The 72,089-nt window shown below is 38.9% G+C and overlaps 1 protein-coding gene across 2 annotated transcripts; it reads left to right on the top strand.

The window, feature by feature from the left end:
* Positions 1-19,020: 19,020 nt before the first annotated feature.
* NMUR2 (neuromedin U receptor 2) lies at positions 19,021-34,098 on the top strand. 2 transcript variants are annotated; one of them, XM_019464482.2, is made up of 4 exons: positions 19,021-19,844; positions 26,157-26,241; positions 28,655-28,780; positions 31,830-34,098. In XM_019464482.2, the coding sequence occupies exons 1-4, from the start codon at positions 19,128-19,130 to the stop codon at positions 32,099-32,101; spliced, it is 1,200 nt and encodes a 399-aa protein (XP_019320027.2). In that variant the 5' UTR covers positions 19,021-19,127; the 3' UTR covers positions 32,102-34,098. The 2 variants fall into 2 exon arrangements, with proteins under 2 accessions (XP_019320027.2, XP_019320028.2); XM_019464483.2 differs by lacking the exon at positions 28,655-28,780.
* Positions 34,099-72,089: the final 37,991 nt, after the last annotated feature.

Below are 72,089 nucleotides of genomic sequence, written 5' to 3'. Positions count from 1 at the left end.
AAAGACTTCGCTCTTATGACCATCATCTCTTTCTCCTCTTCATCAATTTCCCCCTAAATATTATATCATTCCCAACAGCCTACAAATACGCTACAATTTCATCTATTTTTTAAAAGATCCCTCCAGTGGCCTCATGTCTCTCGCCAGCTGTTTTGTTTATCTACTCAACTTCAGAAAAAAAATTCCTAGAAATAGGAATATATTCATTCCCTCATATTTTATTCTCTTTTAAACCACTTTGGGCAGGTTTTTTTTCCCCCCATGAGTATGCAGAAGCCAGTTATCAGTCTCTAACAAATCCCATCTTGCTAAATCTAAGGTTAGTTTTCTACTCCAGTCTGTACTCTGCAATTCTCCCCTCCTTTTCCGGTCCCTCTTGTGCTCTAGGCATCTTGCTGGGTCCTGTTCCAACTAACAACCAATTCTCAATTAACCTGGGAAGTATTAATTACTTCCAATTTAACATACTTCTTATCCACTTATCCTAGAGAGATCCAAACTTAATAACAGCCTCTTATTAAAAACAAAAACAAATAATTGTGGGGCGCCTGGGTGGTTCAGTCGGTTGAGTGTCCGACTTCAGCTCAGGTCATGATCTTGCAGTCCGTGAGTTCAAGCCCCTCATCTGGCCCTGTGCTGGCAGCTCAGAGCCTGGAGCCTGCTTCGGATTCTGTGTCTCCCTCTCTCTCTCCCCCTCCCCTGGTCATGCTCTGTCTCTCTCACTCTCAAAAATGAATAAATGTTAAAAAAATTTTTTTTAATTAAAAAAAAATCATAAAGAAGCGAGACTCTGAGGAATGCAATCATGTAACAGTATTTTAGGAATTATGACAGAAAGTCTCATAATTTATTACCTTTGGAGACATAAAGCAAGTCCTGTCATCTCTTGGGGACTCCATTTCTCATCAGTAAAATGAGAAGGTTAGAGTCAGAAAAATTCTAAGAGTTTAATTAGGTATGAGAGAGAAACTCTAGGTATCCTTAGAATGAGATGTATTATTGGTCATGACTGAAGCCAGAACCAGTAATGTGTGAAGATTATGGAACTGGTTATATCATTGTTGCAAGAGGAAGCACCATAATTCTCTGATCTGTCAAACATGAGAAAATAGCAACCACCAATCTGGCATTATATCAGGGCCCGGGAAAGCATGGTCCAATCACAGAACTTGCTTGAAATATGCCTCCTCCCTGCTTCTCAGAGCATGAAATTACTTAATAGGGGGAAACAAGGGAATTTCATTTTACAGTCAGCGATAAGACATATAATTCAGAGATTCTGGAAATTAGGGAAAGAAAAGCATAAGAAAAAGGCTAGGATGTCAGGAGAGACATTTCAGCAAAGATGAAGACTGGGAAGGTTTGGATTTCCCCAAAATGTCACCCACTGTACAGTTTTATCATGCACCCACTTTGTGGCTTCTATGTTGTAACTGAGAAACTCACAGTCATTTTTATATAATATGTGGTGATTGATGCTCAAGAATTCTTAGATAATTTAGAAAAACTAAAATGTCAAGTGTGTATCCTCCCATAATGTCAAATTTGCCTTATTCTATTTATTCACTTTAGTATTTCACAGCAGGAAGGGATCTTAAAAATCATAGTCCAGGGATGCCTGGGTGGCTCAGTCGGTTGAGCGGCCAATCTCATGGCTCAGTTCACAATATCACAGTTTGTGGGTTCGAGCCCTGCCTTGGACTCTGTGCTGACAGCTCTGAGTCTGGAGGCTGCTTCGGATTCTGTGTCTCCCTCTCTCTCTGCCCCTCCTCCTCTCTGTCTCTTTCTGTCTCTCAAAAATAAACATTTAAAAAAAGTTTTTGAAAGTCACAATCCAAATATCACCTTTTCAGATGATGACACAAAAGGTCAACATATTGGACAGGTAAAACAAATACACCTTTCAATCTAGGTTGGCATTCTCCAGTTTTCGTCAAGTAATAGCAGAAAGTAAAACAGCAAGTAATGTATATTAAGTGCTTTCCATGAGTCAGGGATGTGGTACGCATTTGCCATTATTATTTCACTTCACCCTGTCAACAACTTATGAATTTGTTACTATTATTATACTTCTCCTATAAACAAGGGATCTTCTCTGAGAATGATTAAGTCACCATTGGAAGTTATGTTGAATTCAAATCCAGGTTTCTTGTTCCATAGTTTAATCTCTAAATCACAAGACTATCTTCCTGTTTCACTGTTGGATGCAGGTTACAGAAGACTAAAAACTTCATAGATATGTCAAACATTCCCAGTATTTCCAAAACTGTCTCTAAATATGGACCTTCCTGCCAGGGCTGAGATGTGTGTAAGCTGGGATGAAATGGGAAATTTGGAGGACTCATGCTGGGAAAACTCTGGAAGACCTACAAAATATGGCAGATGAAGGACAACATGAGGACATCACACTGTTCTCTTCTATTTTGCCAGCACTCTTGGCTCCCAGCATACCGTGGCCAGCATGCATCAAGGGCATAGAATATTTTGTTTATTGGCAAGATGTTTTGAGACTTGGTTTCTCTTCAGGGATTAGAAATTTTAAAGTATGAATATAAGTTAATTAATGGACTTCTATTTTTAACCAATATACCCAACCATGAATCCAGATGACCACTGCTATTTTAAAAGCAGTTGCCTTATGAAGCTGCCCAGGTAAATTGATGAAAGAGAAACAAACAATGTAAGTTAGATAGTAGTCCAGGTGGAAAAGATCTCTTTGGCTTATCTGTTCCAACCCCCTCATTATATACAAAGGAGAAATTAAAGTCCAAATGTAGGCATGTAACCTGTCCAAGTTCATACTGTGAGCAGAATCACATCTAAATCTAGAACCCAGATCTCCTGACTTTCAGTCCAGTGTTCTCACCACTATCACTTTTGGTTTAGTAAATTCTGCATCTAATTCAAGCAAGCAGAGAAAAAATATATATAAAAGAAAAAACACAGGAGAAAAAGCAAGTCTAATGGAGACCACGAAATGATTACCACAGAAGGGAAGAATCACATATCCTTTCATGTCTGTAGTTTAGAGAATAAGTAAAATAGGTACTGTTACAGCATATTTTCATTTCTGATGAGCTGAAGACTCAGAGAGTGACACATCTATTCATATATTTGCTCATGTAGCAAATGCTACTGAGTGTTTGCTGGGTGCCAGCTATTGTGTCGAGTGCTGGAAACACTGCCGGAAGTGAAATAGATACGGTCCCTACTTGCATGAAGTTTACATTGCAGAAGAGCAGACAAACCACAAGATAAATCAAGTAAGCACAACAGGATAAAGTAGTGAACCATCAAACACATTACAAGTTGAGATTGCCAGGAAGGTAATAAACTAAGGACTCTAATAAAAAATAAGAGTATGCTTGCTTTAGGTGGGGTGTTCAGGAAAAGACTCTGAGCAAGTGACATTGAAGCTGAGAACTGAACCATGAGGAAGAGGCAGTTTTGCAGTACACCAGGAGAAGGAACATTTCAGGCTGAAGTAGCTGCACATGCAAAGACCCTGAGGCAGGAAAGGAAGGTATGTCAAGGAACTGAAAGAATTCTTCTGTTCCTGAAAGGCAGGGGGTAAGACTGAGAATGAAAAAGGATGAAGTAGAAGTAAGAGCCGACCAAATGCTGTGGGACCTTGCAGAACATAGTGAAGGTGTTGGAATTCATCCAAATAGAAGAGGAAGTTAATGGAGGATTTCAAGTTGGGAGGATTTCAAAATGATTATTCTTGCATTTTATGAAGATCACTTTGTCAAGATCACATGGGCTACATTAAAACCCAACAAGGACTAACACTCAGGAATCCCAACTCTGTGCATGGTAATCTTGAACAAGTCAATTTTCTCTCCCATTGTCACCTCACATCATCAGTGGGTATGCCAAGGGAGTTGATGGATATAAAATCTCTTTGACTAAGCAACCAGAGCCAAACTAACCCCAAGAGTAAAGAAGCACCTTCCTTCTTTCTTCAAAGCGCCCCAGCATGCACAGGGTGCTCAGTAAAGGCTGGAGAAGGTGACAGCTCTTACCCAGTTCTCTTGCATTTTCTCCTCTCTTCCTCACAACAATGCCAACAGGATATATAATTCCGAGCCTGATTTATATATGAGAGAAATGAGCTGAAGTTAAAATGACTCTTCCATCAACAGGAAGTCAGAATCTAAGACTCTTGGTGTCTGGCCCCAATCTTAATTAATTATACTTTTTATTAAGTCCCTTCCCCAACAAGAAGCTCTTAAGATCTTCAGCCTGTGACAGTGGGTAAAAAATCAATACAAAGTTCCAAACCACCCTTTCTTTTAATAAAATATATATACATTTCTGCTCAGATTCACCAATGTGTCCAGGGAATCTACATGGCTTAGTTTAAATTACAACTAACCCAGTGTCACAATAATCCTCTGATATCATCCTATGACGTGAAGTCACCAAGACCCACTGTAAATAGTACTTGAGCTCTAGGAAGGACAGAAAGAAAAATATCAAATGATGCCTCACACTAATGGGTTTGGAGACCAAGAAAGCAAAGATAAAAGAGTAAGAGGTCTTGCTGACAGCTAGACTGGACATGTGCTAACAAGTCAGCTCTGAGCCCTGATAGTGTTCACTTATCTCCTCAAGGCTTCAGGTCCATTCATAATACCCTCCAAAATGAGCCAGGCTTTATTAGGAGGTTCCTGTCAGGGGCCTTAAGTGACTAAATAAAGTTTAATATTTGGGGTGGGGAGTCTTCTGGATTTATTTTCATTTCCATCAATTCACGTGCTGAAGAAGATAAAGTTTGTTCTCTAAAAGCCTTTGGAAGCAGAATTTAGTAGAAGAACATATCAGACAAAGAGATGGGGAAAAAAGATGCTTCACCTTCCAGCTCAATCAACCTGCCTCTTGCTTACTGGGTACCTTAAAGAGGCTCTCCCACCTAGGCCTTTTTTTTGCTCATCTCTAAGCGGAAAAGTTAGCTTAGATTATTTCTCAGGGCTCCTTAGCTCTAATAATCCATCATTTTGTATACAAACGCCAAATTAACTACTCTCAACAGGTCATGAATCTGAGCTTTTCTAGAGACAACAAAGGGTTAATAGGAAGACATCCAAGTAGTTCTCAGTTTTATCTATTACTAGTGGTGCCTATGTGTACATGTGTATATACTGGACAGTTTATGACTATCCAAAGAAAAAACAAGACTGCCAGTTCTTCAAGGAACTGGGAGATGTCTTTGCTAACCTGGGAGCCTTCATGAATATGTTTATGAAAAACAATATAATTACAACAAAATAAAATACCTGTGTGAGGACCTGCATCCATCCCATTTACTGCCAAGGGCTCATCTCCATTAACTCCAACACCCCTTCAGTGACAAAGCACATACATGAGGAGGAAAGGAGATGGGCTTATGACTCCTCACTCCTCTACTGCCTCTAACTTGGGATACGTTCATGCTGCTCTGTGTTCAGGCCTATATTCCAGCATTACCATGGCAACATTTTCCCATCAGTGAAACATGACATGGTAATGAAGACAGCTGCTGTATAATGAGCTGGGCCTAAGCAAGGACAGAGCCTCGAAAGGGTAGAGGGGAAGGATTACAAGGGCTTGCATCCTGGTCCTTATCAGAAGGGTTTCCCTGGGAGAGGGAAATGGATTATACACAATTCTTATGTCAAGACTTGGAGTTCAATGTTTCAGACATTTTGACTGCTAATTTGTGACATTCTCATCAGGCCTTGCCTCTGTGACTACTATAAATTGCATCTTGATCATCCAAATGTGTACTTCCCACTCATGACAAATGTGTCAGTGTGTGGGAACTCATTTGATGGTTGCAGACCTCTGACCATGGAGATTTATTTTCCTGGAGGTTCCAAGGCTATCTTTTCTTCATTTGCAGTAACTAAGAAGGAATCCAAGAGCTGGAACTCTTCAGTGTTGTGGAGAGATGGTATCACTTGGGGAAAACCCATTGGTCTTACTTCATTTTTCTATCCCCAGCGTGAAGCACAAAGTCTTGCATTTGGTAGGAACTGGTGCCTGGATGGAAACTTACATTATCCATCACCACTGTCACTAATAAGTAGGCTCCTCTTATTCACTACTGCACCTTGGGTGCCAGAACAATGCCTGGCTTAATAAATGTGTGTTGACTGACTTATTGACCAGCTTCAAGTGGGCCTTTATCACGTCCAGGAACCTTATAATTTTTTATTAATTCAGTTTCCTACTTGCTGACGAGCCTATTTCAGTCATCTCTACTCTCCTCAAACTGCCAGCCCTACTCTGACCTTTCCTCCATCCCAACTCCCTCTCCCTGTCACGTCTTTGATGACTCTCAGCAGAAACCCTGGCCTTGTACTTTACAAAGAAATTGGAGGCCATCAGACAAAGGCCAGAGTCCCTCAACTTCCTGCTACAAAATCTAGAAACCATCTTCCCTTTTCTCACAATAAAGGAAACATCTCTTCCTCTTTCCCAAGGCAAGCTCTACCAGCTGTGATTTGCACGCTCCCTTTCCCACATTCTCAGGAATCTTACACTCGAAGTGTCCCTTGGCTGTGTCATATGCTCTCATTCATCCCCGTGTCCTTCCTCTCTTCCCCCTTTCTTTCCCTCCCGCAGCATCTTTCTTCCCTGTTTCTCTTTCAGAGGGGTGCTTTGTGCTCTTAAATGAATCTCTTTCATTAAAAAAAAAAACAACAACAATTTTTCACTCAACTCAAAATTACCTTCTTGCACAGCATGTCTCTTCTTCCCCTTCTCAGCCAAACTTCTCAAAATAATGTCTACAATTGCTGCCTATTAATAAATCCTCATTTCCTCTCGTCTTTCTAACTCCCCAATTAATGAAATCTGCATGCCCCATCACTGGTGAAATCTGCATGCCCCATCATTGTGTTTATATACCTGTCATAAAGTCATCCATGATTTTGTCTTGACTTGTTAAAAAATTCAACTTTTTGGGGCACCTGGGTGGCTCAGTCAGTTGAGTGTCCGACTTCAGCTCAGGTCATGATCTCATGGTTTGTGGGTTCGAGCCCCGTGTCAGGCTCTGTGCTGCAGCTCAGAGCCTGGAGTCTGTTTCGGCTTCTGTCTCCCTCTCTATCTGCTCCTCCCCTGCTCACCTTCTGTCTCTGTCTCTCTGCCTCAAAAATAAATAAACATTTTTTAAAAAATTTAAAAAAAAGAATTCAACTTCTTGACCTTGTATTGGTTTTACTCCTCTTTTCTTGGGCTCTTTGGGGGAGGTTCTATCTTGATACTAAATGTTGGAGTTTCTCAAGATTCCAATCTAAATCTCCTTCTCATCTGTATTCTTTCCCTAGTCAACCTCACCCATGCCATCAGCTATAATTGTCTTCTATAGGCAAAATCTCACATTTTCTATCACTAGTCAAGGTCTCCCTGTGAGTTCTAGACACCTATATACAACCTTCTCTGGGTTTTTACACATAGCCATCACAAAGGCATATCAAATTCAGCATATCTAAAATTAAAATCATGACTTTTCCCCCTCAGCTCAGACTTACACTGATGCTTAAATTAATGTGAATGGACCTAGGTTTTAACTGGCACAATGAATGTATCACCATCCATTCAATAAATGATTCCATGGATGGGTAATCCTTTCAATTATACCAGCTAAAACTTAGTAATCGTGGTTGTCATATTCCTCTCCTACACTCTCTATATCCAATCAAACACCAAGTTTGTTTTACTTCTTTAAGTAGATCTCCCATCTATCCAGTTCTCTTCATCTCTACTCCATAACCCCAGTGTAAACCACCCTCATTTGCCTTATAGACTCCTACAATTATTTCCTGATATACTTTACTTCTACTGTTAACCCCTCGAATCTGTTCATACAGCAGCTGGAATACTGTCGCAAAATGCAAACCCAGTCATATCATACTACCTTGCTTATGATTCAATAGCTTCATATCACTGTTAGCTGAGTGCCAGAATAGTCAAAATGACCCATAAGGTCCGTAAGGGTGGCTGTACTGCCCTCTCCAGGCTCTTTTCATACCTAATGCCCATTTGCTCTCTGCACTCCAGCCACATGACATCCTTCATTTGGTTTCCCAGATAAATCATGCTTTCGTTAAGCATGGACTCCTTTCATATTCATCTCATTGCTAAAACTCTATCCCTGAGCTCCATCACTTGGTTAACTCCTATGCATCCTCCAATATCACTACTAACTCAGACTTCTTGGCTCTTGCAGACAAGGACAGGTCTCCATATACACTTTCTAAGCACACTGTATTTCTCTTTCATTATAGTTACTCCAGTCATAATCATATATCAACTTAAGTGTTTATTTGATTAAATGACTATCCTGCTACTAGATTCTAAGTTCTATGAGGGCAGAATTATACCTAGCATAGTATCCGATAAACAGTTTAAATACTAATTAATGAATAAACAAATGAACAATGTATTCAATAAATGCTGGTAGTGTTATTAACAGTAAGGAGAGAGCCATAACTCTTTTTCTGTAGACAAATAAATCTAGGGAAAGAGAGTACCTTGAACCCAAGCCCAGCCATGTTCTTTTACATAGCTAATCACGTTTCCATTTTTTCTGAGTCCTAAATACACCTATGGCCTACTCTGGCAAAGCCAAGAGAACCAGTGAAATAAGGATATAAAAATGTTACCTTCACAGTTCAGCTTGTGGACCTCTGTTATTATCTGTCTGGTTTCCTCCTCCCTTCTTCTAGTTGGGAATGGACCTCCTCCGTAATTCACATTAGCCAAGAAATCTACACTAAGCCAATCTCGTTATTTCTTTGAGGAATCTGGCTCTTAAACAGAGATCCAAAATGAGGGACAATAGTGGGAATTAAGCATCAAATGACAGTGACCTGAAGGTGCTGCTCATGAGTATCCCCTACTTGGCCCTTCAAAAGCTAACACTGTTCCTTCCTGGTTTGAAGCCAGGTTGTTTACCTCATCCTTTAACTTCTTGAATTACCCAGTTTGCCACAACTAAGTTGTGTTTATTTATTTGTTTGCTTCTATCGTATTATTAATGCTCTTCATCAAAGAAAATTAACTGATGTAGTCCAGAAGATTAAATTAACAGATAAGATTCTATCCCATATCAAAAATATATCTTTGAGTTTTCATAAAACATTTATAAAACTTAATTCTAGGTCAGAATAAAGAAAAACATCTCAAAATTTTCAAAAGGCAGAAGTTATATAATTAACACTTTAAAATGAAAGATTAAAAAAGCCCTTACATTTAATCATGTAAAAAATTAATCCCAGATTTACAAATCACTTTCAACTAAAATGTGATTGAAGACATAACTCGATATTACATTTATGCACCCTACTTTAAATCATTTATTGAATGCCTACCATGTGCCAACATACTGGCCAGTGATCACATCTTTTTATTAGATCAAGCTCCTTGAATTCTTAGTACAAGAAAATAGCATTTATTGAATGCTTACTGTATTGAAAACACTGTGCTGTTTGCATCCATATTGCCACATGATCCTCACAGGCGTCCCAATGAGTTAGAATTTGCTAATCCCACTTGACTGAGAAAACTCTGCTTAGACAGGCCATGTCATTTGCCCAAATGCAGTTTCAAGTGGCCAAACTAAACTTCAGCCTACCTGTCACAGAGCCTTAGTGCTTCCCACTACACCATTAACCAGTTTAGTGCCATCACGAAACAGCAAAGCCTATGAGAGAAACATCAGATGAGGTGACCAGAAAGAGACTGTGGGAAACCTGATGACCACAAATAAGACAAATGTCACACAAGCAGCAAATGTGCTGGCCTTCCATTCCCCCCCCCCTTCTTTCCTTCATGTAAATACCCACCCATTTAGCAAAACATGATTGAGTACTCCTTCTGCTTTGTATGCAGCAGAACTGTGCTAGCTGTGGAAATGGAACAGTGAGTAAGTAAAACAGCACCCTGCCATCATTAATCTTAATATCCTCATTGGGAAGAGTGAGGATTTATTTTTTAAATTTTATTTATTTATTTTGAGAGAGAGAAAGAGAGTGAGAGAGAGGGAACACAAGCAGTGTAGGGGCAGAGACAGAGGGAGAGAGAGAATCCCAAGCAGGCTCTGCACTGTCAGCGCAGAATCTGACACGGGCTCAGACCCACAAACAGTGAGATCATGACCTAAGCCGAAATCCAGGATTGGATGCTCAACCAAATGAGCCACACACACGCCCTAAGAGTGATGATTTAAACAAGAAACCACAAACATCTCTTGGAAACTACAAAGTGTTATTGGAACTCAAAACAACCTGTAAGTGAATTGGGAATAATCCATGCTTTTATGCATAAGGCTACTGAAGTGTGTACATATAAAATAATTTGCCCAAGGACCCATGAGACCAAACATAGTCCTCTTAGATGCTAGAACTGGGGCTGACGTACCCGTTTTCTGATTGATGAGACAGGATATTCCATCCACTGTTACTCTATTAGTCCCCATTTTCTTCGCTGACCTACATCATGACACTAGCCTTTCCATTGAAACAACCAATGGCAAACCTCAGCTGGAGAGTCTGAGAAAGAACTAATGAAGAGCATATATCATTCTGAAGAGTGTTGGCATTCTTAGTTTATATTCCTTTCAACTTCAACTGCTGTTTATATTTCTCTTCACAGCCCGCTTTGCTATTCCTGGAAAAGACTCCTTCCATAATATTACATTTCCCCTCTCTCCTTGATTTTGGTGTTTGGCCCCAAGGGCAGCTACCAGACTAATTTTAAAAGCAGGTTGTTTAAATTAAGAAGTGCATGCCTGTGTGTATGCGTGTATGTGTGTGCATGTGTGTATCAGAGGTGGGAAGGGGAGGAGGAGAGAGACGGAAAGAGAGAACAAGCTAGGGAAAGAACAAACATGATTAGAAACTAAAGCACAAGGAGATTACCAATTTTTATTTTAATTTAGGACAAGTCACCGCAATCAGATAATCCCTGGGTTTCCTCTAGCTCAGAGAGTCAACAGCTCAAAATTCATTCTGTATAAAGCAATGCCTACTCCTTCCAGTATTACCCCAGGTATTGCTGTGAACTTGATGCAAGAATGGCTGGAAGAGTTGGAACAACCCTAAAAGCCTTGCCCACTCATCCAGCATCTCACCTAGTCCTCATACTATGCCCAGTTCCCTCCACTTGCAATCACTTCTAGACTCACAGGATCATACTGATTAAGACAGAACTGGACAGGACATCTGGTCCAGGGATTTTCATACTCTAATGTAGAAACAAATCTCCTGGAAGTCCTCTTAAAACGCACACACTGATTCAGGAGGTCTGGGCTGGGCCCCAAATCGTGCATTTCTAATAAGCTCCCACATGATACTGATGCTGTTGGTCTGTGGAGAACACTGAGTAGTGAGAAGCTTATTCATTTTTGTCGGATTTATAATCCTTTCTAGCAGAAAGGTCTCTAATCTCTCTAAATATCTTCCCTGCTAAGGGGTCCCTGCCTTTCACAGAGCTTCCTTTATTTTTATTCAGAGAATTCAGAGAATCATTCGAAATCTCATCCTTAATTTAAGTCAATACTCACTTGTTAGTAGCGTCTTTACTTGGCTCAAAGAAGCTACATGGAAAACACTGAATTCATCTTCCACATGACAATCTCTTACAGATTGACAAACCGCTCAATCATTGTACCCTACTGAAGTGCTCATTCCCTGAGGCCAAATCTTTCCCCAGGCTCTGTGCTATCACTTTTCTGATTTCTAATCTCATTACTATCTTGGCTGCCTTCATCTGACTCTTATCAAAATTCCAACAATTTACTGGGATGTCATCTTTTAGTGTCCTTTTCTGTGATGTTTGCCGAGGTCTAGCTTGCTGTTTATTTATTACTTAATGTTAGGGAAATTGTGTGAAAAGGCATTTCAAAGAAAAAAATAGAAAATGATCATTAAACATTTAGAAAAAAAAAACAGTCAAGTTTAACCCAATGAAAACAATACCGTACCCCAAAAAGTGGTGTTGGCAAGGCTTTGGGGGCATGTGAATGTAAATTCAAATTCACAGAGGAACTGTAAATTTAAATAGTCTTTTTAGAAAACCAGAGAGTGAAAGGTGAATATAACATTTTTTTAAAAATGTTTACTTATTTATTTTGGGAGAGAGGGGCAGAGAGAGAATCCCAAGCAGGCTCCCTACACAGGGCTCCATCCCACCAACTTGAGATCATGACCTGAGCTGAAATCAAGAGTCGGATGCTCAACTGATTGAGCCACGGAGGCGCCCCTGAACTTAACTTTTTTTTAAGTCTCTAACACGGGCTTACAAAAAAGTTACAAAAAAGTATATTTAGGGTTAGTCCTTCTTACTCCTATATTTTTTGGCACAGAAATTCTACTTATATGAATCCAGTTATTGGAAATATTTTCATCTCAGTCAATTCTCCCTTACCCTAAATTTGATAACACTACTATTGCTACTATGGAGACTTCTTCAACTAGGAATACTAATAATAACTATCACTTATTAAGAACTTAACCATATGCCAGGTACACAGATGAACTCATAGAGCCTTGAAATAAATACTGAAATTGTTTCAATTTTTACAGTGGTAGAAATAGTGACTCTGAGAGGTCCAGTATCTTCTCAAGCTCACATAGTCAGAATATGATAGATCTGGACACTCAGTAGTCCTATTATCTGTACTTCCTATCTCTAACTCCTCCCACCATCTCCACTGCCACGTCTAAGCCCAAATGATCATCACTTCTTACTTTGATTACTGAAATATCCTATATCCCCTCATCTTCCTCACCTCCATCCATTTCTTCACTGTAGCAAAAAAAGGATCTTTCTGAGGATTATGTCATTCTCCTGCTTAGAATGTAATTTTCAGGGGCGCCTGGATGGCTCAGTCGGTTGAGCGTCTGACTTCGGCTCAGGTCATGATCTCGCAGTCTGGTCCGTGAGTTTGAGCCGTGCATCGGGCTCTGTGCTGACAGCTCAGAACCTGGAGGAGTCTGTTTCAGATTCTGTGTCTCCCTCTCTCTCTGACCCTCCCCCGTTCATGCTCTGTCTCTGTCTCAAAAGTAAATAAACGTTATGAAAAAATTTTTTTTAAAAAAAGAAAGAATGTAATTTTCATTGGCTTTTTTAATAGCAAAAGGAAGAAACAAAGACCTTGGTGTGGCCTACAGGTCTCTCCATGGTCCCCATCTCGCAACATGCCCCCAACACCTATTCCTCATGGGTACTAGACCCCCCCACCACCACCACAGGACATTTGCACATGTTCTTTGCTTTGCCTGGAATATTCTTCTCCTGGCCTCCAACCCAAAACTTCATGTTAGTTTCTTCTCACCTCTCAGATCTCAGAACTAGATCACATCTTATAGTTTTATTAATAAAGTACCTCTTTTGTGTAACCCTGCTATAATTTTATATTATTTATATTATTAATTAGTCTGTCTCTCCAACTGGCCCACAAAAAAACGCTGACTAGTTTTAGTCAAAATCCCTTCTACAGCAGCTGGCACGCTGAATGGTGTCATCTACAAGGACCTTTTATATAAATAGCACTAATGTGGCAAATTGCCACTTACTTTATTCTGTTGGCTAATTTATACAAGAACAATATTGATGTGTTTCAGTGTAAAAGCATTTTGACAGGTTCTATTAACTTGGGTGCATAAAATTTTATTTTTTAACTTAAATAAGAAGTCCCTTAAAATAAGATTCCCAGAACTGAGTGCATGCATGTCAGCTCTGAACTGACCTTTGGATGAATATGTTGTATCCAGAGGAACACTGCTTAAAGGTAGCGATCCCTGATATGCAAGACTCAGTAATTCATATGAGAATAAAATAGAATTTGTTACATGGTAATCCTGAGTCATGATTCGTGGCAAAGGCCTCGCATTCAAATAGCAAAGGGTCAAGTCTGCTTGGATTCAGATCCTGTTTGGATTCTGTAACTGATAATAATTAACCATGTGAATTTGTGAGGCATCTAATCTTTACAAATCCTAGATTTTCTCATCTGTAAAATGTGAATCATAAAACTGTCTCCTCAATGGGTTTTTTTTCAAGGATTGTATTAAAGAATTCAAGTAAAATACTGTTGGAGGAGGTCATCAAGAGGATGTGACCACCAGTCGACCCATAAGCTGGACTCCTCATACCCTCTCCTGTCCTTGAAATGTATGTTCTGTCCACAGAACCTGCCTGAGAGCTATTCCAAGAACACAGCCTTGAGAGAGTAAGGTGTTGCTGAGACCATCCAGACGGTACATGTGATTGAACCCAGTTAAGGCCTCTCTTTTAAGATTCTAGCGGGCGGGTGTAGAAATCTGCTTGTTTAATGGCCACCCAGGACAAGCCTTGTACATACGTTCCCTTGCTTGTTAAACCTACACCTACCAATCTAGAGTGATCTGTCTTGTTCTTCAGTCTCTCCTTGCTCTCCATGTATGGGAACCAGTTTGCAACCGACAAGCACTTACATAGCTCCTGGCACACAGCACTCAATCATGGAGGTTGGCATTGCCATTGCTGCTGCTGCTGCTGCTGCTGCTGTTGATAATATTTTTCCCTTTGAGAGGTGTGAAGCTTAAAGGAATAAGATTTTCAACATTATTGGGGCAGGACTTTCAGCCAATGGGGATTTTTATCTCCTTTTAAAACATACCATATTGTCACGTGCTGACTTTCACAGAGTCACATTCTGATCTGCAGAGAAAACTCTATTCTGGAGGCCGCTCAGGTATCTACCTTCATACAGATGTAATCACTAAAGTCTCCATCTGTTGGCGGTTTAAGCACCCTTAGCCATTCTCTGTTTCCAATCAATATCAGTCATTGAGACTAGAGTGGAAACTGATTTTATTTCTATCAAAGAGCTTCCAAAGAAATCAGCAGCTGCCATGATCCGCTTCCCAGATATGTGACATCTCCTGTCACAGAAATTCCCACTGACTTTCTGGGAAATTGTGAATCCAGAGAGGTATCTGTGAAAATTTGTCTAAATCAAGGATCTCTTCTCCTTTCTCTTTTATAAATCCGCCAAAGTGCACACCAAACAAAACAAGGCCTTTTCCTCACCTGTAATGCAAAGATGAAAAGAGAGCCTGTCTCACAGGACTATTGTAAAGATTACGCATGTTAATACATGTAAGATGCTTAAAGTAGTGCCTGGGAAGAATAATTGTTTAACAAACATCAGCTAGTATTTTCTTTTAATTTTATAGATTTTAGTAGATGCTACCGGTACCTTCATGCCACATCCCCCTGGCCCACCTGATGCAAGCCACAGCTACAAAAAGTAGCCCTGTCCATGCTCAGACTTACCTCTGCTGATAGAGGTGTGCCATAAGTTCATGCTGTATTTCTATCCCATAACCTTCTCTGACAACACGGAAGCTTGTTCAACCCATGAGCATCCCCTCAGAGATGTAGGGACGTACTGCCCTCAAACAATGGGGGACAGAAATTGGTGGATAAAAACTTAAGCTCCTTTTCATTGAGGTGAACAATTTTGAGAGGTTTTCTATTTACTTATCAGGAAATTCCAGTGGAATTGACCCCCAGTTGTGGCTACCTTGGGTTTTCTATACATGAGCTTCCCCTCTTTCCTTAAGTGTCATCCGAATATGTTGTCAAATATTTGGAGGTGACCCCGATATCCCACTTCCGTCTTCTTCAGGCAAAACATTCCCAACCTGCGTCAAACATTGCCTTCAGGATACTGTGCCCCTCATCAATCTCACCATCTTCACATGGCTAGAAGGTGCAGATCCAGACTCAGGTGAGCTGGGGAATTGATGTGCATATACTTTCTTAGCGGCTACTTCGACTTGCTCTCCTGTACTGATAGTTCATTAAAACTGAGGAGTCCTTTTCACAGTAACACTCCCAACCACATCTCCCAGTCTTTAAGTCTTGCAACAGTCTTTTTGACCTCCCCCAAATAAATACATTTTTATTATTAAATTCTTATCACATGTCCTGTTATTACATACTTATTTAAAATACTGTACTATTTTAAATAATATGTATTGAGCATTTCATCAGGAACTAATTTCACTCTACCAGCAATCCTAAAAGGCAGTACTGCTATTTTACTCATTTTGCCGATGGGATAATTGAGACTCACAGAGGTTAAAGAAGTTCCTTATGGTCACACAGCTAGTAAGAGGAATGCCTAGGATTTGAACCCCAAGCCTACACTAGAGTCTATGCCTTTATCACTGCTATATCATCTCCCTGCATCAAGCCTGTTACCGCATCCCTTATTAGACATCATTCTGTTTGATTAAATCTACCTTTCACAACAGAGATATGCCTTTGAATCTTTAATTTGTTTTCCTGTGTAGTGTGTATCTTCCCCAGCCTAGAGTTCACATCTGCTACTGGTCACCTTATAATTTTTTTTAATTTTTTTGAAATATTTGTTTATTATATTATTGAGAGAGAGAGACAGAGACAGAGCTTGAGTGTGGGAGGGGCAGAGAAAGAGGGAGACACAGAATCTGAAGCAGGTTCCAGGCTCTGAGCTGTCAGCACAGAGCCCAATGCAGGGCTCAAACTCACAAACTGGGAGATCATGACCTGAGCCAAAGTCAGCCGCTCAACCGACTGAGCCACCCACACGCCCCTGTTCACCCTTATAATTTTAATGACCCTGCACCTCAATGAGATACTGCATCCCAATACTTAAACTCTATCAGAAATATATATTAAAGTTTCTTAATGGTGATCTTAACGACAAAGCTCATCATGAACGAGAGGGCTCAAGTTCTGGCTCTGCCATGACTTGCTATTTAAGTCACTGTTAAGGCTGTTCCACAAATTTTCCCAGTTCTCCATCTTCTGTGCACATGGTAGGAGAGCACTTCCTGCCCCTATTGTGTTTGAGTGGATGTACATGATTAATCTTGGCCAAAGAGCTGTGAGCTATGAGCAAAGGTGGCATGTATTACTTACTTCTGGACTAGAGCTTATGATTACCTGAGACCTTCCAGAGCTCATTTTCTATTGCAATGATCAGCAAAGTCCCAGACAGTGATCATCCCATCAGCCTGGGTCCCAGAGTGAGTACAGCATGGGACAGGTCCTCCTAGGGACCAATGACAAATTTGTAGTGAGAAACAAATTGTTACTGTTTTAAACCACTGAGATATCATTCCTTACAGCAGCATAAACTGCCCCATCGTGACCAACATATTATTCTTGGACAAGCCACTGACCTCTTTTGTCTGTTTTATCATTCAACTTAACAAATAAAAGGGAAAAAATAATTAACATTTGGTGAGCATCTCTTAAGGATAAGATTCTTTAAGGTAAGTACTCTCATTTAATCTTCTCAACAACCACATAAGGTACCATCCCTTGCAAAAATATTTCTGAATTCAGATATCTCTCAAATCTACTGCTGCCATAGTAAACCCAGCCATTACTATTTCTTACTTAGAATACTGCACCAGCCTCCTGCCTACATCCTATTAATACTTCACCCTTCTTAATTCTCCTGCTCAAAACTTTCCAAAGATTTCTCTCTGCAGTCTGAATCAGACCTAAACGCTATATCAAATCCTAGAAAAATTTACATGATCTGGTCCCCACTAGTCACTTCAAGCTAATCACTCATACTCTCCTGTCCACTCATTAAGTCCCACCTGCATTTGTCTTCTTGATGTTTCTGAAACACATCAAGCTCATTATTGCCTCGGGACTTTTGCGCTCGCTATTACTTTTGCTGGGAATGCACTTCCCTTTGCTGTTTAAAAAATTTTTTTAATGTTTATTTATTTTTGAGAGAGACAGAGACAGAATGCGAGTGGGTTAGGGACAGAGAGAGAGAGGGAGACACAGAATCCAAAGCAGACTCCAGGCTCTGAGCTGTCAGCACAGAGCCCGACATGGGGCTCAAACTCACCAGCTGTGAGATCATGACCTGAGCTGAAGTCGGACGCTCAACCGACTGAGCCAACCAGGCACCTCACCCTTTGCTCTTTTATGACTGACTTCTCATCATTCAGACCTCAGCCCAAATGACATTTCCCGATGTAATTTTTCTTTGACCATCCTTAATAAAAGAACACCCCCAGCCTTATGTGTGTATGGTCCTATATCCTTCTTTCCCCTCACAACACAAGTTATTATCTGAAATTGTATTATTATTTGTTTGCTTGCATATTTTCAGAATTCCCTACAGTAAGAAAAGTTCCACATGACAAAGATCTTTGTTTTGCTTGTCTGCTGATGTTTCCACAGAGCCTAGAACATTGCCTGGTAACACAGTGAACCCTCAAGAAGTATTGGTTGAATAAAATAGAGTGAATAAATCTTCAATTTACAGATAAGGAAATGAGGCTGGGAGAGTCTGAGCAACAATCCCAATGCCTTTACATGATTTCTATGGGTGTGCCTGATTTTAAACCCCACTGCCTTTTAGTACAGCAAGCCACTGCCAAAAGAGACCGAAGTGAGAGACAGCCGGCAGAGCTAGATGTCGCACAAGGGTTTTTCCAGGCTTTGGATTCTATTGTGGATGCAAACAAACCAGAAAGGCACATTGATCATGTTTTCCCCAGAGAGCCCTGGATTTCCAACGGAACAAGAGAACTTGAGAAATCTATTGATCTCCCATTTTTGTCACGCTGTGCAGGTGACAAGGATCAATGGAAATTTGTACTCTCCTATCCATGACCCTGCAACTTTATTTTGTATTTCCATCCAGACGCCCACAGCTCTGCAAAACGCACGCTCAAAGTACCCACGGCTTATTTAAGTGAGAGTGTCACCCTCTGTGTTAGCTGTTTTCCCAGCTCCTTCCAATCCAGAGAAACGTCTCCCGCTCCTCTCCAGCTCCTGCTTCAAAGCCAGCCCTCCAACCCAGGGGTCCTCTGGCTGAGCGTCTGACACACACTCATTGGCCCACAGCCCGTGCAGGGGCGGGGCCTCTATCTCTTCCAAAGGGATCCGGGTCTGAGCAGCCCAGCGTTTCTGAACTACTCACGCTTCCCCAGCCTCTTTCCCGCCACCACCGCCCCCCCCCCCCCCCCCCCGAGTGTGCTTTCCTGCCTGCTTTCTCTTTCTTTTCTGGCTCAGCCTGGGACAGAAGCCTCTGTCAGAGGAGGCTCAGGTCTTGCAGTTTAAAACCAGTAATGGAAAAACACAAGAACGTTTCCTGGATCCACCAGCAGGAACTGGCAGATCCATCCCAGAAATACCTGAACAGCACCGAGGACTACCTGGCCTTCCTCTACGGGCCTCCACGCAGCCACTTCTTCTTCCCAGTGACTGCAGTGTATGCGCTGATTTTCGTCGTGGGACTCGTCGGCAATTTCCTGGTGTGCCTGGTGATTCTTCGGCACCAGGCTATGAAGACGCCCACCAACTACTACCTGTTCAGCTTGGCCGTCTCCGACCTCCTGGTCCTGCTCCTTGGGATGCCCCTGGAAGTCTACGAGATGTGGCGCAACTACCCCTTCCTGTTTGGGCTGGTGGGCTGCTACTTCAAGACGGCCCTCTTTGAGACGGTGTGCTTTGCCTCCATCCTCAGCGTCACCACGGTCAGCGTGGAACGCTACGTGGCCGTCCTCTACCCGTTCCGGGCCAAACTGAGGAGCACCCGGCGGCGGGCTCTCAGGATCCTTGGCCTCGTCTGGGGCTTCTCTGCCCTCTCCTCTCTGCCCAACACCAGCGTTCACGGCATCAAGCTCCACTACTTCCCCAATGGGTCCTTGGTCCCGGGCTCCGCCACCTGTGCGGTCATCAAGCCCATATGGATCTACAATTTCGTCATCCAGGTTACCTCTTTCCTCTTCTACATCCTCCCCATGACTGTCATCAGTGTCCTCTACTACCTCATGGGGCTCAAAGTGAGTATCCGAGCTCGCTGGCTTAGGGTGGTATCTCTTCTTCTCTCATTGACTCAAAGTTCAGAGAAAAGAACTTAGACTTGGAGAAATCCAGAATTGGAAGGAAGCAGAGAGGAAAACAGAATGAGCTCAGAGGGCAAACAGAAGTTAAAGGACCGGCCCCAAATCAGGCAAATACTAACCACAACTATAAACCATTTCCTTCAACTCATCTATCATTATTCTTCCCTCTATGCCTGTGGCTTTCAAATCTAGGAGTTCCTAGAAATTTTACTATGGGTATCAAAGTGCAGGCCCTTCTCCCTGGGAAATCCTGATTCAGTAGGCCTGAGGGGGAGCCTCATTTTAAATAGCACAAAGTGGCTACCACAGGAGAAACTGTTCCACATCCTGTTGTCTCCTGTCCCCATCTACCGCCTGCATTGAAATTTTCCTCTGTACCAATTTGGTCTGTGTATAACATAAACTATCTCTATCTTCTACTCCAAGACAGATATATAGTTTTAAAGTGAGACTGTTCCTTATGGTTGCTTTGACCCTTTGGTTGAAATATCAGGTTAAAATGCAAAAAAAAAATATATATATATATACATTTATATATATATATATATATATATATATATATATATATATATATATATGGCTTGAGTGGGACCAACTTGGATTTCTCTTGATCAGATGGAAACTGAGGGACAAAGAAGTGAACAGAGCACATAAGATAGAGTAGAAGAAAGTGGAGATAAGTGACAGCCAGAATTAATAAAACACTATCACTTTGTTTCCAACATATCTTATAATTAGAGACGGTTCCTTTCCTATACTCATGGTGATATGATACTCATGAGTTGGGTTTTTTTTTTCTAATCTAAATTAGCTGAGAGAAACTACTTTTGGTGAGGGTAGTAGTGAGTCTATATAATTCCTCTCCTGGTACATTCTGCATCCAAATTCATAGAGATGAAATCTAACTGTGACGGTTTTATGCCCATTTAAGGAGGCAGTTTGTGTTTTGTAAACAGTCTTAGGACTACTTAGATTCCCAGATCTGAAGCTCACATAAAATATGCTTTTAGCCAAGCCACACAACTCTCTCCTGGAGTTAGTTTTCACATTTATAAAATGAAAAGGTCACCTTAGATCATATCTAAGGCTCCCAATAGCTCTGGCAGTCTGTAATAACCTAAAAAAAAATGAGAAAGAAAAATCCATGAGCAGGAACAACGAGAATTAATAATGAAGGGAAAACAAAACATCACATTCACATCATATGTTTCAAGATGGCTCTGCCACCATGTATTCTGTGACAGTCAAGGTACTCCCATCTCATTGCATCTTTGAGAAAGGTGAATATCAGAAATGACTGCCCCACAAGTGGTCCTTTTAAATACATGCTGTGCCTAAGATGAGTGGCAGAATCCAACTAAGAAGAACAAATTCTAAGTACCACAGATGTCCAGACACAGGAGTAAATTTAATCAGGCAGGGAGTTTTGTCATTCTCCTCTTAGAGGGATGGCTCCTCTATTCCCAGAGATACATGTCACCCCAGACTAGCTTTAGAATGTGTGTGTATCACTGGGGGAATGTGTGTGTATCACTGGGGGAAAAGGATTTCTGCATGATTCCACATATCATGAGCCCTGTGAGAAATCTCTACCCCAAACTTATCAATACCATCTCATCCAACACCAATCATTTATCTTGGGTTAATTTGGGAGAAGTATTTAACTTTGAGTAGGAAACACATATCCCTCACCCCAACCAATTACTTTGTGTTTCATTTTGTTTTGCTGTAATGAACTTAAGGCTACCTTGTATCAGGAGCTAAGTGACAGTTCAGATGACAGCTTAGAAACTATCTAGTTTGCTTTGTGTGTATAGTGAAACTTCGAGCATTCCTATTCTCAGGAAGGATGAGCTGTTACCTAGAGGACACCAGGGAAAGACTCTCGACTTAGAATATCACTTCTAGAGGAATTAAAGATCTGTAGATGGAGTTAGGAGAAATAGGCCCTAGACTACGGCGTTCGAGGCCTTTGCAGAGGCTGTACCCTTTGCTGCATCATTGCCCAAAATGTGGCTACTGTTGACAATCACAATCCCTTTTGCTTTGCTAATTCTAACTCATATTTTAAATCCTACTTCACCCACACTTCCTCGGGAAAGCTCTCCCTGACTCTAGCTGTACCTCGTCCCTGTGTACGTGGTCATGGTTCCTGGTGATTTCCCTTTGATGGAATCCCAGGACCAAGGAAGAAAGAGGGGAGCCATATGTGTGCTGCTGCATCATTCCAGGATACAAGTACCCACTGAGCTGCTCTCCAAGGCTCAAACCTGTTAGAGATGGAAAGTAGACAACCCCAAGGCAAGTTTCTTCCCATCTGGGAGGGAAGCTCTTTGGGTCTCTCACCTGGTACTTATACTCCTGCAGGCAACATTAACACTTGAATTGAAGAGGATATATTATGAATTGTAGCAGAATCCAGCCATGCCAAACAGAGTTGCACTATTTTTTTTTAATAAACAGATCTTGTTCAGATTGTGGAAATATTTACACAAAAGCTAGGAGTATATCTTGGTATTCCGGAGCTTAGTCTCCACAAACTATATAAATGTGGTGGAATGATTGTAATCATAGAAACAACTGGATCCGCATAATATATCAACGTGAATCCCCCACATGGCCCTCCCCTTCACCTTTTATCTCACACAGCTAAAGTGAGTGGAGAGGAAGGCCTCTGAACTTCCTGTAGAGTAACCACAATTTTTCACTCCTCTTTTTGTATCTTGACTTTTAGAAGTGCAGGGGTGGGGAGAATACTTAAGGGGTGAATAGCTACTTTGCTAAACATCTGAAGGGAAATAAAATAATTCAAACATACAGCAGTAGTTAATATTGGCCAGACAAATTGTGTGCATTCTATTCTACTATACCGCCTCCTTCAAATTCCACTGTAACAATGTATAAGATGCATAAATATTCAGTTTTCACTCTTCCTCCTAGTTGGTTAGTTGTATCTCTAAAACCTATGGAAGCTGAAAAGTAAGAAATTATTAATATAATTTTCTTTTCGTTGCAAACTACACTGTACAGGAAGCCTGTTCATAAAAGAACTGTATGAACTGTTTGCTTTATGTTTGATTTAAGGAAACTATTACTTTAAGTAGAGAAATTACCAATGAGAACTTTTAAACCCACCCAAAGAAGGGACTAATAGATCTCAATAGTTGTTCTTTGTTCTTAATTATGGACTGAAATCAAATTATGGAATGACTCTCTTGTAATAATGACAAAATTTAAAAAATGGTATGGGGGGTGCCTGGGTGACTCAGTCGGTTAGACGTCCGACTCTTGCTTTTGGTTCAGGTCATGATCTCATGGTTCGTGGGTTCAAGCCCCACATCAGGCTCCGTGCTGACAGTGCAGAGCCTACTTGGGACTCTATCTCTCTCCCTCTCTCTCTGCCCCTCCCCTGCCCTTGAGCTCTCACTCTTTCTCTCAAAAATAAATAAACTTTAAAAATAAGATTAAAATAGTAGGAAATAATTAGAACCTTTAGCAGATTTAAATGATGAGTTAGTAAGATGTGCAGTTTGATTTATTGCTCTTAAACAATAAGGTTTTTGTCTCAGTGCATCTGTTTGCTTCTTTGTCTCAACACAAGTACTGCTTATGGGTGACAGTTACCATGAGAGGGAGAATTTCTGGAAGGGACTCAGTAATCCACATGAGTGAGCCCACAGATATGAATAAATAACCCTGTTTCACCAAAATTCAGTTTTTATTATGTCTTTTGAGTAAACTGAGGACAATAACCAGAATGACAATATATAACTTATTGAATAGCATGTGCCAGGAACTGAGATGAGCACTACACCTGCATTATTTTGTTTTACTATTACATTAATAACATTATTGTCAGTTTCCTCCTGTCTATTCCTAATAACTGCACAATATTTTTCTTTCTTGTTTCCAAGTTCTAGATGACCTTGGAAGGGTTAAATCTCACAGACTCCTTAGTCCCTTACTTTGTAAAGACACGGGTGTACGTAGAGAGCACCAGTATATTCAGAGACCGATTGGTCAGGTTTGTTAATTATCCAAGTGATGCTTCAGGGCTGGTGTGGTCCTGAGAGCTACCTGACTTCTAGGAGCTAACATGTTTGTCAGAGAGACAGGATACTCCTTTGTTTAACTCTGTAGGCAACTTTTAATGGCCCTCTCTTCCAAGTCTTATTTAATTTAAAATTATTTTTTAATGTGTCTTTATTTTTTGAGAGAGAGAGAGCGCAAGTGGGGCAGGGGCAGAGAGAGGGAGACATAGAATCCAAAGCAGGCTCCAGGCTCTTAGCTATCATCACAGAGTGCAATTCAGGGTTTGAACTCACAGATGGCAAGATCATGACCTGAGCCAAAGTCGGACGCTTAACTGACTGAGCCACCCAGGTGCCCCCAACTCTTATTTAATTTTAAATACCTTCTCTAAAGCGTTCTATAAAAATGCCATCCAGCTCAGGAAGGTCACTGATTCTTAGAGCAGTCTGTTCTACTATTGCACATACCCACACCAAACTCTTTTTTATCTTGAACTGGAATACATTTTCTTATAATTCAACAATCTGATCCTAATCTACCCAAGACTATATAGAATAAGTTGAATGTTCCTTCCACCTGATGGCCCTGATAAGTGTGTCAGAACTTTCTACGTTGCTAATGAGGGAACCCCAACTCAATCTGGCAAAATATGAAGGGTAGTATAGACCTGAAAAATTAAGAGGTGGAGCTGGCTTCTGATGAAGCTTAATTCTGTAAAACACACAATATTCTCAAAGACCTAGCTTTATTTCTATTTCTTTGCTCTTCTGTCCATAATGTTGATTTCAACCTCAAAATACACACAACAGGTCATTCGTGGCTCCCAGCACTTTCCTTGTGGTGGAAAAAAAAAATAGCTGTTGTATTCCAGAATTCCATGCAGAGAACAAGAAGGGGTCCCAATAAGAGAGAAATAAAGCTTCAATTCCTAGAAGTACAAGCAAGAATCTGAAACCCCATTGATTCCAATCATCTAATCACTGTGACTGATGGAAAGGAGCTAAATTATTTAGGGTCTGAACCTGGAGCTGGAGATGGGATCATTGCCATCCAAATTAATGAATGCCTAGGAATGGAGAAAGCGTTAATTTCCTAAAGGAAAATCATGGTACCATTGGTAGGAAAAGAAGAGAATAAGTGCTAGAGAATCAAGCACAAACACATACTGTACTATCTTGTAGATACTTGATAGTAGTTTGTCATGAGTCCTTAAAGCTTTCTTTATGGTTTCTTTATAGTTGTATAACCCACAAGCTAAAAATATGTAAGTTGAAAAGAAGAAAATTCCACAACTAGGTAAACGATGCAGATCTTCAGTGCTAAGGGAGTTGAGAGGAAGGAGAGGATAATGGGCTGCAGGGCCACCAGAGTCTTGTAGAAGTAGATGGGACTTGAACAGGGTGGGAAAAATTGCATGTACAGTGGTGTTAATATTTGACATTTTTAGAGACTTCAAGGATCACCACCTCTTGCAACAGGATGAGTATATTCCACATCTAAATTCAGAAACATGTGCAGTCTTATCAGTAACATTATTAACATAGAATTTCTCAGATTGCGCTTCTTAAGATATAGTAAGTATTCCACTGAAAAGGGTTGGGTGGGGGGAAATTGTTTAGTCAAAGAAGCACTATCTCCTTTGAGGTTGGGGTTGGAGATGTGGGGTGTGGAAGGTGGGGATGAGGGAAGGGTGATACATGAACCCCCAGGAATATGTTCATAATGTCTATCAGCACCTTAAAGACACTGAGAAGACTCACAATAAAGACTATAAAATTTATGAAGCAGAAACAATATCTGTTTTTGTTTTCTACTGCCTACCTACCCTATAGCAGAGGGATTCCATTCTAAAAGATATCTGATTATTATTGAATGAATGAATGAATGAATGAATTGCCTACCTAACTTTTTTTTACTTTAGAATTTCACATTTTTTATAGAATACCCATTAACATACTATATAACCAGGGTTTTACAGAATAGCGTATGATAAATGGTTGTATTGCAATGTGGCCACAACCCTCGATCCTGTTGATTTAGGTGACTTGGGGATCCAACTCCACCTCCAACTTATTGTTAAACATTTGACAAATTCTTACATTTCTTTGTGTCCCAGTTTTTTGTCTGCAAAATGAGTGTTAGAGCTACATTTCTCAGATCTTAACAGGAGGAAAAAAATGTTTACCTCCCTTAGCAACTTTTCCACTTCCCTTGCAGCTAAAGAAGGACCAACTGCTTGGGGCAGATGAAATGACTGCAAATATTCAAAGACCTGCCAGAAAATCAGTCACCAAGATGCTATGTGAGTCCTTCATTTTGTTTGGGGCTTGTTTGTTTGTGAAAGCAAAGGAGTTGCATTTGGTACTGAGAAAGCGTTGCTGGGGTCAGAATCAAAATTCTGAAACAAGATGTTGAGGTCTGGTCTTCCTTGGTTTTCTCAGCCTCCTAGGACCTTTCTGTTTTGTTTCTATTTCACTTTTTAACCCTCAAACAATGCCCTGAATTGTGTCATTGTAATACTCTCTGAGGTATTTGGCAAATCTCACTCTCTGAGATTTTGAGCATTTCTTTTCCTCTCTAAACTTAGCAGGTTATTTTTAACCTATTTTGTGTTATGAGTTGCTTTTTTAATTTTTTTAAATACAATGAAAGCTGTGAACTCTCCCCTCAGAAAATGTACAAATACACATACACAAACATTGTATAATCCTTTCCAGGGGATCACGAACCTGTTGACACCCATCCTTGGACTCCCTAGGATCTTTTAATTCCAGATTAAGAACATGTGGTCAAGAGTAACTGTAAGCAGTCATACCACCTATAACATCATATGATTTTACATAAAACAATACACTCTTTTGTATAGATAAGGTGTTTTTAAAAATCTGGGCACTGCTCTACACTCTCCCAAAAGAGTGCTGTAAAAATATGTGGTCCTGGGGTGCCTGGGTGGCTCAGTTCAGTCAGTTAAGCATCGACTATTGGTTTCTGCTCAGGTCATGATCTCAGGGTTCGTGAGATCTGTCGTTGGGCTCAGGCTCTGTACTGACGGCTGGAGCCTGCTTGGGATTGTCTGTCTCCCTTATTCTCTGCCCCTCCCGCACTCTCAAAAATAAATAAATATTAAGATATATATATAGTCCTGCACTAGCGTATGAGAAATATTAATGAGAAAGGAGGAAAGGAGATTTATAATAAACTTCCCAAGACAAAACCAAACATTTGAAAGAAACAAATCCTTCAGGCTAATAGGTATATAAAACACTTACTCTATGTGGTGTTTATGAGCAAAAATCCTGTGAAGTCACTAAAGCCTGTCTTTTCAATTCTAGTAGTCATCATCTTAGAAATCGCTTAGCCCCTGTTGGCACCTGACTTTCCCTATTAAGAAATCTCGTGTCTTCATAATCTCTCTCTCCCCTTCCTCCTTGATCATAATCTGCTCTCGCAAAAAGATTTGAAGTGTATGCACATTAAAGTCACTGTGATAAAATATACAGTAAAGTATTTGCCTTTGGGGTTGGAGTGTTCCATGTTAACAGTAATTAAATTTTTAACTAAAGGGATTTGTAGACAGTAGTGAGCAGATTAGGGACTTTTTCTGGTAGAAGGGCGGGGGGGGGGGAGTTGGTAAACTCAAAAAAAACCATTCAGATATTCTTGAAACTACACCACACAGGCATACCACACCATTTACCATGGAAACTTCAAATGCACTCACAAATTCAGAGAATTGTAAAATGATCACCCATGTACCCATCACCCAGCTTTAAATATTACCAACTCACAACTAATCTTGTTTCATCTATATTCCTATCTCCCCGCTAGTCCCTACAAGACTTTCCTGAGGGAAATCTCAAGCATCATGTCTTGGGAAATAAAAGTATTATACAACTTCAGAAGAGAAAACAAAAAAACATACATATTTATATTGGTGAAGATTAAATGCCCCAAAGAGAAAATATGGTAGCACTAATCTCTGTCTTAGGAGCTGAAAATTAAAAAAACAAAAACAAAAACAAAAAACCCTGGGCAATAGTGTATTTCTGTGAATCTGTAATTTTATAAAAACAAAAAGTAAAAACAAAAAAAAAATTGTGAGGCAATCTGTACCATAGAAAAGTTATAATAGACACATCTCCACCTCAATCAAAAGATGCTTGTAAAGCAATATAACACTCACGATTTTTCTTTCTTTACGTGCCTCCCACCCCTTACAGAATGACTGAATTCGCATAAGTTTCTAATTATTTCTAGAGTAAAAAGATAAATTCATACAACATTTATACTATATACTGTATCAATAGTTTGTTATTAATCTAGGACTTAAAAGAACACCAATTGCTTGAACCCAATCATTTTATTCCTCTAACCCATTTATGTGGTACCAACAACCTTCTTGCAACATATTTTCCACAATAGAATGTTTTCAGCTTTGAACAAAGTCAGTACTATTTTAAGCGTTCTAAAGTAAACTCATATTGTACAAGAAATCTTATACAATCATATGGAAACTGACCCTAAATCCCATACAATTCACTCTCATGTGTAAATGTTCTATGTAGAGGTTCTTTAGGATCTAGATGGTCCATTACAATGATTAAAAAGATGGTGGAGGGGAAATGCTAGAAGGAATGGCTGGATTCAGAGTGGGCATTATATACCTATCCTTGCCTTGACTGTCCTTTGCTCTTTCATTCATCATCCTTTTCCAGTTGTCTTGGTCTTAGTGTTTGCTATCTGTTGGGCCCCATTCCACATTGATCGGCTCTTCTTCAGCTTTGTGGAGGAGTGGACTGAATCCCTGGCTGCTGTGTTCAATCTCATCCATGTGGTGTCAGGTAAAATTTTGGCTGGTTTGGTTATATCACAAGTATCTACTTTTTAATCTCACTTAGGTTCTATTTATATATACTAATTATTATGCGGACCCCACCATACAATAAAGAACACATTTGATTTTTTATTCATGTATTGATTAGGCATGTTACTTATCCAAAAGAAATATACCAAATCACTATTGTAGAGCCTACTTTATTGAAGACCTCAACTCTAAGCCTGGTGATTACAGCAGGAAAATGGTCTAAGAAGTGATTCCTTTGTTTTGCATCCAAAGACCACATAACTGAATTGGTTTTTATTAAATATCGATGTCCCTAAAATCTCATATTGTCTTCAGCAAGTATTAAATCCTCATGAAAACTAACCAAAGGGCATTCATGAGGCATCAGGATCTGTTTTTAGGCTACTTTAATGTTGCTTGTTAAGGATACCATGGAATAGGGTAGAAATAGCAATGGAAAGATCATTAAGTCAGAGGACCTGGATTTCCATCTCATTTCCATTATTAATATCCTGTGTGATCTGAAGAATGTGGATTCCTTCATGCCATAGTTTCCTCAACTGGAAAATGGCAATAATGCCTGCCCTATACAAACCATGGGCTGTTGGTAAGAAGTAAATGAAATAATAGCTATTAAAGAGCCTTTTAAGCTGCACAATGCTATATATCTTTCTATAGTCATCACAAAAGCTTAGTAAGTAGATATTATCATCACCTTTTTTTTCATCACAGCTGAAAGAACAGTTCCACAAGAAAGAAATGACTTGCCCAAAGTCACTTGGTTGGCAAATAGTAAAAACAGTGTTCCAGCCCAAGTTGTCCAACTTCAAGTTTAAGATTCTTTCTCCCAAAATGGAGCAGAGAATGGTCACCTGTATCCCTCTTTCTCAGCAAAGGTGACTGTTAGACTTACGTGCAGACCACATTGTCCCTCTACCTTGGCTAGTCACTGGCTGCTTCTATGGGCACATTAGATCATCAAAGACCTCACCAGAAAAAAACAGATAAAAGCAACTTGTGCACATTAAGTTGCAGGTGTGCGTAAAGCAAAAACAACAGTGTTCCTAGGTATATTGAGTGCCATGTATGTTATCTATATTCAATCATCCTTTCTTTTGTACTCAGGAAGCCTTGTGTTATGGTTTATACCTTGACATTAGTATATTCCTCCATGTTAAATTAATTACTAATTCTGGGTGAAATCTCAAAAATATTTATAGCTCTTAGCTTATCTTTGTGGTTAAGCTGCGAAAAAAGAAAGTGATTAAATACATTGAAAAACACTACAAGATCACATGAGACAACTGGTTGACTCTACATCTCCAGATGCATCAAGACAACCATTTTAAGATTTTCAAATTACAACATTTATATTAATATTTTCCAGTTAAAAATCATCTCTCTTCCTCCACATTGCCAACCAGATGAAGTCTAAACCTTCTAAATGCTACAAAAAAATGCCCCCAACTTGCCTTTTGATCCTCAAGTTATGTATTTCCATTCATAAATCATATACTTGTCAAACTGGTTAATTAGAGGGTTGTGCGTGTCTGCATTATTCCTGCACAATATAACCATTCCTGCCTCTGCACATTTAGCTTCTACCTGAAGTACTCTCTTATCTCTTCCCCAGTTATCTCCTGCCCACTTCAGGGTAGGCAACATTTAAGCACCCCATTAAATCCTTCATGACCATCATGGTCCTTGTGTTTATGCCATTATGTGAATTTCCATAGGATGACTGTCAGTCATATATATATATATATATATATATATATATATATATATCATATATATATCATATATATATATCATATATATATCATATATATATATATATCATATTTATATCTATCATATATATATAAACAGATATAGTTTGGTTGAGTTCTTTTGTTTACTGTTGAAGTTAGGCATAGGTCTTGCCTCTGTAATACTATTCCATGTCCTTGGAGACCAAAGTCTAAATCCACTGCCTACCAATGTGCCTCAAAGTTTCTGGCAGAGAATAAGGATTCAATCATATTTACTTATTGAATGAATTAACAGCCCATAGCAATATTCTCCTTCTATATTCCTCGCTGCCCAGTTCTGTGCATAGGGTGTATGGCACTCTGTGTGTCCTGAACTATAAAAATGAGGACAACAACGAACATGTTAATGACAGTACCTATCACTTTTTTTACATTCTTAGCCATTCTCAATCCCTCTGTGGATAGCGTCTCAACTTTATCCTCACAGTAATTCAGGGAGGTGGGTTAGAGTGGTATTACTATTCCCATTTTACAGAGAAAAGAATGGAAGTACCACTTCCATCTAAAGTCACAGAATGAGCAAGGCTAAGTAAGATCCGAAACAAAGTTCTCTGATTCTCAACCTTAGGCTCATCTTGGGTCTTGGGGAATAAAATAGACATAGAAATAAAAGAAACATGTGCGCCAAACAGGAAAGTGTCAGTGTGCAAGGCATTTGGTGGAGAAAAATAAATGGAAAAATACAATTAATAAAGTTCAAAGTAAGGTGGGAGGAGCCATCAAGGGAAAAGACTAGGTAGGAAAAGTGCATTGGGGAATATTTCTTTGAAGAGATAGTTAGCATTATAAGATATCTCAGCAGGGACTACGACTTAACTGATTTACCATTCCTCCATTACTTGCAGTTTCAAATTATAGATTTAAGCAAAGCTCCAATGAGATAAAAACATCTCTCTTTCCTCTGATACTTAAGCATCTCTCTCGTTAATGCTATCAGAGCATGTTCTTTAATTAAACAAGTGGGGATCAAAGGAATTTGCCAAGCATCTCAGAGAGATCCCATGCTGGCCTAAATTTTTCCAAGACTCTTTAATCTTTCTGTGTTTGATTCCTAAACACACAGGTGGTAGATCTGTTCAGAGCATTTTGTATTCTCAATTAGAGTCTTGTATATGTTATTACTTCCAAAAGAGGCAATCACAGGTATTCTAGGCCTTTGTTAAATAGTTATGCTTCATTCTACCATGACTCTCACTCCTCAACATGTCTCTTTTTTAATCTCCTGTGTTCCAGGTGTCTTCTTCTACCTGAGCTCAGCCGTCAACCCCATTATCTATAACCTACTCTCGCGCCGCTTCAGGGCAGCATTCTGGAATGTGATCTCTCCCTGCAAACAGGGGCACTCTCGGCACCACCAACAGGGGCCACCTGCCCAGCGGAACATCTTCCTGACAGAATGCCACCTTGTGGAGCTGACTGAAGATGCAGGTCCCCAGTTCTCTTGTCAGTTAACCGTCAGCAGCTCGCACCCCCCTACAGCCCTCTGTAGTGGACAGGCACCATGAAAGGGACACTCAAAGAGTTGACATTCCTTTATGCCACCATACTACAGGAAGGGACACCCTGTAAAATTTATGCCTTCTTACATGAAAGTAGGGAGGTAAAATGAGTCTTACAACTTATATACCCACTTCTAATTGTGTGTGTGTGTGTGTGTGTGTGTGTGTGTGTGTGTATTTAAACAAATTGCTACCAAATCTGTATCTAAAACCCAGAACCTTCTGAGTTTTAGCTTCCTTTCCACCATCCTAACTGCCTCATGCTCCTTCACTAGTTCATGGAAAGAAAAAAAAATCATGACCAGTAAAGAATGACACCTATACTTTGAGTGATTTTCACTTTTGGAAACAGTTTGTCCTGAGTCATCCATACTCTGAGTCAGGCTCTAACTCTCACAACCAATGGCCCCTGTGAGATATAAAAGGAAGACATGTAGATGGTATGTTACTTTATATGACTCAAGGGAACTATACCAGTGTTCTTCCACAGCAAACTTTTTATCCTACTGCCTCATATTTGGCCTTTTTAATGTGATACATTAGAATTTTGAAGCCTCTTACCTGAAGAATCCTCCTGATAATATGGGGATGCTCCTTAGAACTATTTATTCCCACTTTCCTAATCCGCACATCATTCTCAGTCATTCCTCACCAGGAATCAGATCAGATATAAGTCCTACTTAGAAAAGAATGGGAAGACGGAGAAGGCCATGGTGGAGGGTCAAAAGAGACATAAACTATACCAAACACAGGCTTAGTGGTTTTCATAGTTTTGTCTAGACATGGATTTCTGAAGTCTTACTCCATACATAGAGGTATGGTCTACTATAGGGAAAAAAACCAATCATATAGTAACTACTAGTCTCAATCCTATGACTTTCACTTACTAAATCCTTCATTACCTCTATAACACTCTTTGCACATATAAGAAAAATCAACTTTCCAGACTCCTCTTCTATTATATAATCACATGTAATATATATTCTATTCAAAATACAATACTTGCTTTTCTTATGAAAATATGCCCTGGTTATTCCGGCTGCACATATTTGCTTATAAAATTCCCTCTTTGTCTCTAGTTTCCATCTGTTGCTGTCCTACCCATCCTTCAATGCCCATCTCAGTGTGTCACCTCCATAAAACCCTGCTTGATGTATTCAAATAGATGTGGTATCTGACTTGTCAATCTCTCTCTTAAGCTTTTTCCTCTCTCTGCCTCGTATTTCAGGGATGTATATCCTTGTTTTGTCAGAATGTAAATTTTTCAAAAGCATGAAGTATCTTGTGTTCATTTTTGCTGTTGCTGGGATCCTGGTAGTATATCTGTCACAATGGTAGAGGTTCAATAAATATGTGGTGAGTTAGTTGAACTCACATTCCAGTGTGCTGAGCCAAAGAACAGCTCCAAATGAAACCCCATTAAGAGCCAAAGACAAAAATTCTGTTTCTGACCAGATATCTTTCCGTTCACTATTTAACCAGTTGTGATTATAACAGCATGCCTTGCTGTGCCCACAGTGCCAGAAGGTTATTCCCAACCCCAGATTCTTACTGGCGCTGAAACATACAAGTTCCAGCTTTTAGTCTCTGAATTTTCCCTAAATTGAATGAACCATCCTACTGATAAACCATCCTGTTATTGGTCTCTGACATCATTATTTCCTAACTGAACAATCATCTTCAAAGTGATTCAATATATATTTTTAAAAATCTCTTTGCTAATTAACAGCCAACTTTAATGAATCAGAATTCTCCAGTGATGGTTTATGTTGGTGAGCAGAATCCTCGGGTCATTTGGGGATTAAGTTGAAAAGACTCAGCAGAACAAAACTCCAGAAATGGAGGAGAAATGAATTTCCTTCTCATCTTTTAGAGACCTTCTCAAATGAAGATCTAGTAAAGTCATCATCTTTAACATCAACTCCCAGTGACCAGGACTAAATATGCTGCTGGTGTAGGTAGATGGGTAGAAAAAGAAACAACACTAAAATTGAAGCTAGTAATTTTGTTGCTTGATTACAGCTTTGATCTCTTTTTTGTTTTCAGGAGCAATAGGTTTAATTAAGCCTAGCATTAAATGGGGGGTGGGGGGAAGTGTTGAGATTTTGTTCATATATATATACATGCACACATGCATCCATATACATAAAGGAAATTTATATTTCAAAACAAAAATTCAAATGTCGCAAGTCTTAGAGTTAGCTCATATAATGGTTCACACACAGTTAGTAGAACAAAGGGAAAAACTAAAGCCAAATTGTTCAGTGCTACTCAATAGTTGACTTCATCATCTCCTTGTGAATTCCTCGTGATCTCTGCATTTTGAAATAATGAAAGAGGCCACACAGCAAACATGATTAATAAAATGTTGGTAATTATACTCTTTTGTAATTCAGCAGTGACTTTTGAGCTCTCTAGTAATTCATAAACTTAGTGAACTAAAGTAATGACCTTCAGAACATTGCTTGCCAAATTGTCTAGCCCATAAAGACCCATGAACAAGTGTCAGAAGTCCAAGAAGCCTCTGAAATTGTATTCATAATTCTTAGTGTGTACTTTTTTTTTGTGGAGAAGGTTTATAGCTCTGGTTAGCTCCTCAAAGTAGTCTATGACTTAAATTATTAGAATTAAGGCACCCTTAATGGTCTCACTTAGTGGATGAGTTATAGTTGAATGAAGGCATTGCAGGAGAATTTAAAAGTATCACTATTCCAACATAAGAATCCAGTGTCTATAAGTATTAACTGTTCAGTGATGTGGTACTGGCTGGTACTGGCTCAGACTGTCTTGCAAAAGTTTATTATTATATATTTAGGAATTTTGGGAACTTGGTATTATATGATTGGTAGCTTGAAATCGGCCACAGTGGGAATATTTACACCACAGACATTGGCAAACACTTTACATTGGAGCTATTTTCCCCCCAGAGAGCCATCTTATCAGCACATCACTAACCACTGATATGCTGGCAATCTGCCACCTTGCTGTATGACACATGGTTTGTTTATAGACTAGATGGCCAATAACAAACACCATTATAATTACAGACCACTTAAATTTGTGGTTAGCTCACTGGAAAAAAAAAAAGTCAATGAACCAGAATTTGACCCAGAGGTATGAGATAAAATAAGCTAAAGCATGCTAATTATGACATGAAAGCCTCATCAGCATTTTATAATTAACCCAGAATGGAAGAATTATCCTTGGATTCTGTCCATTAATATCAGTGCAGAAAATAGTAACAGTTCTACATGTTATCTTCCCTATACATCTGTTTTTAACAATCCTACAAGATTCATTGTAAAAAGATGCAGGATTCCACATTCTCTCTACTTGGCTGGAGATCTCATTTCTTTAATATGTAGAAGTATACTATACAAACATTGTAAGAAAGCTTGAGGTTGTATTAGCTTATGCAAGCCAAGCAAATCGAAACAATCTATCTCTTCCCTTTTTTTTATCCCTTCTAAATCATTAAATTACAGTTGAACTCTACATTAGACATATGCATATGCTGTACTTTGGAAACATTTTCTAGGTAATGTCAATGTTTGGGAGTTTTAACTAATCTATACATAGAAATTGTTTCATATACCTAAATGATGCCATTGCCAGTGAAATATACACAGGGTGAAAAATATATACTTTGCATTTAGTAGGCAGGATGGTTAGATTGAGCTGGCAAACAAAACACTATTTAAAAAGAAAAGTAATTCATTATTTTTAAAAAAAAAAAAAAAACATATGTTAAGAAGCCAACATTAACGCATAGGTAAGAATGATTTGTGACTACTGGGTATTTTGAAAATAGGTCTTAACCAGCCTTTGGTAAGGATTATTCATTTGAATATTATACCAACAGAAGGAATATCTTGTTCTAATTCCATGCTTCCTTTTTTAAATGTTAAAAATTTTGATATTGATCCTAACTTTATTACCAATTCTTTAAGTAGAACTGTGAGTTTTAGAAACTGTTAGTTTTACTTCAATAACACTCATGTACACGATTATCTCATTAAGTTCCCACAGCTTCACTAAGAGGGTGTTGTCATCTCTCTGCTTACAGTTGACAAAATAAGACTTGTCCTCTCTTACACTTGGGAAAAGAGACAAGCACACACAAAGTCTGAGTGAGTCGCACAACAGTATTTATATCTTACTCATCTGTCTGCAGCCTAGCTGGGGTGACTCTACTCCACCCAAGCTGGGGCATTCACAAGGAACACAATGGCCACCCACTGCATGCGCTCCCATGCTAAGCAAGTCACATGGCCAATCTCAGAGTTGGGGGCCTGGAAGTATACTCCACTCACCATGAGACCACGGCCTGACCAAGGATGAGATGTATAATACCACCAGAAGTAGTGAAGTGTTGAGACTGAAGAATGCATCTAGTGAATGGTGCAGCGAGTTTGAACCCACAACTATCTGACTTCAAAGTCTGAGCCTCCCCCATTTTACTACATGGATTCTACATGGGACTCTATTTCACTGCCATCACTAAAACAGCCTTTCAGTTTAATGCCATCCCCAAATATTACCTCTTCACTTATTTCCCACTAAATCATTAACAAAGATTGGAGAGCAAACACAGCAGTCAAGAGCATGGACCCTAGAGCCAGATGTCTCGGTTCAAATCCTGGCTTTAACATCATTAACTGCGTGACCTTGGACAGGTTACCTAATCTCTCCATAGTTCAGTTTTGCCATCTATAAAATAGACATGCTGACAGTATCTATCTATATCACTGTGGTTACATGAAGATTAAATAAGTCAACATATGATTTGTAACATTCCAGGACAGTGCTGGACACCTAGGAAGTGCTATAAGTGTTTGTGAGAAAATGATCCATAGAAATGAAGGCATTTATTGCTTCATGAAGATATATTTTTTGATGTCATTTCACTTTGTTTACAATTTTTAGAGAATGTTACTCTCACTGGCAGCATTCAAATGTAAGATTTAAATGAGCTCTATATCAGGAAATGTGTCAGGTGTTTTTTGTAGTCGTTTCCACCAGATAAACAAACTGCCCAAGATTCTACCACCAACTGCTAGGATTTCATTAATAATGAAGGCACAAATATGCATTAAAGATTGTTTCTTTGTTACATGAAAGATTAATCAATATTATGATAGAGCAGTCAGCAAAACCACAAGGCTCCCAGGCTGCTAAGGATGACCAAGCATATTAATTGTTTTAAAAGGCCTCTGGCATGTCTTCATCTGTGAAATTAAATGTCTTCTTTTTGACTCTCAGAATTAGAAGACTTAGGAGGCTAAGGATCCTAGTAATGTGGTCATTCTAGCATAGACACGAAGCTCAGAGAGGAATGAAAAGAAGATAAGCCTCAGGGGTACTCACCATTACACTATCTCCAACACATGTAGAAATGAATGTTTAGCTGTATTATGTGTCTGAACCTCAATATCAGATTGGGATCATATATGGCTATTTACTAATCACTTAGACAAAGCACACAGTGGGTCATGTGCTTGACATTTTTATCAAGTAAAGCTTGGAACAATCCCCATTGGACAAACGAGATAATTGAGTCTTCAAGAGGTAACTGAGTTGCCATTTATACAAAGAAGTGAGAGGACTAGTGGTCAAGGCAGGAAGTCTGACCTGGAACTGTTCTTAGTTGCTCTACATGCTATATTTTATCCACTTTCCCTTTCCAGTAAATGCTAAATATACACCAAGTGGCAGACATTGATCTAGACCTAAAAACACAATGAATAACAAGTACACCCTTATTCTCAATCTGTTGAATCTATGGGGATTCAAATTTACCCACTAAAAGAAAATTTATATTCATTCTTTCATTATCTATTCTTTTTTTTTTTTAACGTTTTATTTATTTTTGAGACAGGGAGAGACAGAGCATGAACAGGGGAGGGTCAGAGAGAGGGAGACACAGAATCTGAAGCAGGCTCCAGGCTCTGAGCTGTCAGCACAGAGCCCGACGCGGGGCTCGAACTCACAGACCGCGAGATCATGACCTGAGCCGAAGTCGGCCGCTTAACCGACTGAGCCACCCAGGTGCCCCTCATTATCTTCTTAACCCTGGCCCTAACCAAATGGAGACGTGCAGCCTATTTTGAATGCCTATGTAACTTAGAAAATTTGTAGATAACTAGAACATGAAGGAGACTTCAAGATCATCTAGCCCAATGTGCCTTTCAACTATCAACATTTATTGAGACTTTTCCAGCTACTGTGCTAAGAACTTTACATTTATCATCTTATTTAACCTTCCCAAGAACTTCACAAGAAATGGGCACTATTATAATCCCCATTCCATAGAAGAAAAATACATTGAAACAGAGAAGTTAAATAACTTGCCCAAGGTCACACAGCTAATAAATGTTGAAATGAGGTTTAATTCCATTCTAAATTTAGACCTCCAACTCTTAGCTACAAATCTATACCACCAATCTAAAGAAAAAAAAAAAAAAAGACAAGTGACTAGTCCAAGATAAAACAGTGAGTGGCAGGGTTGATATTTGGACTGATTTCTCCTGACTCCAATTTCAGTTCACATATCTCACTACTTTTGAATGAATGAGGAGAATCTATAATCTGGATAATTCAGAAAACAAAGCATAATCTTTAAAAATAGCATAATTCTTACATACATAATATTAGTCTTTGTGTCTCACTAAAGAAGATTTTATCAATAGGTTTATATCTACTTGATTAGCTATAAAATTACCTTGTACTCCCTACATATGGACCAATTTTTGACAGAAAGGCATAGCTTTAAGACATGCCTAGATAACTGTTACATGGTTCATGCTGAGTAGAAAAAAAAAATTAAAATCACACGTTGACATGAATTGAAGAAATATCTAAGAATCTAGTCTTAATCTGCCCCCTGTAATTTTTATCTACTGGATCTTTCATTGCAGTGTAGTGTAAAATAAAACAAAAATTGCATTAGGAACTTGTTAAAAATGGTGAGGAAGACTCTATGTAAGACAACTGTAATAAGGGATAGACTACTGCAATAGGGGAGAGAGACTGAACTCAACTCAAACACAACAGAACCCAGTGGGGATTTATGGCCTATGGTCAGGGTGAGGGAGTGGATGCAAAATTACTAAGAGGGAACTTGGTTAAGTATCAAGGGTGGGGGAGGGGAAGCAGAACTTCTTTAGATAAAGGGTAGAATTAAAGAACTTGATCGGATGTCAATGGGAAGAAGGATGCTCCATAAACTGGCTTAGCAGGATCCACTGCTAAGCCAAGAAGTGGACTTTGGACTCAGAGTCCCAAAGATGGGGACCAAGAAGAGACTTTATCAAAAAGAAGGCTCAAAGGAGCCTGACTAAAGTTTGGTCAAGGAGAGATTCCTTGTCTACAGTGCCTAGGAGTTGAGAATGGCAATAGGAGGAACCTGTGGCAAAAAGAGAGACTTTCCAAGTGTTACATAGTGCTGAGGCCTGGAATATGATTCTTAGAAAAGTTATGACTTTTCTTAACTTCTCCTATCCATCCTCTTTTCAACTATTTTCTTTTCAACTATTTTCCCCAGAAGTCTTCCTGTGACCATCTTTTCTTTTATTATAAATTCCCTCAGGGCTTGCATTAGTCAGGATTCTCTAGAGAAATAGAGCCAGTAAGATGGACACACACACACACACACACACACACACACACTTAACAGAAGAAATTAGCTCATGTTATTATGAAAACTGAGAAGACTAAGAATCTGTGGTAACCAACCTGGAGACCCAAGAGAGCTAGTAGTATAGTTCCAGTCTGAGTCTGAAGGCCTGAGAACCAGTAGGGACAAGCCAATGGCATAATTTCCAGTCCAAGGATGGAAGACCAGTGGTCCAGTGCAATCAAGCAGGCAAACTTCCCTCTTACTCAATGTTTTTGGTCTATTCGGGTCTTCAATTGATTGGATGAGACCAACCCACATCAGAGAGGGCAATCTTCTTTACTCAGTCTGCTCATTCAGATGGATCCAAATGTTAATCTCATCCAAGAAACACCCTCATGGATACACCCAGAATAATGTTTGACCAAATGTTTGGGCACTGCATGACCCAGTCAAGTTGACATGTAAAATTAACCATCACAGGACTCATGAGTACTTTCACACAATCACTTCTGTGGCTCCTGGAAATTATTCTCTAGTAATTTTTTCTGTAGGATAAGTATGATTCATGCGTAGCATGAATAGGGTCCTACCCCTGCCCCCTACCCACCCTTTTATAGTCACCAGAAACACCTTATCTCTAGGTCTTAAATTTCTACCTCAAAAGATCACTTCTCTTTTAAATTACAAATTCTTGTAAGCTATTAACATCTGTATATTTATTAATTTATATATTTTTTTCCTCAAGGGAAAAATCAAGATATTACAGAAAAGCAAATAATTTTTGTATGTTAGCTTTGCTTAGATCTGTGGTCCTCCAAGTCAGAGACATTTTTTATTGTCACAAAGAGAGGAGCTATTCGTGACATCTAGTGAGTAGAGGCCGGGGGTGATTTTCAACATCCTCGAATGTCCAAGACAGCAGACCCAAAATGTCAATAGTGCTGAGACTGAGGAACTCTTATCTAAAGGAAAAAGAGTTGGACCCCCTTAGCACAGAACTTGATCATTTGTTGGGAAAGAATGTCCAAGCTACAAAGGAGAGTAAAGAGTATAATCCAACTGCCTCTTTTTGTTGACAAGAAAACTACAATTCAGGATTTAAATGCCTGAGGTGTTGCAGCTGGTCAACACAGAGGAAGGACTAGAATCATGTCTACTGACACCAGTACAAAACAGATTCTGGTCACCACATCCATAAAATAAAAATCCCATTAACTATTGGATGCTGTTGAGTAATTTTTCAAAAGAGAAACAAGTTAAAATGCGAAATCTGCATCTGTGTTAGGCAGCCTATTAAACGGACCCCTATAATGATCCCTATATTTTGGTACTCATGTCCTAGGTATCCCCCTCCCCTTGAGTGTGGGTTGGACTTTAATGACTTGCTTCTAACAAATAGAATATGAGAGAAATGACTGATGTCACTTCCAAGAGTAGGTTACAAAAAGACTCTGCCTTCTCTACTGAGCAGGCTCTTCCTCCCTCTTTACATAGCATTCTCTGGAGAAGCTAGCTGTCAGTGAGTTTGGAAGCAGATCCTAACCCAGTCAAGCCTTGAAGGGACTGCAGGCCTGTGGACACCCTGATTGCAGCCTCATGAGAAATTCTGAGCCAGGGTTATCAGCTGAGCTGTACCCAGATTCTTGACCCATAGAAACTATGAGGGAAGAAAGATGCATTATTTTAAGGTTATTTATTTATTTTGAGAAAGAGGGTATGACCATAATCAGGGTAAGGGCAGAGAGAGAGAGAGAGAGAGAGAGAGAGAGAGAGAGAATGAGAGAGAATCCCAAGCAGGGTCTGCACTGTCAGCACAGAGCCCGATGCAGGGCTTGAACTTAAAAACCATGACCCAAAACCAAGAGTCAGTTAACTGCTTAACTGAGCCACCCACATGCCCCAAAGATGCATTATTTTAACCCACTAAGTTTTGCAGTAAATTGTTATGTTACTGTTATTATAATAAAAATGTAAAAGTCTTGAAATTGTTTAAGAGGAGAATGATTCAAGTGTTACTGTATCTTTATAACCCAGGAATTTTCAAACCATCTTGGGACTATCTTACTGAATTGAATTGAATTGAATTGAATTGAATTGAACATAATGAAACTACCATTAAAGAATTAACACTAATGTCATTCAGCCTCTGGGCATATGTGTTGCTGATAAAACAATTTTAATTTGTATGTTTTTAATTCCTGGGTATTACAGGGAAAAAAGGGAAATAAAATCTGTGTTTGTTCATAATTCCTATTGTGTTTGTTTATACACTAGAAGAAACTGTCACTTACAAAATAAAAGACATAAAATAACATCTAGTTGGTATTGTTTTCACTTATACATATAATGTATTTGCAGAGGAAATACAGAAGACTCCCTAGAGATACTGAAAAAATACTTTACTACCCCCAAGTGGACACATATGTTATTTTTACAGAAATAAAATACAAAATTGCCATTGTTTTCCAACAACAACAAAAACATGGCATGCAATGATTATACATCAGATTTAGGATTTCAGAACTGGTAAGGACTTTAAAATTTATGAGGGTGGGTGGGGGTAGGGGAGAGGAGAAAATGGGTGATGGACACTGAGGAGGACACTTGGGATGAGCGCTGGGTGTTGTATATAAGTGATGAACCACGGGAATCTACCCCCAAAACTAAGAGCACACTTTGCACACTGTATGTTAGCTAATTTGACAATAAATTATTAAAAATAAAAATAAAGTTTAAAACCCTAGAACTGGTGAGATATTTGAATTCCCTCCACAACCTATCTTAGACTGGTACATTTTAGTTATGTAAGTTTGCTGCCTGCCAAGGCAGCTCATTCTCTTTGCAGATAGCTCTATTTTAGTTGTTCTAGTAAATCTTCATCTCTCTTATAAACAGTCTGCAAACTTGTTGAGCTCTCTCATGTCATCTAATATTCATAATGTTCTTAATAATTTCCAGAAAAGGAGATGTTATAACTTCCCAGAAAGCATATTCAGATAACCCAAAGAACTGAATCTTAGGCTATCTGAGGTCTTACCCTAAAAGCTCCTCCAAATATTGGGACACCTGGGTGGCTCAGTCAGTTGAGCGTTCAACTCTTGATTTTGGCTCAGATCATGATATGAGCCACAGTTCATGAGCTTGAGCCTTGCCTTTGGCTCTATACTGACCATGAGGAGCCTGCCTGGGATTCTCTCTCCTTCTCTCTCTGCCTCTCTCTGATTCATTCTCTTTAAACAAACAAATAAACAAACAAACAAACAAACTTTAAAAAAAAAAGACTCCTCCAAATACTTTTTTTTTTAATGAAAATGACTCAACTGTTCATAACATACAATGAATGCCTATAATCTTTAAGACTTCCAAATTTTCCTAGGTCCAATTTGTTAATCATGCGAGTTAAGTTTGCTCAAATATCAAACTAAAAGTCTAGAACATCTGCCTACCTGTGTCAGAGGTTTCCCAAGAAGATATTTGATTTTGGAGTAAAATTCAAACTTAGTTCCCCAGCCTGGAGTTCTATTCCAACCTTCTCTGCTGAGTTGGGTAGGATTGCATGTCAGCTTAAAGACTCCTTTTGTACCCACTAAATAAAGTAGAAAAGAAATATAATTGATATGCTAATACACACACACACACACACACACACACACACACACACATAATGGATCATATAAAATACTCAATTACAATCACAAAAGGCAAAAGAAAAAAAGAATGGAAGACAAAAACAGGAACAAAGAGCAAGGGCAAGAAACAGAAAACAGTAGGAATATGACACATAGATATTAATCCATTTGTACCAATGATCACATTAAATGTCAATGGTCTACATGCAATTAAAAGACAGAGATTGTCAGAGTGGATCCAAAAACATGACCCAACTGTAGGTTGTCTACAAGAAATCCATGCTAAATGTAAACACACACATAAATTAAAAGTAAATGGGCAGAAACAAATATACCATGATAACACCAATCAGAATAAAGCAAAAATAACTATATTAATTTCAGACATAACAGACTTCAAAGTAAGGAAAGTTATTAGGGATAAAGAAGAGTGAAAGTGGACTTAGCTTTTTTGTAAATATATATTGCAAACTCTAGGAAAACCACTTAAAAATGATAGTTTAAAAGAAGACTTCTTTTGCTTCTCCAGCCAGTGTCAAGACAGTTGATCCTCAAAATATGACCAACGGACTACCTTATTTGGAACTACTTGGGGAGTTTGTTAAAACAAGGCAGATTCTTGAACCTGCTAAATGGAACCTATGAGGTGGAATACAAATACAGGAATATGAATTATTATTAAGTGTCTCCAAGAATTCTTATACCTACTAAAGTCTGAGGACCACTGGCTTAGGCCAACTTTCTCTAAGGGTGTGTCCTAGAAGATTCATGGTGGTCTCACAATGAATTCCATAAAAAAACAAAAAAATATGGAAGTCAGAAAAGTTAGGGAAAATCAGAAAATTATAAAGAAAGGCACACTACAGCATCCTCTCACCATGCCAGGGCACTTCTTTGTCTCCACCAACAGCAAAGAAGAAGGAATTGTATGTGGGAAGGAATTACATATCCAATTGTTCAGAGTTGCGGAATACTGACTGGACCATTGTTAGTATCAGATACAAACACTGCACCTTGAAAGCATAAACAAGATTCTACTCTCTCTTACACTTCCATTTACAAACTGGTGCTTTTGTGCAGGCATGACTCTGATCATTCTCTCGTCTTTCCCAAGCACATAATTTAGGCTAGGACCCGATCTGCAAAGCTGCCATACTGCTCTCCAACAATCCCCTTAGAGTGCCCTTTATCCATGAGTCTAACATGAGATGGTAATACCCCAAGATTTAAGTCAGGGGGAGGGTAGGAAGCACTTTATGTAACTTACATTATAAGTTGTGTGTTTCACTGTCACCATTTGCAGGAGAGCTCTGCAGTGAGGGACTAGACACTTGAGCAGCTGTTAATACTGTGGCATTTTGGTCTCACTCTATTTTTCTGTGTGGATATTACTTGTCCAGAGACCTCATGGAAAGAAGAGGTGTCTTTCAGGCCAGAATTTAGGCATTTTTAGAAATAAAAACCATTGTACCATCTTAATTCTCTAAGACTTTATTCTGAAACCTGCAAGGTACATTTTATCCCCTTTTAGAGACTCACATCCACAGTGAAATATTAAAGGCTCTGTAAAGTCCTACAGTGAGGAAATAAGCTTAATCTTGTTTAATTTGGAGTTTCCATGCCTGTGTGTTCATTACCACTGAGGTAACGTCACTGAAGGCAATTTTGGGAAATGTTAGTACAGACCAGGGGGTGAGCAAACTTTTCTGAAAATGGCCAGATACTAAACATTTTAGGATTTTGAACTAAAAAACAGTTTAAACTAATTCTTTTTTGCAACTACTCAACACTGTTGTTGTAGCATTAAAGCAGCCACTGACAATATGTAAACAAATTAGCATGGCTATGGTCCAATAAAACTTTATTTACACTAATAGATAGTAAGCCAGGTTTGGCCCATAAGTTCTTGGTTTTTTGTTTATTTTGCTTTGTTTTTAAAGTTTATTTTGAGAGAAAAAGAGAAAAAAAGCACAAGCGTGGAAGGGGCAGAGAGAGAGGGAGAGGGCGGGAAAGAGAATCCCACATAGACTCCACACTGACAGTGTGGAGCCCAACACGGGGCTCAAACCCACAAACCTGAGCTGAAGTCAGATGCTTAACTGACTGAGCCACTCAGGTGCCCCATGGCCCGTAAGTTAATGTTTGCTGGCCACTAGTAAAAACTAAAAACAGTCAAAGGATTGCTTCTTTTCTTTCTTTCTTTTTTTTTTTTTTTACATTTTCTTCTGTCCACAGCCTGATAATATACATATATTTTTAAGATGTTATTTCTTTGGGGTGCCTGGGTGGCTCAGTCGGTTGAGCGTCTGACTTCGGCTCAGGTCATGATCTCACAGTTTGTGGGTTCAAGCCCCATGTCAGGCTCTGTGCTGACAGCCCGGATCCCAGAGCCTGCTTCAGATGCTGTGTCTCCCTCTCTCTCTGCCCCTCCCCCACTCTCACTCTGTCTCTCTGTCTCTCAAAAATAAATAAACATTAAAAAAAATTAAGATCTTTTTTTGCTAAGGAAAAATACAAAAAGAATTGATTCCTCATTCTAAACTGAATCAATTAGAGTTGGTTTTTTGCCTTGTTTTTTATTGTTTTAATTTTCTCTCTCTCCTCCCTTCTCACTGCCCCCCTCTCTCCTCCTCTCTCCTCCCCCACCTCTCTCTATTTTTTTTTCAATCTTTAATTAAGAGATCTGGCCAGGACAACCGGCTTTCTGGAAAGTGAAATTCAAAAGCACTGGGCAGAAACCCAAAAAGAATATCATGGCCAAGAAAGGATGGGAATAAGAAGGAGCAATTCTAAAAGGGACAAGAGAGACTTCGCCTAGGACAAATCTACAGGTTTTCCCTTTATTGCTTTCCTCTAGAACTTACTATTAGCAAGATGGGCTGGCTGGTCCTTAGAGTCCCTTTCATCCCTGATCCATAGTGAGTTCTTTCTCCTCCCCCAGCACAGAGAGAGATTAAAGAAGCAGAAAGAGAAGATAGTGGAGAGAGGAGGTCTTCTTAACTGAAAGACCTCAAGCTTCCACTTAAGATTAGAGTGAGTGACCAATAATTATCAATAAATCCATTGCCTTCTATCTTTCCTTAGAAGTGTTGGTTTTGAATTGCAATCCATTAAGTAATCATTTTTATGCAAAATAATACTTTCTTTCTCCACTTATCCGCTCCTTTTTTATAGTAAAATTCCATCACAGTCTATATTCTCTGCCCCCACTTTTCATCTTCCATCTTTTCTTGGAATCTCTCTGGTCAGGATTTTGTCTGTACTACTCCAGGGAAACCATATTTATTCAGCCCACCAATGACTAGCAAGTCTCTGTTTGCTCAGCTCCTCCAAAGCATTCATTTATTTGGTCCTCCTCCTTATTGAAACACTTTCTTGAGGTGCCTGGATGGCCTAGCTGGTTAAGCGTCTGACTCTTGATTCCAGCTTAGGTCACTGACAGTGAAGAGCCTACTTGGGATTCTCTCTCTCCCTCTCTCTCTCAAAATAAATAAACATTTTTGAAAAAAGGAAAAAAGAAAGAAAGAAACACTTTCTTCACCTGGCTCCCTGGATGCTACACTCATCACTGATCTTGCAGCCACTTATGAAACACCTCTTCACTATCATGCTAATCCTCCCTTGTCTGATCTATCAAACAGCTTCTTAACTGTTTTTTTTTTTTTGGTTCCACATTCCTTCCCCACAGACTATTCTCTACACAGAACATGGAGTGAGAGCTGATTTGATGATTTAAAGAATCTTGATCTGTTCAAAATCTATTAATGCACACTAACAAAATGTAAAACTACTACGCAGCCTAGAGAGGCCCTGCGTGAAATGTGGTCCCAATTCCACTCCATCCACATAATAGTCTTCTGGTTCATTACCATCTCATGGCCTTTGTGCCTGCTGTCCTCTCTGCCCAAAGCATACTTTTCCCAGATGTTTTACGGCTTACATCTTCATTTCAGCAGCTCTCTATTCAAATATCACATTTCAGAAAAGCCTTCCCTGACCAACACTCCCTCTTTGCTATGTATCTCCCTTACTCTAATTTTCTTCAAAATGCTTATCACATCTTAATAATTTTATGTATTTATTTGTGGGGTGGTCTGTCTGTCCCAGTAAAAGATAAGTCTCACAAGGGCAGGGACTCTGTCTGTGTGTTTACTACTTTATCCTCAGCACCTGGAACATTGCCTAGAACACAGATGTTCAGTAAATATTTGTTAAATGAGCTGAGCACTGGGATATAAAATACTTATGAGACCTAATATTTAGTTTTAATAGGGTTCTTAAATCTAATTCAAAGTATGGAATAGGAAATAATGGAGAGTCATGCATACAATTACAAAGATAAAAGGGTATTTTCTATTAAAAAAAAAGAAAAAAATAAAAATTTTTGAGAGCATGGTTAAGTTAGAAATTACCTCTAATTAGGCAAAGGCTTTATAGTGAAGGTGAAATTAAGCTGAACATTAGGCAATGTATAGTATTTTGTTTGAAAGAAGAGGAAGAAGGAACAGCATAAAAAATGCGATGGAGGTAAAAAAAATGTCCATTCTTTCATTTAGTTAATATTTATTGATTTTCTATTATGAGCTTGTTAAGCATTGCTCTTAAACCTGGGGATTAAGTAATGAATAAAACAGAGAATACAAATTACAGCCTCCAAAAGTTTACATTGTAGTGGGAAGAGTTAATACATAGGAAAACAGACAAAGAAATTTACCAAACAATTTCAAAACACAAATTAAGCAGTGTCGTAACACATTGGAGGAGGAGACATAGAACTCAAAAGGATTGCACAAGAGGGAGAGGCACTGCTTGGGATGAACTTGTTATAGAAGTGCTCTCAGGGAAGTCTTGGGAACTAAAGTGTGAGAAGTGTGAGAAGCCAGCTCTGCACAGAGTTGAAGAGAAATCATACCAAGCCCAGGGCACAGACAACAGAGTCACTGGTACGCTTGCTGCCCATTTCTGGTTCTCTACCTCCAAGGATTATCCTTCTTTGTTCTTCTATTGGATGGGGACTTGTGACTAATTCTAGCCTCTAAATTCAGAGCAGAAGTAATACGTATCACCTAATTGCTGATGTAAGATCTGCCACAGTTATGTTTTCCCTCTGGAACAACAACTAGCAATTGTTGGTAGGAATGGTAGCTGCTTCATCATTCCATGTTCTCAAATGGACAGCAAGAAGCAGAGCCCCTATGCTGATCCACAATGGACAGGTAACAACATTCAGGTATAGTTTTAGTATAGACCTATGTTTTCATTTCTCTTGGGTGGGTATCTCCAAATGGAATTGCCCAGTCATGTAGTAACTCAATGTTTAACATTTTAAGAAACTGCCAAATTTTTCCAAAGTGACTGTGCCATTTTATGTTCCCACCAGCACTGGGAAGGCTACATTTTTTTTTTTGCACCCTCACTGACACTCATTATTTTCTTTTTCATACGCTGGAATGGGTATGTGATGGTATGTCATTGTGGTTTTGACTTGTATGTCTTTAATGGCCAAAGAACACATGATTTAACTGGCACTGGGCAAGAACGTATACAAGGAGACCATTGAAGAGGCTCCTTCCTAAGTCCAGAGGATAAGTGAGGATCAGGTGGTAATAATGAAGAGGGTATGAACTATAAACTCCTTTGTGGCACAAAGGATTTGCACAAACACTATGCTAAGAGATTTGACTAAACTTGAGCCTGGCTTCTACCTGTACTAGGCCATGTCCCTAAAGGTGACCCTAGCTCCATTGCTGAGTCTTTACTCACAGAAAACACAATGCTGCCAAACTATAAAATGTGCATTGCTCCAACTCACACTGCCAAATCATTTTTGGTAATTCTCCACTTACTCCTTTCTGTAATTTTCCACTTCCCACAGCCCCCAGTCCCTTTTTATCACCCTCCTTTCACTTCCCCATGGTCCTTCCTTGTTTCCTGTCATCACTTTAAAAATCTCAGTTACCTTTGTCTTAACTGGAGGTGAGCTCAGTTTATACTAGAGTTTCTATCCCCTGCTGAATAAAGCCTGAATAAAATCTGTCTTGTCACCTTTAGTAAGTTTTTGGTACTGTTGCTCTTTGACCAGAGAAAGAAGATATTTTTCAGAAACAGAATGAAACACCATAATTCTAAGTCGGGAATGAAAGTAAGGAACATATCAAGGTTGACTCCTGGGGTTTCGTCTTGAGTGGGTTCTGAGCGGACTTGGGTGGGTGAAGGTGCCATTTAATGATATGAGAAAGTTGGAGGGGCATGGAAGGAGAGGAAAGAAAAATTCAATATTTTTTTTCTGCTTTAATTTTTTTAAGTTTATTTATTTATTTTGAGAGAGAAAGAGAGCAAGCAGAGGAGGGGAAAAGAGAGAGGGAGAGAGAATCCCTAGCAAGCTCTGCACCATCAGCAGGGAGCCCAACATAGGGCTCAAACCCACGAAATATGAGATCATGACCCGACCTGAAACCAAGAGTCAGGCATTTAACTGACTAAGTCACCCAGGAGCCCCCCAAAACTCTGTTTTGAAAATGGCATCTTACATTCAATTATACATAGTAAGGAGTCAGATGGATATATAAATCTGAAACAGAAAAGAATACAGGCTAAAGATTTGATGAAGTCCTTCATCCATTTGATATTTAAAGCCATGCGGTAGATGAGATCATTGTAGGAGAATGTATAGGCAGAGCATGGTCTAGGACCAACCAGTGGAGAACGCTAACAATTAAAGGTAGGATTGAAACAACAACAACAACAACAAAATAAACAAACAAACAAATAAACAAATAAATAAAAATATATAAAGATTCAAGAAATTTGAGAGGATGACATCCTAGACACAAGGAGAAGGGTTTCATGAAGGAGAGACTGGCTACCGTTAATGGTGAATAAGGAGTTCAGAGAAGTGTCCATTAGTTTTGGCAACACGATGACCATAGACAGGAATGGTTTGAGAAGCAGCAATGGTAAAAGCCAGACTGGAGTGGATGAAGACACAGTGGGAGATAAGGACCCAGATCCAGTGAATGAAAGTAGACCAATCTTTCAAAATTTACGGTGAGGAAGAGAGAAATATGATGATAGAAGAATAGAAACTGCACAGTTAGAGGGTAATGTAAAATGTGAGAAACTAGAGTATATTTATATGCAATGGGAATGATTTTGTTAAAAGGAAGAAATTGTAATGCAGGGGATGGGGGAACTACCGAAGGTAAATGCTTGAGGAAGTTACAGAAGCTGGGAGACGAGAGACTTGGCCCTTTACAGAGGGAGCGAAAAGATACAAGATAGAGAATTGGGGTCCAAAGAAAGATGTGTTCTGGATTTGATAACGTGTATATGAGAGTTCCCTCTGCTTCTGTTTTTGAGGCAAAGTTATCAGATAAGAGTGAGGGTACAAGTGTGGTAATACTTCTGAGTGGGTGAAAGACATCTGAGAGAGTTGTCTCAGAGAGGAGAAAACAAAGTCACCAGGATGTGAATTCTAGGCAACGTGAGTGCCCCTTTGAGGTTTGCGGTCTTGAATTTAAACTGCAGTGGATTAATCACTATACTGTATGTGTCTTTTCCACTTAGGTGCAGATGTTCATCTGTTTAGATACAGATACAGATAAGGTAAATAATTAGATTCAATCTGCATTGGGTTTAGCCAGGCAAACACATTACAAGGTTGGTAAGGCAAGGGTATTGAGGGCTTTTACAAGGGAATGATCACCATGATGGACAAGTAAATCTGAACTGGGTAAAGAGACAACTAACATAAGAGGGACATTGTCAGTGATGCAAAATGGTGACATCAAATGTATTAGAGACATAGGTGGTGTCTAAATATTGTTGGGAGAACTAGATGAGAAATCAAGTCAGAAGCACAAAGGTTTGTGATTAGAGAGAAAGATATTTGAAATGACAATTTCAGAGGTGATACAATTAGTAATGATAACAAGGTCTAGGATGAGGTGGGCTGGAAGATAAGAACAGTTGTGGAGATCAGGGTGACCAATGGATTATCCTCTTAGACATTAAAGTCATCAGATATTCTGATAGGCACACAGCTTCTGCAAATTCATACCAGTGAATTTAAATGTGGAAGGCTCTTATTCTATGAAGATCATTACTGGGGCACCTGGGTGGCTCAGTTGGTTAAGCGTCCAGCTTCGGCTCAGATCATGATCTCACAGTTCACGAGTTCGAGCCCCACATTGGGCTCTCTGCCGTCAGCACAGAACTCACCTGAAATCCTCTGTCCCCCCTTCTCTCTTCCCTTCCCTCACTCATGTGTGCTCCATCTCAAAAATAAATATTTAAAATATTTTTTATAAAAAAATTTATTAAAGGACAAAACCTTGGATTGCAGATATTATCAAAATCTGAAAAAAGTTGCCCCAAACATTATTGAAATCTATGAGCATGGCACTCTGTGGAATTGTTACTATACAATTTGTGTAGCTGTATGCAACAGCCCTGTAGACATACTTAGTCTGACCAATGGTCTAGTCCACTTGTTCTCAACTGGGAGATTTTTTTCCCTTTTTCGTCCAGGAGGCAATTGACAATGCTTGGAGACATTTTCATTGCCATAACTTGGGGTGGGAGGGTGGAGAGAGGAAGAATGGCTACTGGAATCTAGTGAGTAGAAGTCAAGAAGTGTTAAACATCCTACAGACAGGATAGCTCTCTAAAATATAGAATCATCTGGCCCCAATTGTCAATTGGGTCTAGTCCTAGAAGTTATTTTGGGGCATTACCTGTATTTTCCTCCTACTAGGCAGATAAATACATTACTCAGATAAGTATAAAGACCACAGTAATTTTTTTTTATTATTATTACAGCATGGGATCTGTGCAGGCTCTGATCAAGTGGCCCGTGCCCTGATCTCTCCCACTCCCACCTACATTTCTGATGCAACTTGTTTTCATTCCAGGCTGGAGATAGAAAAAGCATCTGTAATCACTAAGTCATTCAATTAATTACCTGATGCATAAAATTAAGGTACTTAAAAAGGAAGAATTAGGTCAATCCTTCTCAATTGGCTACACTCTAGTTATCCTATAAGCTGTTAGTCTAATTGTGGAGCCTCCATGGACTCTGAGAAATGCCCCAGAGGTATTTCTTGTCTTCTCTCAGACATTTGCAATTTGCCAAAGGGCTTGCAGTGGGAGTTCTATGTTAAGTATCCAATACCTGGGGGGCAAGTTCTGAATAATGTGCTACTTGTCCTAAGAACTTTACTTGAAGTTTTGTGCCACAGTAGGTATTTATTTCAGAGACCAGTTACTAGCCCCAGCTTTGCCACTAAATTCTTAATGTTATCCTGGAGAGGTCACTTTCCTTCTCTGGATTCAATTCACTGCCTGAAGCTTAAAGAAAAGGGGGAAATTAGGCCCTGTCCAATGCAGAGTATTAAGGATCTCAGATTCATTTTGATGGGTGCTAAGGGATTTAACAGTGAAACTAATAGGTCCAATATGGTCTATGGTCCTCCGGGACACAATCACCAGTAAGGGAAAGAGATTTACTAAACACAGAACGATAAAATGTGATGATTGCATATAGGAGAAGGGCATATTGTCAGAGTCTTGCTACTCAAAGTGTCATTCTTGGACTAGCTTTATCAGCTTCATCTGAGAACTTGTTAGAAAGGCAAGAACCCAGGTTCCCACCCCAGACATACTGAATCAGAATCTGCATTATAGCGAGATCCCCCAAGTGAACCATACGTGCATTAAAGTTTGAAAAACATTGTCTATGGGTCAGGAGGATCTCTCTGCACTTTTAATAAGCAGGAGGTAGGAATAAAGCTGCAAAGATTGGCTAGGTCCAGGTTAAGCGGTTTGGGCCTCCCTCTGTAGACATTTGTAGACAAGATAAAGCATTTAAGTGGGGGAAATACATAATCAAAGCTGAGACGTATGAAGATTCAGTTATTTATATGTAGAACAGATTGTTTAAACTAGAAAAAGGTAGATAGTTACTTAGCTATTCCAAAAGTGCAGGAAATTGTATCATGACAATAAAATGAAGAGAAAGTAATGAACAAAACCTAATGCTATTTTTGTATTTCAATGGCATGTTTACAAAACCACAAGATTTTTTTATGATTTTAGGGTTTGTTTACAGTCTCTGAGAGCCTTGAAATCAGCAGTGCACTCTTAAGTCTCTTTCCAAAGGGCTAAGAGTGAAAAGTTTAAATGGCAATAATATGTAAAATAATATATACATTTCATATCTATGAGTAAAACCGGTCACCAGCAACTTACAGACATGGATATTTTATCATCCATGGGTTTCTCTCCATTGCCAAGATGATCAAGTTAAAATAAGTAAATAAACCCAAGAATTGGGCAACATGAATAAATAAATTAAAAACATATAGGTAAGTCACTTCTGCTTTCTGGAAGAGGGTGTCTCCCCACACCAACAAGCAGTTCTCAAAGTCAGAATTCAATTCAATTTACCCGAAAATATTATCAGATCCCATAGATTGAACCCCATAAGACTGTCCTCCTACAGACGTTTTTGACGCCAGTCAGAAGCCCAGCTTGTTACCTGTACTTCTGACTGACTGGCTATAGATCAGTTTCCCAAGACCTTCTTCTCAGGTTCAATTAATTTGCTAGAGGAGCAACACCTTACTTACTAGATTACCAGTTTATTATAAAAGGGTATAACTCAGAAAAAATCAAGATGGAAGAGATTCATAGGGCAAGATGTGAGAAAAGGGCAGGGAGCTTCCATGCTGTCCCCAGGCATGCCACTCTCCAAGCACCTACATGCATTTACCAACCCCAAAGCATCTTGTTCTTTTTAGGTTTTATGCAGGCTTCATTACATAGGCATGGTTGATGAAGTCATTGGCCACTGGCAAATGAACTCAATCCCCGGACCCTCCAGCCTCCCACAGGTGGGGGGCAAAGGGACTGAAAGTTCCAACCCTCTAATCATGAGGCTGGCTCTTCCATCAGCCAGGCCCCCAGTTTTAGGTTAGTTGAGTGCTTTCCAAAAGTCACCTGATTACCTTAACAAAGACACCTCGAAGCTCTCATCATAGGAAATCCCAAAGGTTTTAGGATCTGTGAGCCAGGAACGATGGACAAAAACCAAATATATATGAGAAATATATTCTGGTCATCTCACTGGCCAAATATGTATTTCTTAAAAATTACAGTATTGCACCTATGATGACACCAAGAGCTATCCAGGCACGTGGACACTATGATGAGTTAAAGCAGATGTTGTTGCCCTCACGGAGCTCTTCCACCTTATGATCCTTGTGGGTAGATAAACCTTAAGCTACCAGAAAGATGCCCTGAATATTTCAAAACTTAAGTTGGAAATCTTGGAAGATAAGGTGCATTTCCTGTGACTGCTGTCACAAATCGGTACAAATTTGGTGGTTTAAACCAACAGATATTTATTCTCTTACAGTCGTAGAAGCAAGGGTCCAAAGTCAAGGTGTCAGCAGAGCCAGGCTCCCTCTTAAGCCTCTACAAAAGAATCCTTCCTGGCCTCTTACAGCTTCTGTTGGCTCCAGACATTCATTGACTTGTAGCAATAAAACTCTAACCTCTGCCTTTATCTTCACATGGCCTTCTCCTCTTTTCCCAGTGCCTTCTCCTTTTCTATCTCTTATAAGGACACGGCCCATTGAATTTAGGGATAATTCAATGGATAATCCAGGGTGATCCCATCTTGAGCTCTTTAACTTAATTACATTTGCAAGGACCCTTTTTCCAAGTAATGTCACATTCATAGGTACCAAGTCTTTAGATTTGGACATACCTTTTTTGAGTGCTAGCATTCAACTGCTCAGAATATGATTAGGTACTGTTAATCCAGTTATATAAATAACTCGCTCAGAATATGATTAGGTACTGTTAATCCAGTTATATAAATAAAGCTACAAGTTTGCCAACAGAACCGACCATTGGTACTGCCCCCAAGTCACTCCCAAAACATAATGTAAAAAGACATAAACCAAGCAGAGAGCTGGGGTATTAAAGAGGCACACACTTTGTCATTTCTGTAAACCATCTAGCCCATGAACCTTGACGATCATGTCAGTGATCCTTCAGATGGAGCTTTTAAAGAGAATCAATACTTAACTGAGAGGCCAATAATTTAACCCTCATAGGGAAAGCCTTTCAGATTCACTCATTAGTGCTCCTCTGTTTCAGTAAACAGAGGAACAAAACTTAGCCTGTGAGCCTGTGAGAGTGAGAAGAGTCAGGGAATGAATTTTAAAGCTAATAAAGGCTCTATGAGATTGGTGGGCTTCAGATCTACTTTAGTATTTTCAATACACTGACATAGTTTTCAACAAGTATGTCCCCAATCCCACCATGTTTATTGAATGAGTATCAACAGACTTTATTTTTTATTTTTTTTCCAATAGACTTTAAAAGCATGGGATAATAAGATTTATGTTATTATTATCCCCAATACTAAATTGTACAATTTTAAATAATCAGAATAAGAAAAAAATTATTCTATGTAATATATGTAATCACTATTATTTGAGAGAATAAGTTGACTGAAAACCCATTCATGTAGCATGAAGCACTGAAATCTTTCAAGACAGAGAATATCTAATATTATGCTTCTCTGAGTTTTTATGCTAACTACAAAATTATCTGAAGATAGAGATGTATGTCATGTATGTATATGACCAAAATATAATTATAGCCAGAAAACAAAAAACAGGTTTCTAGCCCAGGCCTTGATCCTAATAAAATTATTAACCTAGTCTAGAGCAAGATACTTTCTCCTCTGTGAGCTTCAGTTTTTGCTTATATCAAAAGAAGGAAATTATCTCTGAGGTCATGCAATATAGGTCTTGGGGAGAGGGGTGGGAGGGCAAGGGGAGAACACTGAAGTCAAGTAAGTTTGGGAAATGCTGCAAAGTGTATATTCTTCTCAGATATTCATAATGCACTTTAATATACTAACGGTTCTGCAAAGCCCTGTAATAAAAATATACTTATGTAAGCTATTTTGTAGATATCAAGAAACTAATTCTAAAGTTTACACAGACAGGCAACAGACCTAGAGTAGCCAACATAGTACCATACCAAAGAAGAAAAGCTTCAAGACACAATACCTTATTTCAAGACGCATTATAAACTATAGTAATCAAGATGGTGTGCTATTTGTAAAAGAACAGAAACACAGATGCCTGCAACAGAATAGGGTTCTTAGAAATAAACCCAAACAAACATTCTCAACTGATTTATGACAAAGACACAAAGGCAATTCAATGGAGAATGGATAGTCTTTTCAACAAACGATGCTGGAACAATTGGACATCTATATGCAAAAAAATAAACCAACACAGAGCCCTCACAACTTTATATCTCCCACAAGAATTAACTCAAAATGGATCATAGACATGTAAAAGAAACACTATAAAACTTCTAGAAGAAAAAATAAGGGACTTTGAGTCTGGTGATGAGTTTTTAGATACAATACAAAGAGTATGATCTAGAAAAGAGAAAAATTGATAAGTTGGACTTTATTAAAATTAAAACCTTTGATCCATGAAAGCCATTGTTAAGGTAATGAAAAGAGAAGCCACAGACTAGGAGAGTATATTTGTAAAGGATTTGCATTCAAAACACATACAAAAATTTACAACCCATATATGAAAAACAAACAACCTAATTTAAAAATGAGCAAAATGTGTAAATGTACACTTCACCAAAGAAGATATAGAATGTCAAGAAAAGATTTTTAACATCACTTGCCATTAAGGAAATCCAAATTAAAACAAGGAGTTACTACCATGCACTATTAAAATGGCTGAAATGAAAATTAAAAATTAGATAATACCAATTGCTAACAAGGATTTAAAGCAATGAGAACTCTCATTGATTGCTGGTAAAAAAGCAAAATGCTACAAATACTTCAGAAAACAGTATGGTCATTTTTTGTAACACTAAACATAATCTTACCACACTATCAAGCAATCACACTCCTAGGTACACAACTGATTAGAAAACTCATGTCCATATAAAAACTTGTAAACAAATGTTTGGAGAAGCTTTGTTAATAAACTCTAAAAACCAGAAGCAACCAAAATGTCCTTTAATAAGCAAGTGGATAAACAAACTGTGGTATGTCCAAACATGGAATACTATGCAGTGATAAAAAGGGTTGAGCTATTGAATCATGTAAAGACATGAATGGATCTTAAATGCATATTGCTAAGTGAAAAAAGTCAGTCTGAAAAGACTACATACTATATGACTTCATCTGTATGACGTAAATACAAGTGTTAACAAAGAAGGCCTAAGATTGCTATCCTTAGAAAGGCCTGTTTGCAAGGTTGCTTCTTGGCTGGTGTTTCAGGACTTGGATTTCAGGGGTTTTCCCACCATTCCAAAAATTCATAAAAGTGAATCACTGTGAAACTGTTGTGCAAACAATGTGGTGTAAGCTGGACATCTTTCCTTGCATGAGTCCAGGTCTTTGGTACATGCTATACAGAGTATACCTATATGACCAACCTCTTTGAAAAACCCTGGGCACTGAGTCATGCCCTGACTCAGTGAGCTTCCCTGGTAGACAATATTTTATGCATGTTGTCCTACTCATTGCTGAGGGAATTAAGCACACCCTATGTGACTCCATTAGGAGAGAACTCTTAGAGTTTGTGCCTTTATCCTGACTTTGCCCCATATGCCTTTCCTTTTGCCAATTTTACTTTGTAGTCTCTCTTTTGTATTTTGTAATAAATCTTAGCTGTAAGTACTATACGCTAAGCCCTGTGAGTCCTCCTACTGAATCATCAAAATTGGGGATGGCCCAGGAGATCCCAACATATATGACATTATGGAAAGGCAAAATCATAGAGTTGGTAAACACATAAGTTGTTTCTTTCCTGAAGTTTGAGGTAGAGGATTAAAACAATGAATTTTTTTTTAGGGCAGTGAAACTATTCTGTCTTATACTGTAATGGTGGATATATAATGTATTTGTCAAAACCTATAAAATTTTATAGGACAAAGACTGAAAGTAACATATGCAAATTTTAAAAAATGATTTAGATAATCAGGGAATCTCAGGATGGAAGGCATAATGTGGCCAAGGAATCTAACTGTGGTACAAATGTATGAAGCAACATCAGTCATGAGGATGAGATAAACCTACCTAACAATTAGTGCGGTCTGTAAGAGCAGAGGCAAAAGGAACTATATACATATGCACTGTCCTCTACTCGATAGTTTTTTTCTCTTCCATGGGAAGTCAGCTCTGAAACTATTAAGCACATATACTGGAATTGAACAATTAAATAACTGAGTCACAAATGGTGGGAGCCTGGTTTTTCCTGGTTGAAATAAAAAATTACAGATAATCAAGGGCAGGAGGGTAAAATACATGTGTATAATGGATTCAAGTTAGAGACATCAGTATAACCTTTATTCAGTTTAATATAGACACAGATGGTTAAATATATTGGTATTTATAGGTAGGTGTGTGTGTGTGTGTGTGTGTGTGTGTGTGTGTGTGTGTATATACATACATACACCAATTAGGATGCACACATGTATTTCCTTGCTCTATCAGCTAGAAGCTATGGCACCCTAGCTGCAAAAAGTACTTCTAGTATCTAGCACCCAGATCTTGGTTTCTAATATCATTAACCAAAAACAAACAAAAACAAACAACCAAAAAAACAAAAAAACAAAAAACCAAAAAATAAACAAACAAAGAGGAACCAAACCTCCTTGTAAAAATGACTGATTCTAGGACAGGGCAGGAAATCTCCAAGATGAGCCTGAAACATCTTACAGTGCCAGAAAGCAAGCAAGTGCTAAAAATAAATAAATACCCCCAATGCTGAAGGTATGTCAAAAGAACACAGAAGAGAATCGGAAAAGTTCCCAATGGCCAAAGATTGAATAATTTGAGCAATAAAATAAAATTCTATTGCACTATAACTATAACAATTATTAGAATTTTAATACCTGGATTCATGGTACATCTTTCCAAATGGCCATATGCAAGCTACTGTTTCCCAAGAGCAAAAGAATGAAGGTCACTCAAGCCCTTCCTTAGTTGTGTCTAGTTCACAGTGTCCTTGAGGATCCTTCTACAACTCCCACTCAGCTATCCTGATTTCAGGGTTTGTGCCTCTAGGATATACAGTTCAAGCATGACTTGATTCTACTGCAAAAATGTCTCTTATTTGAGAGAGTATTTCAATTCAGATCCTTACCTGACAGGTGAGCAGCAACTGGTTAACTTTCCATTTGGATCCAGCTTCATGATGCCTTGTACTCAGTGCCATGTGGGTTCAAGCCATGGTTCTTCTCCTGACAAAGTGGGGAGCTTGGAAGCATCATTTTACCCAAGAGTTGGCATCTTCCCCCTGAAAAGGAGATCATTTTACTTATCATGTGTTTCTCCTGAGAACATCATCACAGTCAAATAAGGGGATGGATGGCAATAGCACTGAACTACCAACACGTACCTATCTATGAAAGCAAAGAATGACTCCCTTAGACGTATTACTCTAGACCAAGCATTTTTAAACACCATCATCCTCCTCATAAGGAGAACAGCTGACTCCATATAAAAACTTACCCATGTTTCAAGGATCTTCTCAAATACCATTTCTTCCATGAAGACTTCCCCAATTTTCAATTCAATACTCTCATAGTCTCAGTACTGTTGTATACTTCTAATCATTCCTTCCTTCACATTTAATTTTTCATGCATCTTTCCTGTAGTGGTCATCTCATTCAAGAGATATCTGAATGGTATTCTTAACCTCTTTTCTTTCACTCCCCACACACATCCAAGAAATACTTAATACTATAATTTCAATTCCTTGGTATTTCATCCCCCTCTTCCCATTGCCCCTACTACTGCTTGCATTACTGTCATTCATCACTTGGGTAACTGCAACAGAAATTTTAACATACTCCCCAAGCTCTGGTCTTACCTCTATTCCACTCAACTCCCCCATTGGGCTACCAGAACAATCTTTCTAAACTTTAAATACAATCATATCACTGTTAATAGCTTTCAGTAGTTCCCCATGCCCTCAGGATGAAATTCAAACTCCTCAGTATAGAATGGCCCTGCCATTTTTTTTTTTTTGGTCAAAAAAAATTGTATGGTAGTGCCACAGAAACAAATAGACCAATTAAACAGAATCACGAGCCTAGAAATAAACCCAAGAATATATGATCAACTAATATTTGACAAAGAAGTCAAGAATATTCAATGGGTAAGAGACAATCTCTACAATAAATGCTGCTGGGATAATTGGATATTCACATATAAAGGAATGAAACTGGATCCTTACTTTACTCCATTCACAAAAATTAAATTAAAATGGATTAAAGATGTAAATATAAGACCTGAAACCATGAAAATCATAGAAGAAAACACAGGAACAAAGCCTCTTGACATGGTCTTGGTAATGAGTTTTCAGATATGACCCTAAAGCACAAACCAACAAAATCAAAAATAAAGAAGTGGGACTATGTCAAACTAAAAATGTCTGCTCAACAAAGGAAACCATAAACAAAGTGAAAAGATAACCTACAGAATAGGAAAAAAATATTTGCAAACCATTCATCTGACTAAGGGGTTTATTCCAAAACATATAAAGAATTCCTAGAACTCAATAGCAAATTATAAATAAATAATCCAATTAAAATGAGCAAATAACTGGAATAGATATTTCTCCAAAGAATATATACAAAAGGCCAACAGGTATATAAAATGATGCTCAACATCACTAGTCATTGGGAAGATGCAAATTGAAACCACAATGAGATACCCACACCCGTTAGAATGCCCATTGTAAAAAAAAGGTAAGAGATAACACATGCTGGCATGGATTTGGAGAACAGGAAATCCTGTACACTGTTGGTGGGAATGAAATTTGTACAGCCACTATGGAAAACAGTATAAAGGATCCTCAAAAAATGAAAACTAGAACTACCATATTATCCAGAAATTCCACTTCTGGGGATACGTCCAAAAGTAATGAAAACACTAACTCAAAAAGGTATCTACACACCATGTTCATAAAAGTATCATTTATAATAGCCAAGACATGGAAACAACTTAAATGTCAATCGATGGATGAATGGATGAAGAAGCTGTGGTGTACATATCCAGTGGACTATTATTCAGGCATTTAAAAAAATGAGGAAATTCTAATATTGGTTACATTATATATGATTCTTGAAGGCATTATGCTAAGTGAAATAAGTCAGAGAAAGACAAACACTATATGATCTCACTTATATATGGAATCTAAAAAAAATTCATAGAAAAAGAAATCAGACTTGTGGTTACCACTGGCATGAGGTGGGGGGGAGGGGGAATTGGAGGAAAGTCATCAAAGGATACAAACTTCAGTCATCAGATAAGTAAGTACTGAGGATGTAATGTACAATGTGGTGACTCTAGTCACACTGCTCTATGACATATAGGGAAGTTGTTAAGAGAGTAAATCATGAGTTCTCATCACAAGGAGAATTTTTTTTCCCTTTACTCTTTTTTCTCTTCTCTTTATTTTATCCATATGAGAAGATGGATGTTAGCTGAACTTATTGTGGTATTCATTTCACATAATTCATTTCACAAATCAAGCCATCATACTATATTCCTTAAACTTATACAGTGATGTATGCCAATTATTTCTCAATAAAACTGGGGGAAAATTTTTCACCTAGGTGCCGTCTTCTCTAGAAAACTGTCTTTAACCTCCTTCAAAGACAAAATACATTTCTGATCTACATTTTATAGCACTGTGTATTACACTACACGTACAAAAACTAAGTGAATATCCTATACACATCTTATTATTTATTATTCCCCATCAGACTGTTCTCCTTAGGTAAAGGAATAATAGGTACACCATATTCCAGGGTTTTCCATCACCTGTTTTGTTTTTTCTAGGAAAGACTGCTCTGAAATTAGTATTTTCCTTTTGAAGTACCTGGGCCCAGAGCCTAGTTTCCAGAGAATTCACCTAGTTTACTATACTATGAACTAGTCTTCCCTTGGTTGTTGGTGACTTATGACAGATTAATTTCAGACATTAATCTGTTACTCATGGACTTTATGCTATATTTATTATTTTTTTAAATGAGCTTTCTTTTTTTTTCTTTTCAAATTTTTATTTAGATTCTAGTTAACACACAGTGCAATGTTGATTTCAGGAGTAGAATTCAGTGATTCATAACTTACATACAATACCCAGTGCCCATCACAAAAAGTACCCTCCTTAGTACTTATCACCCATCTAGCCCATCTCCCACCCACCTCCCTTCACCAACCCTCAGTTTGTTCTCTACCTTTAAGAGTCTCTTATGGTTTGTTTCTTTCTCTCTTTTTTTTTTCTTTTTTTTTCTCCCCTTCCCATACATTCATCTGTTTTGTTTCTTAAATTCCACATATGAGTGTAATCATTTGGGATTTGTGTTTCTCTGACTTATTTCACTTAGCATAATACATTTTAGCTCCATCCACATTGTTGTAAATGGCAAGATTTCATTCTTTTTGATAGCTGGGTAATATTCCATTTGTATATATATACCACATCTTCTTCATCCATTCATCCATCAATGGACATCTGGGTTCTTTCCATAATTTGGCTGTTGATAATGCTGCTATAAACCTCAGGGTGCATGTGTCCCTTCAAATCAGTATTTTGTAGGGTAAACACCTAGTAGTGAAATTGCTGGATCACAGGGTAGTCCTGTTTTTAACTTTTTGAGGAACCTCCACACTGTTTTCCAGAGTGGCTGCACCAGTTTGCACTCCCACCAACAGTGCAAGAGGGTTCCCATTTCTCCACATCCTCATCAATATCTATTGTTTCTTGTGTTGTTAATTTTAACCATTCTGACAGGTGTGAGGTAGTGTCTCATCGTGGTTTTGATTTGTCTTGTCTTTGGGAAAATGTTTATTCATGTGCTCTGCCCATTTCTTCACTGGATTATTTGTTTTTTGAGTGTTCAGTTTGTCAAATTTGGATACTAACCCTTTATCAGATGTCACTTGCAAATATCTTCTCCCATTCCATAGGCTTCCTTTTAGTTTTGTTGATTGTTTCCTTCACTGTGCAGAGCTTTTTATCCTGATGAGGTCCCAATAGTTCATTTTTGCTTTTGTTTCCCTGGACTCTGGCAACCTGTTTAGTAAGAAGTTGCTCCAGCCGAGGTCAAAGAGGTTACTGCTTGTGTTCTCCTCTAGGATTTTGATGGTTTCCTGTCTCATACTTAGGTCTTTCAACCACTTTGAATTTATTTTTGTGTATGGTGTGAGAGAGTGGTCCAGTTTCATTCTTCTGCATCTTGCCTTCCTGTTCTCCCAGCACCATTTGTTGAAGAGTCTGTCTTTTTTTCCATTGAATACTCTTTCCTGCGTTGTCGAAGATGAGTGGACGAAATAGTTGTGGGTCCTTTTTTGGGTTTTCTATTCTGTCCCATTGATCTATGTGAAGGACTTTATGCTTTATATCCAGTTGGGTGATAAAATAATTTAATTGAGTGAAAGAATGTATTAGTTACAGTCACTAATTGGGTGTTTTCAACTCAAACTATCATCTTAGCTAAACAGAAAACCGTCTAATTTCGCAGAATCAAATCCTTAGCCACTCGGTCCAGCGCCTCCACACTCTTCTCAGGAAGCCAAGCAATGTCCTCTCATGCATGGGCTGAGTAGGTGGAAAACTAGCCAGTGTGAAATGAGGGGTAAGGAGAAAGCCTATGAGGGAGACCTTTCCAGTACCCCATCTAGAAAAATACTTTTCCCTTAGAGGATTTGTATTCCAAATCTGCTGCCCATTTCTTTTGCTACAGCAAATTAAATTCCTGCAATTGTTTTAGAGCAAGGGTCAGCAAACTTTTTCTTAAAGGGCCAGATAAACAGTTTAAGTTTTGTTGGGCCAAGCAACAAAATGGAAGCAAGTATATAGGTACTGAGAGGACTATTCAAAACGTAATCATTTAATTTGTTTTAATTGTTTTAATGTTTATTTATGTTTGAGAGACAGAGACAGAGGCTTGAGCAGGCGAAGGGCAGAGGGAGAGGGAGACACAGAATATGAAGCAGGCTCTGGGCTCGGAGCTATCAGCACAGAGCCTGATACAGGGCCCGAACTCACAAACCGTGAGATCATGACCAGAGCTAAAGTTAACTGAGCCAACCAGGCACCCCAAAAATGTAATCATTTAAAAATGTAAAAATCCATTATTAGTATGCAGGCTGTGTGGCTGGTTTTGGCTTAGTATGCAGGCTGTGTGGCTGTGGTTTGCCAGCCTATGCTCTAGAGCGTTGCTTATCCTCTTTAAGACAGCAATTTGGGCATTTGAAGATAGTGCTCATGGTAGCATACTCCCAAACACTGCCCCATATCCAATCCCTAGATACAGCCTTGGCTTCTTTATTTTTCCCCGTTCAGGGTCTCTGGAGCCCTCCAGCTTAGCAACACTTACAACAAATTATCTATTTCAAAACATGGCACTCAGGTTTAATGCAATACTCGAGCTCTTGTTTGTGAGGCATAAATTCCAGCAAGCATCACTTATTCAGAATCCATACTTTTATTTGGAATTCTCTTTTGTTCTCCCCTCCTACCTCTGCTTCACATAAGTAAGGTCTTAATCGTCCTTTTTATCTCAACTTCAGACTCCTCAAACCAGCCTCCACTGACCACCATATCCAAAATCCTGCCCATTTCTCACTTCTATTTCAGTGCCTTTATTTGTTTTTCTTCAGAGACTCTAATGTAATTTATAATTATTTTATTAATTTGTCTACCTGAAGGATTTTTGTTTTCTGACCCAGCAAAATAAAGTAAAAGCTGTAAGAAAGCTACAATAATTTCTAGTTCTAGCCTTTATAGAGTAGCTGCTATCAGATTTAACCTGTGCTGTAAAAGCTGAATGAAATATATAAAACTATTGTTTTCCGGTATTGAACAATAACCAAGGTAAAGCTTTGAGCCTCAAGAGAAGGGAAGCATATGAGGTAAAACCCTCCCATTTACACACCAGCTTTCTTTGTGAGGGCATTTTTTCCAAATCACAATGCAGAAAACTAGAATCAAGCAGACAGCAGCAGTTTTGCTGGGTTGGGGAAACAGAGATCAGAGTTCACAACTGCTCAAAGGACTGGGATTTGTGCAGACACAAAATTCCCTGAAGTTTATAAATTGCTCACACACACCTTCCCTCATTGACCCTTCCGGCAGTCAATGCAGAGGAGGTGAAATGAGATGAAGACTCTAAGAAAGTACCATTAGATGCTGAATCTCCATGGTCTGCTCCCTTCCCCAGAGCCTCTGCCTCTGACTGGTGCTTTTTCATGCAACGCTATTTCCGTATTTGTGCTTCTTGGGAACTGAGATTGTCAGTAACCGGACTCATTAACACCATTTTTTTTTTTTTTAGTTTATTTGTCTAGATGTTACAAGTAAATCTGTTTCCTAGCAACTCTGTCCCCTGCTCCCTCAATTTTCCCTACTCATTATCTTCCCCATGATCAACTACAAATTAGCCAAATTATGGGCAGGTTTTAGATTTCCCAGAAACGGAAGGGGCATTTTCAAACATTTGTTCTTCTGGCATAAAGTGGCTCTAAGGGCCCATGCTTGCTGAGGACAAAGCAGGAAAATGGAAGTGGCCATTAATCTTAATGTGCCTGCAGATCTGGGAGCCAGGCCTCCCGGGATAGCCATTTAAGTGCAGTCTTCTAGCCATTTCATGTAAGAGCCAATGTTAACCCCAAGAGGAACCATAATTCTGGAGAAAAGGGGATCCCCCATGACATCCTCTGCAAAGTTAATTGTCAATATGGTGGCTTCACTCTCAGCTCTGTAGTGAAATCCCTGAATGACACTCCAATTCCACATCCCACACTTTAATATCCTAAAAATCAGACAACTATTCAAACCGACCTGCCAAATACCCTCTGAAAAAACATGAAAAAATGACTCCTATACCAATATAAAATGCAACTAGGGACTGATGCAGCCTAGATGCTTTTCAAGCTCAAGGCTTCCCAGCCATGAATAATCTACATTGAAGACAATTTCCCAAACATAGTTTTTTTTCTGTCATTATTTCCTTAAAGGTTCTAACAAAGATAATTTCAGAACTGTGTCCAGGAACTAAGGTTAATCCTAGGTGATATGAACTGTTATTTTACTTTCATATATTTATTCAAAGCATATTTTAAGTACCTACCATATACCAGACACTGTTCTAAATGCTAAGCATGTAGTAGCAGACAAGTCAAAAGTCCCTGTGCTAGACATTATGAATAGGTCTCTTCTTCCAGGGCTATAGTAGGATTACACTTCCCTGCCTATGTGACGGGAGTGATTTGGCCAATGAAATGTGAACTGTACTATTATATATCACTTTGCGGTAGAAGCTTAAAAGTCAAGGTATACTTTGCCATGTTCTCCTTTCCATCTGCCTCAGCAACTAGCCTAGTTCCTGGAGTTAGAAAAGCTCATAGGAGAACCCCCGGAAGATCCAGCATAGATATGTAACATCTTATATGTTATCGTGTGCCATTGAAAAAATATTTATTAAAATCTAACTTTTTCTGATACAGCCCAATTGTGGACGCATATATTCAAAATTCTCTCTCTCGTGATATCCATCTGAGTCCTACCTACCCTGATCATATGGCATAAAATCTAATAGTCACAGCAAGACAAACCCTGTTTCTCAGGTACAGAAGAGTGTTGTGATGTCTTTCAACTATAAAGGCAGCAGCAGAATACAAAGGAAAGAGCCCTAGCCTGGAAGTAAGAGGAACTAGGCCCTTGAGGCTGTTGCAGGTTGGCTCAGAATCAGGTACGTGCAGGCATCTGAAAGCCTAGCGCGTCACAGGTTTCCAAACCTAACTGTCCACTAGATTCATCACCTGATACTGTCAAAAGAATTCTCTTAGCAGATCACTAGATCTGGGCAGATGCCCTGAAATTAAGCTCCTCAGCTGATTCTAACGCATCATGCAGCTTATGCAGTCATTGTTTGAAGTCATAAGCCTCCTCATAACACGTCATGTTGTCCCATCCATTTGATAGTGCCTGTACCTTGGTTCCTGATTTTCATACCTACTCCCATTCTAGGATTGGGATTCTGTTCTGAACATAAGCATACCAGGCTGGAGCCTTGGCCACATGCATGCCAATCCCCCTGTTCTGGTAACTGAATCCTGTCAGCCAAACTCGCAGCCACTGGTTTGAGTTCTGCTTAACAGAGATGACAGGGGACAGATACTTGATACCTCTGTGATTCAGGGCATAATCACTGCTTAAAAAAGAGGCCCTTCTGGGACTCACATTTGGGATACAGTGGGATACCAATAAGCCCACATTCCCTTCTCAGACACCTTTGCTCCCAACACCTGTTAAGGGGCGTTTTAGCATGTGACCTAGTCAACTGCACACCTAACACACACAAAAAGGCAACACAAGAAAAGTCAATCTACTAATTGACTAGGAAATAATCAGTGCTCTCTCTTGAGAGTTTTAACAAAGGGGGGGAAATGTATAATCAGGCACATGTATGTTTAGACTGAAAGGTCATGTAGAGTCGTGAACAGGATGGTCATTTTTAGCCACACACTTACCAATTATCTTAGAAAGTAGTATTACTCAGAGAAACCAATCAACATTTTTTAATGCAGCTAGAGAGTAAAAAACAGACACAAGAGAAAACTCCATCCTTAGGACCTTTACAACAAAACCTATGCCTTTCTGAAGCAAAGTACACAGTTGTCTTTCATTTTTGTGAAGTGTCCCTGTAAATTTTCAAAACTCTCCTTTACTTGAACTAGCAAGAATGAGTTTAGTTCTTTGCAAATAAAAAAAAAATTTCCTATGTTGAATTCCCTTAAGTGGCGAACCCTGGTCTTATTCTAGCCTGGAGCTTCCTTTTGGGTGTAACAAAGTAGACTACTACAGGACTTAGGACATCCTTTCCTACCAGCCGGGGCCAATAAAGCCCCAACATTACTCCCATCTGAATCAATCTTAATTATGCAAATATTTCTCTTTTTCCCCCCAGCTTTACTGAAGTATGATTGACAAATAAAATTGTAACATATTTAAAGTATACAATGGGATGATTTGCTATAAGTAAACATTATTAAAGGAGTCACGCCATCCAGCTAATTAACACACCCATAACTGTGCATATTAATCTTTTTTTGATGATTTAAGAACACTCATGTTTTATTCCCTTAGCAAATTTCAATTATACAATACAGTATTATCAACCATAGTCACCATGTAATACATTAGATCCTCAGACTTTATGCATCTTATAACCGTAAGTTGGTACCCTTTTACTAACTTCTCTCCATATCCCTCACCCCCCCAGCCCCAGGCAACCACCGTTCTACTGTTTTTATGAAGTCAACCTCTTTTTTTTCTTTTTTTTTAGATTCCACATATAAGTGCTACCATGCAGTGTCTTTCTCCATTCAGTTTACTTCCCTTAGCATAAATAATGCCCTCTGGGTTCATCCATGTTGTCACAAATTGCAGGATTTTTTCTTTTCTACAGCTGAAAAATATTCCATTGGGTGTAGGTGTGTGTGTATGTGTATACCTCACTAGTATATATAGGTAGGAATACATATATAGGTATATATATTACATTTTCTTTGTCCATTCATCCATTGACAGACACTAAGGTTTGTTTTTATGTGTTGGCTATTATGAACAATGTGACAATGAATAGGGACAATGAACAGGTGTGAAGTGATATCTCATTGTGGTTTGGACTTGTATTTCACTGATGATTAATGATGCTGGGCATCACTTGTTCCTCACGTGTTACACGAGTACTTGTTGGCATTTGTATGCATTCTTCAGGAAAAAATGTCTATTCAGGTCCTTTGTTTATTTTTGATTGGATTATTTGGGTTTTTTGCTATTGTGTTGTATGGATTTCTTATATGTTTTGGATATTAACATGGTTTATCAGATACGTGGTTTGCAAATATTTTCTCTGATCCCATAGGTTGACTTTTCATTTTGTTTATGGTTTTCCTTGCCAAGCAGAAGCTTTTTTTTAGTTTGATGTAGTCCCAACTTGCTTATTCTTTCCTTTGTTGCCTTTGGTGTAGGTGTCAAATCCATAAAATTATTGCCAAGACCAAAGTCAAGGAGCTTATCCATTAAGTTTTCTTCTAGGAGTTTCAGGGTATTTTCCCAACACCATTTTTGAAGACACTGTCCTTTCTTCTTCTTCTTCTTCTTTTTTTTTTTTTTTTGTAGTTTTGTCAAGAATTAATTCACCATATATGTGCGGGTTTATTTCTGGGTCCTTTACCCTATTCCAGTGAACTTTGTGTCTGTTTTTATGTCAATATCATACTATTTTTATTATAATTTTGTAATATAGTTTGTGAGTAGGAAAAACAAATTCCTCATGTGTTTCTCCTTTACTCTCACGCTCCTACACTTCTGATACCAAATGTGTGGATTTTCCATACATCAAGCAATTCTAAGTGACACCACCTTGGTGTTCTACAATTTGAAGGTGGGCACTATCTACCTGGAGACAGTATCAGATCCCAGAGGTTAAGGGCTCAGTCTTAAAAGACTGTCCTCCTACTTCAGACCCTAATTCCAAGTCCAAGTTGTTACTTGTGCTTCTGACCCGTGGCTATAAATCAGAGGTTCCCATGACACCCTCCTCAGGTTAGATTAATTTGCTAGAATAGTTCACAAAACTCAGGAAAACCATTTACTTAACTCAATTACTGGCTTCTTAAAAATGACATAACTCAGAAACAGCAAAATGGAAGACATACTAGAGCCAAGTATGTAGGAAAGAAGTGAGACGCTTCCATGTTCTCTCCCTGTACACCACTCTCCCCGAACCTCCACATGTTCACCAACCCAGAAGCTCTCCGAACCCTGTATTTTGGGGATTTCTATGAGGGCTACCTACCTCACAAAAGTATGATTGATCATTAGCTCATTCTCCAGACCCCTTTCCTTTTCCTGAAGGATGAAGATAGGGATGAAAGTTCTGAGCTTCTAGTCAGGATTTGGTCTTTCTGGTGGCAACCCCATCCTGAAGCTACTCAAGAGCCCTGAAGAGTCACCTCATTAGAACAAAAGATACTCTATCAAACAGGAAATTTCAAGGATTTAGGAACTCTCTGTCAGGAACCAGGGTCAAAGATCAAATATTGAAACAACAGATGTTCTTAGTGCTCTTATCACTTAGGAAATTATAAGGGTTTTAGAATATCTGTGCCAAGAACCAGGAACAGAGACCAACCTAATTTTTTTCTAGTATTTCTCAGTTTGCTATCCAAAAGTGTGATGCCCCTAGCTTTGTTCTTCTTTCTCAAGATCACTTTGGCTATTCAGGGTCTTTGGGGGGTCCATATGAATTTTAATACTTTTTTTTCCCATTTCTCTGACAAATGCCATGGAAATTTTGATAAGGACTGTATTGAATCTGCATTTTTTTCTGCTCCCTCTTCACTGAGCCTAGAGGGGACAGTCCTGTGGGGTTCTTGAATGCAAGCCCCAATGTCTCTCAGAGCTAGGTGTTTTGGGGTCCTGTCTCTCTGGTGGTAGTCTTAAAATTTGGGGTGCCAGATGTGTGGTCCACACCTTTGCTCTTCAGGAGAAGTTGGGAGTTGGGGATTTCCCTCCTAATGGTAAGATGTTGTGACAGGGGTGAGGTTTATGGCAAGAGTCTGTCTCAACTTTTCCTATGCATTTTGATGTGGGTATTTCCTCAGATGCCTGATGTATAGGAGTCATTCAACTTGTTTCTAAATTTCTCTCAGGGGGAACTGACCTGTGCATAGCTGTATATCCCCATCCATGTAAGAAGGGAAATTCAGGAGGACCCCAGGTTGTCATGTTGGTGATATCCTCCCAAATACTAAGTACGCCAATATTTCAACAAGATTATTTGTTTACTTTTACTTGGCCCTACCCCTAAATTGAAATAGCTTATTGTTCTTTTGCTACTTTTGAAAAAGTATGAAAACAATCAACTGATATCTATTTGACAAAGTGTTAAACAGTTGGGTAAACAATATTAAAATGCATCCTAGCACCATAATCGAGAATTTTCCACCATACTTTCTTATTAATCCATATGTGCCCTGATTTAAGGAAATTTATAACAAAAAAAAAAATATTGCAACTTATCATAAATTATGAGGGCAAATTTGCTTTCCCAAAACAACTCTTCAGATTCAGAGCACTCTCCTCCCATGTGTAAGCATGTGCTTCAAAGATAAAAAACTACTCAGGAAAACTGAGTGGCAAAGAAAGAAATATGGTAGTGTCCACTGACTGATGGATATCTTTGTAATCCACAAAAATCAATAGGAAAGCAGAATGTGATTTGCATAGATCTCCAGGACATGCCACTTATTAATGATGGTGAGGCCCCCCTAGGGCTCCTGAGACTCTGGGATGAGTTTAGCTAACTAACCTCATTCAAACACACTCAAGACTATCCCCAGGAAATGATTTCACAGCATTATTCTTTCCAAAAGGCAAGTCTTGCTGTGAGTTAGTTACATCTGTCTCCTCTTTTCACAACACAGCTAATTTAATGCCCAGAGTCCTGTCTGCTTCCACATCTTAATGTACTGATTTCCTTCTTTACTGAAATGCAGCTGATACGACCTGGAACAGTCATAGTTGAAAGGGAAACTGAATCTCCTACCAGACTCACCAGTGTTTGCTGAGCAACACTCCCCTCACTGTACCTTGTCTTTCTT

This window comes from Panthera pardus, unplaced genomic scaffold (genome assembly GCF_024362965.1).
Source record: "Panthera pardus isolate Hobbes unplaced genomic scaffold, ASM2436296v1 HiC_scaffold_2, whole genome shotgun sequence".
Classification (NCBI taxonomy): Eukaryota; Metazoa; Chordata; class Mammalia; order Carnivora; family Felidae; genus Panthera; species Panthera pardus.
The sequence above is the reverse complement of the archived record's forward strand: the minus strand, read 5'-3'. Positions and strand labels throughout refer to the sequence as shown.

Coding starts and splice junctions, on each gene's coding strand:
- NMUR2 (XM_019464482.2), top strand. CDS start 19,128: ATGGAAAAACACAAGAACGTTTCCTGGATCCACCAGCAGGAACTGGCA. Junction 26,242..28,654: donor ATCAGTCACCAAGATGCTAT/GTGAGTCCTTCA, acceptor ATCCTTTTCCAG/TTGTCTTGGTCTTAGTGTTT. Junction 28,781..31,829: donor TCTCATCCATGTGGTGTCAG/GTAAAATTTTGG, acceptor CCTGTGTTCCAG/GTGTCTTCTTCTACCTGAGC.